General features: G+C 41.9%; 2 protein-coding genes across 4 annotated transcripts; one reads left to right on the top strand and one right to left on the bottom strand.

Annotated features, from left to right (window-relative positions):
- Window positions 1-12,251: 12,251 nt before the first annotated feature.
- LOC120046788 (zinc finger protein 226-like) lies at window positions 12,252-25,078 on the bottom strand. Of its 3 annotated transcripts, XM_038992297.1 has the most exons (7): window positions 24,603-25,078; window positions 19,710-19,813; window positions 19,038-19,140; window positions 18,553-18,656; window positions 13,761-13,857; window positions 13,535-13,658; window positions 12,252-13,366 (listed from the first exon to the last, which is right to left on the bottom strand). In XM_038992297.1, exons 1-7 carry the CDS (start codon window positions 24,886-24,888, stop codon window positions 13,357-13,359), a joined length of 828 nt encoding a protein of 275 aa, XP_038848225.1. In that variant the 5' UTR covers window positions 24,889-25,078; the 3' UTR covers window positions 12,252-13,356. The 3 variants fall into 3 exon arrangements, with proteins under 3 accessions (XP_038848225.1, XP_038848223.1, XP_038848224.1); XM_038992295.1 differs by lacking the exon at window positions 13,535-13,658; XM_038992296.1 differs by lacking the exons at window positions 12,252-13,366; window positions 13,535-13,658; window positions 13,761-13,857 and having other exon boundaries at window positions 16,967-18,656.
- A 19,164-nt stretch (window positions 25,079-44,242) lies between these two features.
- On the top strand, window positions 44,243-67,140 carry LOC120046787 (zinc finger protein 3-like). Its single transcript, XM_038992294.1, has 8 exons — window positions 44,243-44,377; window positions 44,938-45,134; window positions 45,253-45,354; window positions 46,666-46,761; window positions 46,889-46,999; window positions 47,667-47,790; window positions 47,916-49,084; window positions 66,574-67,140. The coding sequence occupies exons 1-8, from the start codon at window positions 44,350-44,352 to the stop codon at window positions 66,994-66,996; spliced, it is 2,250 nt and encodes a 749-aa protein (XP_038848222.1). The 5' UTR covers window positions 44,243-44,349; the 3' UTR covers window positions 66,997-67,140.
- Window positions 67,141-72,089: the final 4,949 nt, after the last annotated feature.

Below are 72,089 nucleotides of genomic sequence, written 5' to 3'. Positions count from 1 at the left end.
TACCTAATCATAAGCTGTTGACCGCACTATCTACCAAGAGAGTTCTCATCTGTATTATTCGTAGCAGTCTATTTACCACCACAAAGTGAAGCTGGCAATAAGACCGCTCTCAACCAACTCTATAAGGCCATAAGCAAAGAAGAAAATGCTCACCCAGAAGCGGCGATCCTGGTGGCCGGGGACTTTAATGCAGGCAAACTTAAATCAGTTTTACAAAATTTTTACCAGCATGTCACATGTGCAACCAGGGGGGAAAGAAAATCATAGACCACCTTTACTCCACACACAGAGATACATACAAAGCTCTCCCCCGCCCTCCATTTGGCAAATCTGACCATAATTCTATCCTCCTGATTCCTGCTTACAAGCAAAAACTAAAGCATGAAGTACCAGTGACTCGTTCAATTACGGAAGTGGTCAGATGACGCGGATACTACACTGCAGGACTGTTTCGCTAGCACAGACTGGAATATGTTCTGGGATTCATCGAATGGCATTGAGGAATACACCACCTCAGTCATCGGCTTCATCAATAAGTTAATCTATGACGTCGTCCCCACAGTGACTGTACGTACATATCCCAACCAGAAGCCATGGATTACAGACAACATCTGCATCGAGCTAAAGGCTAGAGTTGCCGCTTTCAAGGAGCGGGAGACTAATCAGGGCGCTTATAAGAAATCCTGCTATGCCCTCAAACAACCATTAAACAAGCAAAGCGTCAATACAGGATTAAGATTGAATCCTACTACACCGGCTCTGACGCTCGTTGGATGTGGCAGGGCTTGAAAACTATTATGGACTACAAAGGGAAACCCAGACGTGAGCTGCCCAATGACGCGAGCCTACCAGACGAGCTAAATGCCTTTTATGTATGCTTCGAGGCAAGCAACACTGAAGCATGCACGAGAGCACCAGCTGTTCTGGATGACTGTGTGATAACACTCTCCGTAGCCGATGTGAACAAAACCTTTAAACAGGTCAACATTCAAAGCCGCTGGGCCAGATGGATTACCAGGACTGGTACTCAAAGCATGCACGGACCAACTGTCAAGTGTCTTCACTGACATTTTCAACCTCTCCCTGACCGAGTCCGTAATACCTACATGTTTCAAGCAGACCACTATAGTCCCTGTGCCCAAGGAAACGAAGGTAACCTGCCTAAATGATTACCGCCCTGTGGCACTCACGTCGGTAGCCATGAAGTGCTTTGAAAGGCTGGTCATAGCTCACATCTAAAGTATCCTCCCGGACACCCTAGACCCACTCCAATTCGCATACCGCCCCAATAGATCCACAGATGATGCAATCTCTATTGCACTCCACACTGCCCTTTCTCACCTGGACAAAAGGAACACTTATGTGAGAATGCTGTTCATTGACTACAGCTCAGCGTTCAACACCATAGTGCCCACAAAGCTCATCTCTAAGCTAAGGACTCTGGGACTAAACACACCTCCCTCTGCAACTGGATCCTGGACTTCCTGACGGGCCGCCCGCAGGTGGTAAGAGTAGGCAACAACACGTCTGCCACGGTGATTCTTAACACTGGGGCCCCACAGGGGTGTGTACTTAGTCCCCTCCTGTATTCCCTGTTCACCCACGACTACGCGGCCAAACACGACTCCAACACCATTGAGTTTGCTGACGACACAACAGTGGTAGGCCTGATCACCGACAACGATGAGACGACCTATAGGGAGGAGGTCAGAGAACTGGCAGTGTGATGCCAGGACAACAACCTCTCCCTCAATGTGAGCAAGACAAAGGAGATGATCGTGGACTACAGGAAAAGGGGGGCCGGAACAGGCCCCTATTAACATCAACGGGGCTGTAGTGGAGCGGGTCGAGAGTTTCAAGTTCCTTGGTATTCACATCACCAACGTACTATCGTGGTCCAAACATACCAAGACAGTCGTGAAGAGGGCACGACAAAACCTTTCCCCCCTCAGGAGACTGAAAGGATTTGGCATGGGCCCCCAGATCCTCAAAAGGTTTTACAGCTGCACCATCGAGAGCATCCTGACCGGTTGCATCACTGCCTGGTATGGCAACTGCTCGGTATCTGACCGTAAGGCGCTACAGAGGGTAGTGCGAACGGCCCAGTACATCAATGGGGCCAAGCTTCCTGCCATCTAGGACCTATATAATAGGCGGTGTCAGAGGAAAGCCCATCAAATTGTCAGAGACTCCAGTCACCCAAGTTATAGTTTAACACTTTTTTGGTTACTACATGATTCCATATGTGCTATTTCATAGTTTTGATGTCCTCACCAATATTCTACAATGTAGAAAATAGCAACAATAAAGAAAAACCCTTGAATGAGTAGGTGTCCAAACACTTGACTGGTACTGTATATTATTTAGTATATGTAAAGACAAGATTAAATTAATAAAATTCTGATGGGTGACAATATTAGCCTTTCACTTGTGAATGATATATTATCACTTGTGAATAATGCCCAGCGTAAGGTAAGAAACAACGCCATTTTTTGCAACTTTTTCTAATAATAGTTGCACACCTCATGTAGCCTAGCCCATAGGCCTATATGTTTTGATAATGTTTGTATCACAACTAAAGTGGTCAAATAACTTAAAATTAAGCACATTAATCCACTTTAAAAAGGGGTGTAAAGCCTTACTTGCATACATAAGCAGTGCATGAGTTTCAAGTATGGGAAAGATCATTTTCACCATAAAAATGCACCTTTACAATAAAAGCATTACATGCATAATCGCATTTGCGGTCACTTTTGATAATGGTGTTGTCCCGCCAATGGAACATACACGCTTAGCCTCATTTTTTCAAATCATCATTGGAGTCGCATCATGCAGCCTCACAATGTATTACAAATCTAAACATACAGCCCAACGTTTGTAGAACTAAAGTTACATTACTAACTCGAAATTAAGCATATAAGAGTACCTATCTTTGTTAACCACTCACAGAATTGCTGCAGAAAAGCCTCAAAACGTTTGGAGAAAATATATTTTCTATTTTATTCAGCTTTGTTCATTTGTATTCTTCATACAATAAAACAATTCCACAGATTGAGCAAATCTTATCTGCTAAATTAACGAGTGTAGCCTACAGCCATATGGCATAGCCAGATCAGGACCTAACACATGCTATTCTGTTTTTCTGAAATAGACTGCATTTTCTTCATATCATGTTTATTTAGACCGGTCTATAATAAATAATGGATTTATTGTGAAGGTGTAGGCTATTTTACATGGATTTATTAGACTTTTTAAAATGTAGATGTTCCAAAAGCTGTGTGGAAGCCAGGAGATGCTAAATGTGTTTGTTAATTAACGGTCAATTACCATGAGACCAGCATTTATTTGCTTGACAGGCACCGCTGATTACTTTTTCTGACCGCCACAGCCCTACTAAACCCACTGTAAATGTTATCCACAAAACATGAAGTGTCCATTCTAATTATACACATACTGTATCATATTCATGCCCCTTGACTTATTCCACATTTTGTTGTGTTACAGCCTGAATTCAAAATGTATTAAAATGTATTTACACTACTCACAATACCCCATAATTATAAGGACACAGGGCAAGACCCAGATGCAGACACCGGAGGCAGATGGTTCGAGTCTCTGATATTTGTTATAATCCAAGGGGCAGGCGAGAGAATGGTCGTGGACAGGCAAAAGATCATAAACAAGGTCAGTCCAGGAGGTACAGAGTGGCAGGCAGGCTCAAGGTCAGGGCAGGCAATTTGGTCAGGCAGGTGGGTTCAGAGTCAAGGCAGGCAACGGTCAAAACCGGGCGGACTAGCAAAAGAGAGATAAGAAAAAGCAGAAGCACAGAAAAAACACACTGGTTGACTTGACAAGACGAACTGGCAACAGAAAAACAGGGAACACTGTAATAAATACCCAGGGACTAATGGGGAAAACGGGTGACACCTGGAGGTGGATGGAGACAATCACAAAGACAGGTGAAACAGATCAGGGCATGAGAATAATGACAAGTGAAATGACAAGTGACAAGTGAAGTGAAAGTGAAGTGAAAACATCTTTTTAGAAAATGAAATACAGAAATATCTAATTTACACAAGTATTCACACCCCTTTTCTATAACACTCCAAATTGAGCTGAGGTGCATCCAATTTCCTTTGATCATCCTTGAGATGTCACTATAACTTGTTTGGATTCCACCTGTTGCTAATTCAATTGTTTGGATATGATTTAGAAAGAAACACACCTGTCTATATACGGTCCCACAGTCGACAGTAAATGCCAGACCAGAAACTATACAATGAAGTCCAAGAAACTGTCCGTAGAGCTCCGAGATAAAATTGTGACGAGGCATACACGGTTGAGGTCGGAAGTTTACATACACCTTAGCCAAATACATTTAAACTCAGTTTTTCACAATTCCTGACATTTAATGAGTAAAAATTCCCTGTCTTAGGTCCATTAGGATCACCACTTTATTTTAAGAATGTGAAATGTCTGAATAATAGAGAGAATTATTTATTTCAGCTTTTATTTCTTTCATCACATTCCCAGTGGGTCAGAAGTTTACATACACTCAATTAGTATTTGGTAGCATTGCCTTTAAATTGTTTAACTTGGGTCAAACGTTTTGGGTAGCCTTCCACAAGCTTCCCACAATAAGTTGGGTGAATTATGGCCCATTCCTCCTGACAGAGCTGGTGTAACTGAGTCAGGTTTGTAGGCCTCCTTGCTCACACACGCTTTTTCAGATCTGCTCACACATTTTCTATAGGCTTGAGGTCAGGGTTTTGTGATAGCCACTCCAATGCCTTGACTTTGTTGTCCTTAAGCCATTTTGCCACGAATTTGGAAGCATGCTTGGGGTCATTGTCATTTGGAAGACCCATTTGCGACCAAGCTTTAACTTCCTGACTGATGTCTTGAGATGTTGCTTCAATATATCCACCTAATTTTACTTCCTCGAGATGATTTTGTGAAGTGCACCAGTGCCTCCTGCAGCAAAGCACCCCCACAACATGATGCTGCCACCCATGTGCTTCACGGTTGGGATTGTAACGGCAGCCTTCCCTCTCTTCACTAGAAGAGGGGGTGTAACAGGGATCAGACCAACACGCAGCGTAGCCAGTGCTCAACATGTTTAATTAAACGAATAAACAGTGAACACTTACAAATACAAAATAACAAAATGTGGCAAACCGATACAGCCCTATCTGGTGCAGAGAAAACACAGAGACAGGAAACAACCACCCACAAAATCCCAACACAAAACAAGCCACCTATATATGATTCTCAATCAGGGACAACGATTGACAGCTGCCTCTGATTGAGAACCATATTAGGCCGAACACAGAAACAGACAAACTAGACACACAACATAGAATGCCCACCCAGCTCACGTCCTGACCAACACTAAAACAAGCAAAACACATAAGCACTATGGTCAGGACGTGACAGGGATGGTGTTCTTCGGCTTGCAAGCCTCCCCCTTTTTCCTCCAAACATAACGATGGTCATTATGGCCAAACAGTTCTGTTTTTGTTTCATCAGACCAGAGGACATTTCTCCAAAAAGTACGATCTTTGTCACCATGTGCAGTTGCAAACCGTAGTCTGGCTTTTTTTATGGAGGTTTTGGAGCAGTGGCTTCTTCCTTGCTGAGCGGCCGTTCAGGTTATGTCGATATACGACTCATTTACTGTGGATATCGATACTTTTGTACCTGTTTCCTCCAGCATCTTCACAAGGTCCTTCGCTGTTGTTCTGGGATTGATTTGCACTTTTCGCACCAAAGTACGTTCATCTCTAGGAGACAGAACGCGTCTCCTTCCTTAGAGGTATGACGGCTGCGTGGTCGAATGGTGTTTATACTTGCGTACTATTGTTTGTACAGATGAACGTGGTACCTTCAGGCGTTTGGAAATTGCTCCCAAGGATGAACCAGACTTGTGGAGGTCTACAATTTATTTTCTGAGGTCTTGGCTGATTTCTTTGATTTTCCCATGATGTCAAGCAAAGAGGCACTGAGTTTGAAGGTAGGCCTTGAAATACATCCACAGTTACACCTCCAATTGACTCGAATGATGTCAATTAGCATATCAGAAGCTTCTAAAGCCATGACATCATTTTCTGGAATTTTCCAAGCTGTTTAAAGGCACAGTCAATTTAGTGTATATAAACTTCTGACCCACTGGAATTGTGATACAGTGAATTATAAGTGAAATAATCTGTCTGTAAACAATTGTTAGATAAATTACTTGTGTCATGCACAAAGTAGATGTCCTAACCGACTTGCCAAAACTATAGTTTGTAAACAAGAAATTTGTGGAGTGGTTGAAAAACGAGTTTTAATGACTCCAACCTAAGTGTATGTAAACTTCCGACTTCAACTGTATCTGGAAAAGGGTATAAAACAATTTTTAGAGTGTTGAAAGTTTCCAAGAGCACAGTGGTCGCCATCATTGGGAAATGGAAAAAAATATCAGGGAGGTGACCAAGAACCCAATGAACACTCTGGCAAAACTACAGAGTTCCTTAGCTGAGATGGGAGAACCTGCCAGAAGGACAACCGTCTCTACAGCACTTCACCAATCTGGGCTTTATGGGAGAGTGGCCAGACAGAAGCCACTCCTGAGAAAAAGGCACATGACAGTACACCTGGAGTTTGCAAAAAGGCATGTGAAAGACAGATTATAAGGCAAAAGATTCTGTGATCTGATGAGACAAAAATGTATACTCTTTGGCCTGAATGCAAGCGCTATGTCTGGAGAAAACCAAGCACAGCTCATCTTAGACTGGGGTGAAGATTTACGTTACAACAGAACAATGATCCCAAGCATACAGCCAAAGCAATGCTGGAATGGCTTCAGAACAAGAATGTGAAAGTCCTTTAGTGGCCCAGCCAAAGCCCAGGCTTGTATCCAATTGAAAGTCTGTGGAAAGACTTGAAGATTGCTGTTCACCTCCGCTCCCCAGCTAAATTAACAGAGCATGAGAAAATCTGCAGGGAAGAATGGGAGAAAATACCCAAATCCAGATGTTCAAAGCTGACGACTCATACCCAAAATGACCCAAAGCTGTAATGTGTATTTCATTTTTAATAGATTTGCTAAAATGTCTACAAACATGTTTTCACTTTGTCATTATGGGGTATTGTGTGTAAACAGGTGAGAAAAAACTATATTTAATCAATGTTAAATTCAGGCTGTAACATAAAGCCTGGACTTATGTGGAATAAGTCCAGGGGTATGAATACCTTTTGAAGGCACTGTATGCAAGCTAACAACCAGTATGCAAGCTAACAACTGACCCTTGCAAAAGTATTCATCCCCCTTGGCATTTTTCCTATTCTGTTGCATTACAACCTGTAATTTAAATTGACATTTATTTGGATTACATGTAATGGACATACACAAAATAGTACAAATTGGTGAAGTGAAATGAAAAAAATTACTTGTTTCAAAATATTCTTAAAAATAAAAAACGGAAAAGTGGTGCGTGCACGTGTATTCACCCCCTTTGCTATGAATCCCCTAAATAAGATCTGGTGCAACCAATTACCTTCAGAAGTCACATAGTTAGATTGCACACAGGTGGACTTTATTTAACTAAGTGTCACATGATCTCAGTATATATAAACCTATTCTGAAAGGCCCCAGAGTTGTGGAGAAGTACAGATCAGGGGTGGGTTATAAAAAAAAATATCATAAACTTTGAACATCCCACGGAGCACCATTAAATCCATTATTAAAAAATGGAAAGAATATGGCACCACATCAAACCTGCTAAGAGAGGGCCGCACACCAAAATTCACAGACCAGGCAAGGAGGGCATTAATCAGAGAGGCAACAAAGAGACCAAAGATAACCTTGAAGGAGCTGCAAAACTACACAGCAGAAATTGGAGTATATGTCCATAGGACCACTAAGCTGTACTCCACAGAGCTCGGCTTTACGGGAGTGGTCAGAAAAAAAGACGATACTTAAAGAAAAAAGTCAAAGCCCACACCTCAATCCAATTGAGAATCTGTGGTATGACTTAAAGATTGCTGTACACCAGCGGAACCCATCCAACTTCAAGGAGCAGAAACAGTTTTTCCTTGAAGAATGGGCAAAAATCCCAGTGGCTAGATGTGCCAAGCTTATAGAGACATACCCCAAGTGACTTGCAGCTGTAATTGCTGCAAAAGGTGGCTCTATGAAGTATTAGCTTTGGGGGGTGCATAGTTATACACGCTCAAGTTCTGTTTTTTTGTCTAATTTCTTGTTTGTTAATTAAACAAAAAATATTTTGCATCTTCAAAGTGGTAGGCATGTTGTGTAAATCAAATGATACAAACCCCCCAAAATCTATTTAAATTCCAGGTTGTAAGGCAACAAAATAGGAAAAATGTGAAGGGGGGTGAATACTTTCGCAAGCCACTGTAGATAACAAGCTAGTTTACTAGCTAACAACACTATGTAGCTAACTAGCTAGCTCACATGACTAGCCAAGTTAGCTGCATTGTTCATTGCATGCGACAGGCAGTGGTCTTGGGGGCTTATCGAAGCCTGGGAGACAGAGCTGACTGTCCGGCATTGTTCAGGGCTTAAATGCCCAGCATTTCGATCAAAGCAGTCACAGGACTCCTTGATGATGTGATCGTGCAATCGAACAAATTAATGGATTATGCTTGGAACTTTTTTATCTCGTATCTCGACAAAACAACTTTTGTTATGTAGTGCTCATGAAATAAATAAGTCATGATCTCGACATAACGTGGGATGTTTTTTTAATTGTTCAACTCTTTACCCACGGGACTCCAGATATATTAGCAACATGTAGCTTCATCTATCCACATTAAGAGTTCCGGTTTTCGGATTTGGCCTTCAAAATAAAAGTCCGCAGTAAAACGCTATGTGTATGATGCAAAATCAATATTTTTTGCAGCTTTGCATAGTACATAATGTTAAAATTGTTACAAAATGGTAACTAGATTGGGGGAAAATCTAAACTAAAAAGAGTTTTTACTTTATAGAAGAAAAAATATAAATTGCAGCTCATTGAGAAATGGTTGGAGCTTAAGTAAATTAATGTAAGGAACATAATAGTCTACTGGTTAAAAAAGCTTCAATAAAATAATGATAAGAAATCATTATTATATAAATCTTGTTAATTCACTGGTGCTATTGTTCAAGGATGCAATTTTGAAATGTAGTGTTTAAAACCTCTTGACGCTAGGGGTCAGATTATTATTTTATTTTTTTAAATAACATTCCCAAGGTAAACGGACTATTTCTCAGGTCCAGATCGTAGAATATGCATATAATTTACAGATTAGGATAGAAAACACTCCAAAGTTTCCAAAACTGTCAAAATATTGTCTGAGTATAACAAAACTGATTCTGCAGGCGAAAACCTGAGGAAATCTAACCCGGAAGTGATTTTTTTTTTTTTTTTTTTAATCTGTGTTTCCTTGCCCGTCTTTCTTTCATTTAAAGCGGTATCAACCAGACTCCTTTTCCAATGGCTTCCTCAGGCTGTGACCAGGCTTTAGACATAGTTTCAGGCTTTTATTTTGAAAAATGAGCGAGATTTTTCAAAAGTAGTCAGGTGTCCTTTGATTAGTTCCTGCGCGAGAGGGGTAGCTCTCCATTTTCTTTCTCTCTTTTATTGAATAGGTTACGGTCCGGTTGAAATATTAATGATTATGTTTGTTAAAAAGAACCTGAGGATTGATTATAAAAAAACATTTGACATGTTTCTACGAACATTACGGATACTTTTTGGAATTTTCGTCGAACGGAACGAGGCTTTGGTTTTCTGAACATAACGCGCAACCCAAATGGCGTTTTTTTGTTATAAAAGTAATATTTATCGAATAAAAATAATATTTATTGTGTAACTGGAAGTCTCGTGAGTGCAAACATCCAAAGATTATCAAAGGTAAGCGATTAATTTTATTGCTTTTCTGACTTTCGTGACCATGCTAATTTGGGGCTAGCTGTTCTAGCATTGATTGATACACTCTCAAAAGCTTGGATTGCTTTCGCTGCAAAGCATATTTTCAAAATCTGGCACGATAGGTGGATTAACAACAAGCTAAGCTGTGTTTCGGTATATTTCACTTGTGATTGCATGATTATAAATATTTTTAGTAATATTTTGCGCCCTGCAATTCAGCGGTTGTTTAGGAAAATGATCCCGCTAAAGGGATCCGTAGCGCAGAGGAGTTAAGCAAAGTCTTACTGTATTTTTGTTGTATTGCACAAACAAATTGCACTATACAGGGAAAAACTATTGATGGTGTGTTCATAAAACCATGGTCCAGTCTACTCACTAGAGTCCCTAGAATACAAAAGGTGAGTGAACAAAAATATAGGTAAAGGGAAGTGTTGTTGGACTTTTACTGTGGTCAAACTGCTTGAAATGGGATGCCTGGACACTATACGGTACAAATATTACACTGTACAGGGAAAACTATTGATTGTGTGTCCATGAAACCAGAGTCCAGTCTACTCACTAGAGTCCTAAGAATACAAAACAGATGAGTTTGAACAAAAAGCATAGCAAGTGTTGCTGGACTTTTACTGTGGTCAAACAGCTTAATGTGGGGTGCCTGGACATTATACAGTACAAATTCATCAATGTGCAGGGAAAACAATCGATTGTGTGTCCATAACATCAGGGTCCAGACTACCATATTTGGTTAGTAGAGACCCTACTGAGTATTTTCCACCCCAGTTTATTTGAGACGGGTTGTAAAGTGTATTCTCTACAGTCCAATATGTATTCCAAATACAGTGAATTGCATTGGTGGCTATAGAGGGGGAGGAGTAAAAATCCAGCAACACTTCATATGACCTAGCTTTTTGTTCAAACTCATCTATTTTGTATTCTAGGGACTATAGTGAGTATCCTGTACAGTGCAATATTTGTATGTGCTGTATACAGAAATGTTATTCTTTATTTGACCTTAGAAAACAATTTAAAATCCACATTTAATGCAGATGTCACAAATATAAACAAATATAAATCATTGTTTTTTTTATTTTTTTATTATTATTATTATTTTTTATTTTATTTTTTTTTATCCCCTTTTCTCCCCAATTTTCGTGGTATCCAATCGCTAGTAATTACTATCTTGTCTCATCGCTACAACTCCCGTACGGGCTCGGGAGAGACGAAGGTCGAAAGCCATGCGTCCTCCGAAGCACAACCCAACCAAGCCGCACTGCTTCTTTAACACAGCGCGCCTCCAACCCGGAAGCCAGCCGCACCAATGTGTCGGAGGAAACACCGTGCACCTGGCCCCCTTGGTTGGCACGCACTGCGCCCGGCCCGCCACAGGAGTCGCTGGAGCGCGATGAGACAAGGATATCCCTACCGGCCAAACCCACCCTAACCCGGACGACGCTAGCCCAATTGTGCGTCGCCCCACGGACCTCCCGGTCGCGGCCGGCTGCGACAGAGCCTGGGCGCGAACCCAGAGACTCTGGTGGCGCAGTTAGCACTGCGATGCAGTGTCCTAGACCACTGCGCCACCCGGGAGGCCCCTATAAATCATTGTTAATGTTTAGAAAATGTACTTTCATATCATGAATAAATACAGGTTATTGACACTTTTCCACTATTACGTGGGGTGCTTTTATATTGAAAATGTCAGAAATTCCAACAGCCTGGTATGATTAACTGTTGCTGACGAGACACTGGTTCTGCATCCTACTGGATGAGAGCCTGGAAAGTCAGGAATGTGGTGGCATTTCTTAAATTGTTCAAAAATGTGATATGTGAGCCTTTGTGGGATATCATTTTACTCGAGTGATTGGCTTGGACGAGTGTTTTTCCTAAAGAGGTAGTATTTTTTTTATATTACTAATAGTTGTAACAATCGCTGTTTGTATTGCACCTTTCATATATTGCTTACAGCACTTCTGAAATATGAATATTAAAAAGGTGCAATATGCAGAAATCACTCCGTCATTTCCTGGTTGCAAAAATTCGAATATTTCGACTAATTTCAGATTGTGACATAACAAGCAATGCATAGTGGAGAGAATTATTGTACCATCTAAACCGATGTGAAATATATTTTCAATAACCAAAAATATTATATTTTCAGCTGGTTGACGCTGATGTATAAAACCGAAAGTAAAAGACGTAAAAACGTAAGGACAGGAAGCATAGAAATGGCAGACATAGAACAGATCTACAACTTCTTAGACTTGCTTTCAATGAGAATGTCAAATCTATAACTTTGGTTTCTATGTGAATTTGGTTGTGTCGCCCAAAAAGTTACATATTGCTGCTTTAATGGAGGCACACACAAAAAACAAGACCAGTCATCAACTGTAAATGACAAATAGCCTAAAGACAAGTGTTCAGTCAAAATGTTAAAAAGTTGAATTATTCCTGACTAATTGTGTCCATGGTATACTCTGTGACAATACAATCTCCAGCATTTGAGCAACCTGAATGGTTTCGCTCTCTGTGAATTATAAGGTTGTGCTTCACAGCAAACCTCTCCCCAGACTGTATTCAGATGAAGGGTCTTTCTCCTGTATGAACACTCTTGTGTCTGATGAGATTACTTGCATCCGCAAACTGCTTTCCACACAATGGGCAAACAAATGGTTTCTCTCCCGTGTGGACGTTCTGATGTTTCTTCAGATAAACAGCTTGGCCGAACCTCTTCCCACACTGAGAGCAGCTGAAGGGTTTTTCTCCTGTGTGAACCCGCTGGTGAGACTGAAGATACTTTGGACAAGTGAAACTTTTTCTGCAGAAGCCACAAACAAACCGTTTTTCTCGCTTGCCAACCCCGTGTTGCATTTTATGTCCTGCCATGTAGCGTTGAACTATGCCCACCTTGGGCCTTGTTGTGTTCCCTCTAATATTTACTTGACTGTTAGAGAAACACCTCCCAGCAAGATTTCCAAAGTTTTCAGTAGTCTCATAAGAGATGCTGTTTTGTGGATGCAAATTATTACTGCTATCATTATTATAATAATCATTACTGCTAGATTTATATTTTTCTTCATAGGGTTCAGAATCAAGCATTGCAGACACTGGTTTCACATTGTGAGATTCAACAGCGAACAAATTGCTTTCCTCAGCTACGGAAGTCTGTTGTTGCTTTGTGTGAGCTTTGACATGAGTGGGGCTAATTTCCTCAGAATAAGAGCAAGCTGGATCCTCAGAATCTGTTTCAGTGCTGCTTTGTGTCCACAAGCCTGAGTATCCCTGCTTTCGTACGCGGTGTGCAACGTTCGTATGCTGAAACTTCTGGATCGTGCGCTCCCTCTCTTGGTCTGCGTTGATGTGCGGATCATAGTCCTCAAAGAGACTGTCGGTCTGAGTGTGTCCAATCACACCCCTTTTGTCTTCATCAGCACCTGATTCAACACTGCCTATAGAGAGGAAATAATTGATGAAATATACAAAATTGTGGATAATTGCCTTTCCTTGACTTTTGGAGAAATAATTCTAAGATGGAGTGGTATTTTTTAGTATAGATAAATCATCCATTCCATATGACTGGCATTTTACATTTTATTATAGGCCCGCATTGCACTTACTCTCCCTGAGCCGACAAAGTGAAAAATCTGTCGATCTGCCCTTGAGCAAGGCACTTAATCCTAATTGCTCCACGGTCGACGTTGAATGGCAGACCATGGCCTTGACCCCACTCGCCGAGGGTGTCTCAGGGAGAGTGGGATATGCAAAAAAACACATTTTCAATTCACACATGCGTAGTAATACACACTTGTGCATGTGTGAAATAGGACAAATATAAGAACCCACCTTTTATCCTTGAGTCATTCTGTAGGCTTATGGTGTCCTCCTGTCTTTCCTCTTTGAATTGGATGCACTCAGGCTTACTCATCTCCTTCACCATATACTGTAAGGGAACCAGATTCATCCTTTCTTAAAAGCTTTCAATAATATGACGTCTCATAGATAATTATGTTAGTACAGTCTGTATTGTTATAGAGGACGGCCTGCGGGATACCTGACGAGACTACGTCGGCGAGTGGATGAACCGCCTCTACCCTCCGTTCTATTGTCGAACGTTCAAGCACTGGAGAATAAACTGGACGAGCTCAGTTTGAGACTATCTTATCAATGTGATCTGAAGAACTGTAATATTCTATGTTTCTCCGAGCCATGGCTGACCAAGGACAAAATATATACAGTGCATTCAGAAAATATTCAGACCCCTTTACTTTTTCCACATTGTTACATTATAGCCTTATTCTAAAACTGATTAAATTGCTTATTTCCCCCCATCAATCTACACACAATACCCCATAATGACAAAGCAAAAATTGTTTAGACATTTTTGCAAATGTATTAAAAGTAAACAACTGAAATATCACGTTTACATAAGTATTCAGACCCTTTACTCAGTACTTTGTTGAAGGACCTTTGGCAGTGATTATAGCCTCGAGTCGTCTTTGGTGTGACGCCACAAGCTTGGCACACCTGTATTTGGGGAGTCTCTCCCAATCTAATCTGCAGATCCTCTCAAGCTCTGTCAGGTTGGATGGGGAGCGTCACTGCACAGCTATTTTTAGGTCTCTCCAGAGATGTTCGATCGAGTTCAAGTCCGGGCTCTGGCTGGGCCACTCAAGGACATTCAGAGGCTTGTCCCGAAGCCAGTCCTGCATTGTATTGGCTTTGTGCTTAGGGTCATTGTCCTGTTGGAAGGTGAACCTTCACCCCAGTCTGCTGTCCTGAACTCCCTGGCACAGGTTTTCATCAAGGATCGCTCTGTACTTTGCTCCATTCATCTTTCCCTTGATCCTGACTAGTCTCCTAGTCCCTGCCGCTGAAAAACATCCCCACAGCATAATGCTGCCCCCACCATGATTCACCATAGGGATGGTGCCAGGTTTCCTCCAGACGTGACTCTTGGCATTCAGGCCAAAGAGTTCAATCTTGGTTTCATCAGACCAGAGAATCTTGTTTCTCATGGTCAGAGTCTTTAGGTGCCTTTTGGCAAACTCCAAGCGGGCTGTCATGTGCCTTTTACTGAGGAGTGGTTCCGTCTGGCCATTCTACTATAAAGGCCTGGTTGGTGGAGTGCAGCAGAAACGGTTGTACTTCTGGAAGATTCTCCCATCTCCACAGAGGAATAGTGGACTGTGGAGCTCTGTCAGAGTGACTATCAGGTTCTTGGTCACCTCCCTGACCAAGGCCCTTCTCCGCCGATTGCTCAGTTTGGCCGGTCGGCCAGCTCTAGGAAGAGTCTTGGTGCTTCCAAACTTTGTCCATTTAAGAATGATGGAGGCCACTGTGTTCTTGGGGACCTTCGATGCTTCAGACATTTTTTGGCACCCTTCCACAAATCTGTGCCTCGACAGAATCCTGTCTCGGAGCTCTACGGACAATTCCTTCGACCCTCATGGCTTGGTTTATGCTCCGACATGCACTGTCAACTGTGGGACCTTATATAGACAGGTGTGTACCTTTCCAAATAATGTCCAATCAATTGAATTTACCACAGGTGGACTCCAATCAAGACATCAAGGATGATCAATGGAAACAGGATGCACCTGAGCTCAATTTCGAGTCTGACAGCAAAGGCTCTTGGTATTTTTATTTTATTAGGATCCCCATTAGCTGTTGCAAAAGCAGCAGCTACTCTTCCTGGAGTCCACACAAAACACAACATAATACATCAAATTAATAGACAAGAACTACATCAATTAAAAAATGTATTAAAAAGGCACGTTGCCTACATATCAATACATACACACAAACTATCTAGGTTAAATATGGGAGAGACTCTGAATACTTATGTAAATAAGATAGTTATGTTTCTTATTTTTAATAAATTAGCAAAAATGTCTAAACCTGTTTTTGCTTTGTCATTATGGGGTATTGTGTGTAGGTTGAGGGGAAAAATATTTAATCCATTTTAGAATAAGGCTGTAACGTACTGCATTTGAACTAGGGTGAAACCGTAGTAAACATTTCCCAGGTAAGAGATATTATACATTTTGTCACATTATTAGTCATCTACCTTCATAACAGCACAAGACTGTTTTACAGAATCTTCATCTTCTTTGCTTGAATGCTCCCCATCCCTGCAAAAGTTGTTCAACTCTTTGCCCACAGGACTTCCATTATATCAGCTACATGTAGCTGCATCTATCCACTGGCGGCAATGGAGGTGGTGGAGTGAAAGCCAGCAACAATCTGTACGACAAAGTCCCCCTCCAAAACTGATTAGGGTCTCTACTAACCAAACATACTGAGTATTTTCCACCCCAGTTTATCTGAGACAGGCAGTAAAATTATTCTCTACAGTAAAATATGTATTTTATATATATATATAGTACAACCCTTATTTTACCAGGTAAGTTGACTGAGAACACATTCTTATTTAAAGCAACGACCTGGGAAATAGTTACACGGGAGAGGAGATGAAGGAGGAAAGTAGGAAAGAATGCCTCCTACTGGCCCTCCAACACCACCTCCAGCAGCAGCTGGTCACATCCAGGGACCAACCCTGCTTAGCTTCTGTGGCAAGCCAGCAGTTGGATGCAGGGTGGTATGCTGCTGGCTGGCCATATACAGTGTGTTGCATTGTGGGCTATGGAAGGGGCAGAGTAAAAAGCCAGCAACACTTCCTATGACCCAGCTTTTTGTTCAAATTCATCTGTTTTGTATACTAGGGGCTATAGTAGTTTTATGGACATACAATCAATATTTTTTCCTGTACAGTGCAATATTTGTATGTGCTGTATATAGAAATGTGTTATTCTTTATTTGACCCTGGAACATGTTTTAAAAGCCCAACTTTAATGCAAATTTCACTTAAATATGAGTCATTAATGTTTAGACCATTTTCATATATCATGAATAAATACAGGTTATTGACACTTCTACTATTACGTGGGAGACTTTTGAAGATTTCAGAAATTACATGATCCGGAAGTGCTTCTTTAGGGTTGCTGACGAGAAGCTGGTTCTGCATCCTACTGGATGAGAGTCAAGAAAGTCAGGAATGTGGCCTTTTTCTTAAAATTGTTTATTTCACAAAAACATCAATTTTCAGGGGCAATTCTGAAAAAAATCATATGTGCAACAGAATAATTATCACAAAAATGTCATAAATGAGCCTTTGCGAGATAGCATTTGACTAGAGTGATTGGCTTGGAGGAGTGTTTTTCCTAAAGAGAGGTAGCATTTTTTACATTAACAATAGTTGTAACTGTTTGTACGGCACCTTTCATATATTGCTTGCAGTACTTGAAATATTAATATTAATGGACGCACACAAATTATTTGTTGATTCCATTGTTTTTGTTTCGTTATAAGACTACTCCTAAACTGTAAATGACAAATAGCCTACAGACAAAAATGTGTTCAGTCAAAAAGTTAAAAAGTAGAATTATTCATGATCGTGTTCCTGGTATACTCAGTGACAATACATCTCCAGCACTTGAGCAACCAGAATGGTTTCTCTATAGGTGAAGTGTAAGGTTGTGTTTCGCAGTAAGCTCCTCACCCAGACTGTATGCAGATGGAGGGTCTTTCTCCTGTGTGAACAGTTGTGTCTGACGAGACACCTTGAGTCCGCAAACCAATTTTCACACAGTGGGCTGAGGATGAGTGATAAACAACTTCAATGATATAAGTTACAAAAACACTCATTCAAAAGTGTATGGAATACTTTTTGGATGATCATCTCCTTCAGTCGAGCCCCCAATTATTTTTTTTTGTTCAAGCTGGGCTGGAGCACGTTTGGGTATGCTTTCACTCACTGAAAAGTGGTTGGTAAAATACTTTCTTCTCCATCGTGGACACTGATGTGTCTCTTGAGATGATTGGCCGATATGAAAGTCTTTCCACACTGTGGGCATCTGAACTGCTTGCATCCTGTGTGTACGCTCAGGTGGACTTTGAGGTGCCCCGACTGGGCGAAGCGCTTGCCGCAGTGGCTGCAGCCGTAGCGTCTCTCCCCTGTGTGAACGCTCTGGTGTCGCTTGAGGTTGCTGGAGTCGGAGAAGCGCTTCCCGCACTGCATGCAGCTGAACGGCTTCTCCCCGGTGTGAACCCTAAGGTGTGTCTTGAGGTTCTTCAGACAAGCCAAAGTCTTACCACAGAAACTACAAATGAACCGGTTACCTGCTGTGCCGTCTTGGTTGTAATTCACAGCGTCGTTATTATGACTGTCATGGGAGACCCAACCATCCGTCATTACCAAGGCATTGGATCCAGTCTCCATGCCTTTTCGCACAGTCATGTGAGGCTCATCTGAGGGCAACGGCACCCTCTGTCTATTATCTCTGTAAGCTACAGGTTGTTTGTGCTCAGTTATGGAGTGACTCACCTTGTTCATCGAAAAGGGAAAACTATTCTCTGAATCAGAATTAAGAGGTACAACATCCACATGAGAGTAAGAGCACTCGGGAAGATCAGCCCCAGGACCCTGGGTGCTAAGAGTCCCAAGTTGTCTGGGGGGCTCAAACATCATACAATCAAAGCCTGCATGGTCAAGTATTCCATCACCATCTTCCAATGCTGGGGTTTGAGATCTTTTGTTCACACTCAGGTTTTCATTGTTGTCGGTTTCGCCACTCACCCATTTACAAGAGCTGGCATTCTCCTGTTTGCTGATTGGTTGAGTAGCCTCTGTGACGATGTTGGAATGCCTTTCTCCTCCATCAATGCTATGATTTAAAGCTCCTACAAAATCAACAACAGTATGTGAATCACTATGAACTGGATGCTCATGAAGGTTATCAAATATCACAAATCTGTCAAAGGATGAGCCATTTATAGTCTATAAGAAAGCCAAAACTATTGGCATGAAATCGGTTGTACTTATAATTAAATCAATTTATGAATTGTATGCAGTCTAACATTATTGCAATCATTTTACATGACAGTATTAATTTATTGTGTTTTTTTCCCCCAATATAACATTTAGATGTATTCATATTTATGGGAAAAGGATAAATGGTACAGCCCAGAACCTAAGTGGAGTGAGATGTGTGTAATACAAAAACAATTCCCCCAAAAGGCACAATGAAAACACTTGATTAAGCCCGTTTCCCATTTAATTACCGGTACTCAATCTCTCTCGTTGGTCATGATTGTCCCAGGCTTCTTCCCGCCTCTCCTCTTTGATGGTAAGTGATTTGGGCTTTACCTCATCCAACGCAGCAGGCTGTTGGACACAAGGTTGGGTAAAATCAATTGGGATGCAAGATATAATTAAGCAATAAGGCCCGAGGAGGTGTGGTATATGACCAATATACCACGGCTAAGTGCTGTTCTTACACACAACTCAACGTGGAGTGCCTGGACACAACCCTTAGCTGTGGTATATTAGCCCTATATCACAAACCCCCGAGGTGCCTTATTTCTATTATGAACTGGTTACCAACGTAAAACAAAAATAAATGTTTTGTCATACCCTTGGTATATAGTCTGATATACCATGGCTGTCAGCCAATCAGCATTCAGGGCTGGAACCACACAGTTTATAACTGGGAATAATCTACTAACTGTGAGAAAATGTACTCTGAACACGTCACAGTCATAAAGACAGCTGAAAAAAATGTAGCACAAGAACACTAACAGAACAGTAAACAGATAAAACAGGATCACTTGATTGCAAAAATACCACTAGCATGGGTAGGCTATATGTCATATTTACATTCAGACCTAGGTTGTGTTGATAACCACTGAAATATTAGGCTGCCCTTTCTGAAACAAGTGTGGACAAATGCTTACCTTTCTCTGTGTGGTAGTCTGTCCAGTATCACCTGAGGACTTTCCGTCCCTAAAAAGGCTGGTGACCAACTGGGAATCAACTGCTCTCTGACATTGTACCTCACCTAAAATGAGCAGACAAGGGACATTGTTTACATACACACACAACACACTTTATCAATGGTGTCTTGATAAGTTCATTTCTAAATTGATGTAACCAATAAATGTAGCTACTATATGTTCTATAGTGCTCGCCAGCTTGTAGTCCTAAAAAAACAGAAATTAGTCACCTCTGGTTCTTCAGCCATTCCCATTGGGGAATGGGATTTTGGGATAAACAACTAAAATAAAGGTCTGAGGTTAACACAGGCTTAGGAGATCGTATACGTTTTGTTCTATGGGATAATAGACAGTTAACATGAACTTTAGGAATTGTGAAGCCTTTATGTCAGGGGTGTCAAACTCATTCCATGGAGGGCCTAGTGTCTGCAGGTTTTTGGTTTTTCCTTTCAATGAAGCCCTAGACAACAAGTTGTGGGGAGTTCCTTAATAATTAGTGACCATAATTCATCAATCAAGTACAAGGGAGGAGCGAAAACCTGCAGACACTCGGCCCTCCGTGGAATGAGTTTGACACCTGTGCTTTATGTGTTGGTTTTGATTACAAAAGTGACGTTAGCTGATGAAGATTCTCAGAACAAAACGTATCAGATCTCCTAAGCATGTGTTTATCCCCAAAAATACATATACACTAATTGCAACAAAATAAATCAAATTCGTTTCCCCATAGGGTTTGGCCAATGAGCAGGGTCTTGCAAAATTGGGCTACTTTGTAAACGATGTTGTGGGTGAAAATGTATTGGTCGCGGGTTGCAGGTTTTTGGGCTACTTCTAAATTGCATTTCTCTTTAATTATTATATATTTTTTATTTCACTGTTACCTGCTGCTGCTGACAATCAGGCAGTGAGGCAGGCTGTTGTTGAGTGCGTGAGTAATTGAGTGGTGGGCCGGAGTTGAGAGAGCGCTGCAGCAGGTAGTCATGACAAGTGATGTGAGAAACTAACTAATTAACTAGCTAGCTACATACTTCTCCCTCATAATTCTTCTTTGCCTCGCTTGTTGTATCCTGACCGCCGCTAGACCTACCAATCATTACTAGAGCCAACACAGGAAAGGTGAGAAACAATCATCCAACAGTTTCAGAGAGAGGTTCGAACGATGTACTTTCTCTCTGGGTATGTAGCCAGGGCTCGAAATTGAGGTTGTCCCGTCGACGATAAAAAAATATGTAGTTCTGAGACGATAGATCCAAAACGCATACAACTACTGTACAATTTTAAAAGCAATGCGGCAAATGCGCAACAAATCAGAAGGTTTAGCTTAAAATGTTGATAAACTATTATTTTGTTCACATTATAAGCACAGAAATGCACACACAGAAGTAGCCTAGGCTACGCGTGAATGTTCCAAAATGCAATTAGCAGGAAAACACAGTTCTACAAAAATAAAGATATAAAAATAAATGCACTGCACATGTGAGCAGGTTTGGTGTGACAAATATGAAAATATCAGTTAGAAAATTAGAAAGAGGGGAAATCTAAAGATGCAACAACTAGCTTGGGTTACTAATATGACTAGGATTTTGTCTTTGCCTTGTGGAAAATAGAGAAAGTTGATTTGAAAACCAATAGAACATAGAAATGCTGGTTTCTATGGCATAAGGACGTTTTTATAAACAATTCCCTCAACATTTCTATGATCTGATTTTGGCTATAGGGTACTTTGAAACAAGCTTAGATATGCCTAAAAAAGGACAACTTACAGGTTTTAAACAATTACCTTTATGGTTAAATAGTTTCAAAATGCTGACTGCCTCCATTCAGATTTCAAGGTGTGTGACGTGTGCAGTGCGCAACAGGCAATGTCCTTCACTCCGCTCTTGTGACCATTTGATCTAAACTAACTGTGCCTCGAGAAAGCAATGTCAACAGAATCAAACCTTTAGACGTTAATGTGTTAATTACAATACTTGATAATTGTCAAACATGACTGGCGTTCAGCCTATATTTAAGTGTCATTAAGTTTGCCTACATTTTCTAGTGTCCCTCATGTCAGCGTCAGTGTGGACATGAGAGGCTGTAGGCAATATGCATATAACCTAGGTGACATTTTTACGAGGGCTAATAATGTATCTACATTTATGTAAAATAGATGGAAATACTATTCCAATGACCTTTTTAGATGCAATTTTTGTTATGTGCATTTCTGGCTCAGTTGACAGCCCCATTGGTCTATTTCGGGAGTAGTCTACTCTTATTAGCCTTTTAAATCACTGTGAATGACATAGGTCCTAGAGTAGGCCCATGTTGGCATATCAATGTTTTTTTGTTTTTTTTAGTATTTTATTATGGGACATTCATCTTCAGTTTGGGACAGTTTAAATTGCACTTCCGGATGATTCTGGGACAGTGATGAAAAAAGTTAGTCGAGCCTAGCCGACTCAATTCCACAATTAACGATGGAGTTGAGCAGCAACTAGTGTGGGCGGACTGGAGCTCCGATGTCACATAAAATGAAGTTTTATGAAAAATGACTGATTTCAGCATCCAAAGAATAGCCCGCCCGCAATTAACAGAGCTCCAGTCCCCTCATACTAGTCGCCACTCAACTAATATAACGCATGCTCCACTCTCAAGTTGAACTTGTTGACTGATGCCAAGGCGGAGGCTGCTAAGGATGCAGTTGCAGACCAGAAGACTGCAGCCAAGGAAGCACCGATCCACACCTGCCCTGTCTGTTGGGTGAGTAGTGTTTGTTGGTACTGTATGTGCTTTTAGGTTCCTCTCCATGTGTAGGCTATTGGACTGGACTGTGTGGCACAGTCTGTTATATGTGTAGTAGTTTGTTGAATCATATTGCTTAGTTTATCATTTGTGTAAACTTTCAAGTCAATCGAAGCCACAGATTAACTTCCTCCATGTTGTACTTGACCTTTATAGATGCAGACCCGAAGACATTCAAGCAGAACTTTGAGAGCAAGCATTCCAAGTCTCCAATGGTCCCAGTACTGGTTGACGTGCAGGCCTAAGTGACCACACACTCAAATGAACCTACAGCTGGGGTAAGATTCTTCCATTATTCACACACTAGACAGTGTGAACCACCATGTCAACAAAATTCTGTCCTCAATGCTTAAGTTGTATTGTGTATGGCTCTTTTTGTGGAAATGCTGTGATCAGTCAACGTCTTTAATGTGATTCACAGACACACAATGACCACGATTTGAAGGCTGCAATGGAGTTGGAATGTTGTCGAGGGACACGTGCTGAGACCCCGAGTATAACTGGACATGGGCCGGATATGTGACAACAACCTAAAAGGGGTGCAGAATCAAACCATTTTATATTTATTCCATGGCCAACAATCCCTCTAGCTAGCCCTTATTCCACATGGCCTTTTATGCCCCATGGTCCCTCAACTTCGGACCTCTCCATCTTCTCTATAAACCCACCCTACATTCACCCATTTTCCCTATGCTGCTTCTTTCACTTGTTGTTCTCCTGATTTGATAACATCTAGACTCAGTAACACGTTTAAAAGTGTTGCTGTGTACTACTGTTTTTGCTACTTTTTTCCCCACCTGTGTAATGCTGTCCTGCTGCTTATTCTGGGGTTTTGACAATGCAGTGTCAAATGTGCTGCTCACAATTGACAGCAGCAAAATGGACCTGTTAAATTGACAAGAAGGGTGTTGATATAGCTGCTTTTAGGCATGGCTACCTTGTTGAGTCTGTTAAGTGCGTTTCTCATTCTACTTGAGTTGACACAGTATTTTATATTTAACCTACCGTAGCCATTTTTTTTGTAACTCCATTTTTAACTCACCCACCATAAATCACAATATGCTGTTTTACATTGTGTTATTTGTGATGGTCTTAATTCCCAAAATGGACAAGCAGAAGAATCTGTGCACGCTCGGATAGTAATAATAGTTAATATGGGGCTCTTCAATGTCCCAGGTTTGTGGCATTGAATCTTTACTTCAAATTAGATGTTTATGTTATGTATGCATTGTTCACCATTTCGATTTCTTTAAAACAATGTAATTGTTGGAGTTCAGGTGTTTGAGTGACTAGGTGCATTCTTGTCAAATAAATATGCGTATTCATTCATGATTATAGATGCATTCTGCAATGAGTTAATCTTGCTTTGAATCTGCAACAGAACATGTCAACAAGTTAGTTTTGAATTGCTTTATGCAGCAATTCAATGGATCAAGGTTGCTAGTAGTTACTAGCCGACAGCAAATGTGTCAGCTAGAGAATGTGCCGGAGCGTGCAGAAATTTGTAGTCTTGCATGTCTACTTTGATGCTAATTAGCATTTTCGAATCTGAGAGTAAATAGGGCGGAACATATTTATAAAAGTCACCTTGTCCGAGAGATTTAGTTTTCAAAACGTCACGCCAGGCACGCAAGTGGATCTGAAATCCCCTATGAGAATTAATAGTGAAAAAACAAACTATTTCCGTGTTGACCACTAGATTGTATGGGTATTATGACGTGTCCACTGTGGGGCACTATTCCGATGGGGGAAATGATTGGGTTTTGGGATAAACGTTGGTAAGGTCTGGGTTTAACACAGGTTTAGGCGATATTATACGTGTTGGTCTATAAGAAAATATCAGTCCGTTAACATTACCTTTATGAATTATGAAGCCTTTGTGCTTTTTTATATTACATAAATGTTTTAAAAAGTGACTGATGAAGATTATCTCATAGAACAAAACGTATAAAATGTACGCCTGTAGACATTTTCGGCGTTAATCCAAAAACGGTATTAATTTCCCATAGGCGGTTAGTGCCTACAAAAAGACGCCATTACTATTGCTCTCTATTGGAACGCTAATCTTACCGCTTGATGTCCTTTTCGATTCCATGCCAACGTGAGTTCGAAAGCGACTGTGCGCGAGGATTGAGTTTCCCATTCCCGCTCTCATGGCACTCGCACGAGACACTTTCAGCTCCATCATCCGTAGTTTTCTCCTCAACGCTTCATTCTCCTTCTGTCCTTGAGATATCTCCAAATGCAGGACCGCATAGCCATTGTCAACAAGCTCGCAGATTTCAGCCACGGCCGCGTTAGCCAAAACCTCCATGATGGAGGCTAGCTGAGTGTGAAAGGCAACGGAATTTGCCATTATTGGATTGAAAATGCCCTCAGAATAAGTAATTGTTATTGGGTGAAGTGTAGAAGAAATAGGCTGTTGAAACGTATAGATGCCGACGACTCGAAGTCAAATGTAGTGCAGCAAGACTAAAATGTCAAAAAAGTCCCGGCAGTATTTCGTCATGATCTGGCCGTCACTAATACAGACGGGAAGCGATTCAGCGTCTCGTCCACTTTGACCACAGATACAACAATTAGCCAGATATTTCACCGGATGTATAAATGTGAAGCATCCGGTTCGCGTGTCCACTCACTACCAGAAGAAGCCCAGTGTGAGATAATGGCGCGAGATGGATTTTGGCCAACGTTCTGCAAATTTTCTCATCGATTAAACATTTGATCACCATACAGTATTCAGTTTCTAAAACTAGAATTTGTAACAGAGTGCTGTGTGATTTGTATGCATGACCCTTTGCGTTGTTTTTGTGTGCAAGAATTGAGATATTACACACGCCACTTCAGAGTAGGCGTTCCCTAACGCAAATGTGCAAATAAATGCTAGAACGCGCCAATAGAATCTCACTAGCTCGTGCTTGGCTCTGCCCACCTCATTGCTTGCTCTTCTCACGATTTTTCATTTTTATCAATTGGAAACGACAGGCTCTGGTCTATCTTGACGGTTTCGTCAGCAACATTATACATGTAACGTTACTTCCGGAATTAAGGACATTTTCAAAATAAACGTCCACCACGTAATAGTATAAAATTATAATTAACCTGTATTTATTCATGAAATGAAAACGTGTCTATACATTAACAATGATACATATTTGTTCATTTTTAAGTGATATTTGCAACACATTTGGGTAAAAAATATTTTCCACGGTCAAATAAATTCCCCAAATGCTGTTTATGAAATACATTGGTTTAAACTAAACTATTCTGCTGAAGTAAATATGGGTTGGTATTACTCATTATGGTCTGTAAAATCTATATAGGATGTTCTTTCATAGGAGTTGAGGTTTATATGCCCAGCAACACTTTCTACTCCACCATCTCCATTGGTCCCAATGCAATACACTGTAGACTGATAAATTACATAGTGGCTTATAGAGGGAAAAAACGATTTTATGTGCAGAGGTAAAAGTGTTTTCGGGAGTACTTAGTGCAGTCAGTAGAAATCACCTTCAAACGACCCAGTGCTGTCCATGGTCCTGACGTCAACACATAAGCAAACTTTTTAGTCAAAACGAAAATCTTGTTTATTTACAATTCATTCGCAATAAATATCAAGCAGGCTATAGGTACACCATCACTAGTCACCAATTTTATAAAATGTGTCAGTTAAAATTAATGGTCAAACTACCTCTAGGATACATTCATTCATTACACTCCATTTCATAAAATGTTTTGGCAAAAAAATCATGATCTAACACACTTTGATGCATTCGTTCGTTTCAATCATCCATTTCAATAAATGTGTCAGTTAAAAATGTATGGTCTGACACAGTCTATGATACATTCAGTCATTAGAATCACTCATTGAATAAATCCATTAAAGTAGTGATGGGCACCAGTATGGAAATACGATAACAATATCAGTTGAGATTCATGGTACATACATTGCAACTGAAGTTTTCTGTGAAGTCCAGACAACTGCTTGCAGATTGCCCATGGGCCAGATGTGTTCTGCTGGCATAAATCTACTTAACCAGTTTAAATACGATGGGAAGCCCATCTACAGTTGATGTCCCATCAGCAAAAAATGAAGTATGCTAAGCAGCCCGTTTTTGTTATAGTGTTCATTTTTTTTGTTAAGCAGTCTGTGTCATGTGTGCTTTTTTACAGTTAACAGGAAGAATAAACCAATATCACGATATGCCTTGCTCATATCGATATCAGGTATTGATATCATATCGAATTATCCATATTGGTGCCCACCACTACATTAAATAAAAAACATTTATATTGAAATATTATTTAATTATTAAGGATATAGCTTAATTTCATCAGTGTGCTGTATAATTCAAACTTAAAACCTTAACTTCCTTCAACTAAGTAATTTCCTCTCTGATAACTCATGTAACACATAGTCTCGCATGCCATTGTGAAAAAGTGTATCCACATTGCCCTCTTATAAGACTGCTTTAGAGAACAAGCACACAAACACCACAACTGCTGTTTTTTTAAAAGGCAGAGGCTGCGGATCCGACTTTTCTGGACCCCGCTTCTCGGCGGTGCAAATAGGCCTACCCATGAGAACTTTTTAAAATACCTACCACTTCTTTCTGAAAGGACCCTCTCCCATTCGTCAGAAGCAGGTTCTTTACCCTCAAAAGTTTGTACATTTTGCATATTAAGTTGACAGTCTGAGGGTTTTCTCTGAGCAGTTGACATTCCCCATTTAAACTCTCAACAGGCAATAGGTTTTGTACCTGAGCCTTATTTACATTATCTCTTTGTAAAAAAAATATATTTTTACCTTGTCACAAACAATAGAATGTATAACTGTGTCACAGTCCCCTTTAAGACTAAATCCATTTTGCAATGGCTCTACTTAACTTGTCATGATTCTGAGTTGCATAGAAAAGTAGAAGATTCAACATCCTTTTTGACTATCTGGAGAGTCAACAAAATCTTTGCTGTTTGCTGTTATTTTGTGATTTACAGAAACAAAACAGTTTGGGGTTTCTTGTGCTGTGTGACACATTCCTCACCATATTTACATTTCACTGCATTTCTCCTCCTCACTGTGTTTGATTGGTGTATAAGTATCAATTATACTGAACAAAAATATATATGCAACATGCACCATTTTCAAATATTTTACTGAGTTACAGTTCATAAGGAAATCTGTCAATTGAAATAAATTCATTAGGCCCCAATCTAAGAATTGCACTGGCAATTGCACGCTCCCTCAAAACTTGAGACATCTGTGGCATTGCGCTGTGTGACAAAACTGCACATTTTAGAGTGGCCTTTTATTGTCCCCAGAACAAGGTGCACCTGTGTAATGATCATGCTCTTTAATCAGCATCTTGATATGCCACACCTATCAGGTGGATGGATTATGCTCATGACAGGTTGCCACAACGCCTTCTTTCCACTATAAGATTTGTCATACTGGAAGCAGAAGAGTTTATCTTCGGCTTTGCTATGAACACACAGCATGTGCAATCTCAGCTTTGTTTTGTCAGTGGTTTAGTGGTTAGAGCATTGGGCCAGTAACCGAAAGGTTGCTGGATCAAATCCCCAAGCTGACAAGGTAAACATCTGTCATTTTGCTCTTGAACAAGGCAGTTAACCCACTGTTCCCCGGTTTGCCGTCATTGTAAATAAGAATTTGTTCTTAACTGACTTGCCGAGATAAATAAGAAAAGAAAATACCAGCTGATCCATTTCTATTTTTGGGGGGTCTGCGAACATCCTTCTGCACAGAGCACAGAAGAGTGGGTTGGGGGTGAGTTCTTGTGCACTTAGTGTTATTAGGAACATTCATTTCTTCTCACAATGAGGACATGTTGTGAGGGTGCAGATCTGAGTGGGATCTCATGTGAACTTTCATGCTGCTAGATTTTGGCAAACGCTTTTTGCAAATGCGGCATACTTTTACTGTTTGTGTGTTTTGGTCTGGCTAGGTTGCTAAATGGGTTGTAAGATGGGTCCTGTGGTGTACTGGTGGCCTCGAGGAGTTCCACAGGACAGCTCGGTGTCCTCTCCTTCAGGTTTCTGGACTGTTTCGCTGGACATCTGAGTCCATGTCATCACTAGCTGGCAATCTGCTATGCAATTGTTTGAAGACACATTTAAGACTGTGTTTCTCCAAGCTTTGTGGGTCCTTGTATCTCTTATCACACATTAGACAATGACGGGGGCGCTCTTCTGAGGTTATGTGGTTTGGGGGAATCTTGTCGTGGCTGACAGCTCCTGCTCAACAGGTGTTGATGGAGGACGAACTCTGAGGTTTGCTGATAATGGGAGATTGTGAGATTTCTGCTTTGCCCTGGATGACTCGTCTTTTCCCCCTGCATATGGTTGTTGCAGTGTACTACCAGATAGCTCTGGGTCTTTCTGTCCCATAGCTGAAGGACTAATGCTCTCTCCAGAGGGAATCTACCCTGGTTGCCCTTTCTCAATCAGTCAAGCCTCTTTGTGAACCATCATGGTGTTTAAGTACTTTCTGTAAGTTATTGTACAATTACTAGAATGGTAGGGGTGATCCTGGGAATGGGTCTTCAAGTGCCTTGACATGTCTGAAGCACTTGTTCGAAATTTCAGGTCCTTCATCTTTGCCTTCAAGCTGCTTGGGTATTTCACCTTTAGGTTTTGACACAACTACTTAACACACATTTTGATGATGTCTCGTCTGATCAAAATGGCACTGGGAGCGCTTCCTACACCGAAATGGACGCTCCCTTGTGTAGGTTTTCTGGTGCCATCTCATGTCTGCAACTCGACTAAAAGTCTTCCCACAGATTGGGAATTTCATGAATGTATAATCTTCAGGAAATTGAGTTTTGGTTTGTTTCTGTTCTTGTGCAAGAAATGTCTCCATCTTCAGCCCTCTGTTTCTTCTTAATGGTCTTAGGCAATAATATCAGGTTAGTAGTATCAACCCTTTATAGATCCACTGAGGGCTGGTAAAACACAGAGGATATGATCACATTAGACATGATGTTGAATATGCTAAGCATTTGTTCTCCATGACTTCCACTGGCTTTGTGTCTTTATTTTAGGCTTTCTGAAAGATCTCTTCCTTTTGACACTTAAATCTTCATAAGTCTGCGCCACCCCATCTGCCCCAATAACCATCACTGTTTCGTACCTGGAGTCCACCTCTTCAACAATATCTTCCGTCTCATCTTTTACTGGTCCAATCCCCACAACCTTCTCTTCTTCATTACCGGCATGAACCTCCATGTCCTCATGGTCCACAGGGTCAGCAAACTCTATAGATAGTTTGTTGTTTCTCTCACATTCCACCCTCTCCTCTCTTTCTACTACATCCATACTTGTCCCCGGTTCCATCTCTGTGTACTCTGTCAGTGTTGCAGAGTCCACCTCCAACTCTTTGGTGAATGTATCCATGAAGACATTCAAGGATGATACAGGTGTTTCTGATTCTGTCTGTTCTGTTGCAATCACCCTTTCTACAGGAGGGAGACAGAGAGCAGAGAGAATACAGTCCCCAACAGTGGAAGACAGAGTATCTAGAAAAGGAAGATGATTAATGAAAGACAATGGTTAAATAGAGAATAAATGTCAATGTCCCTTACATCTACACTGAACAAAAATATAAAGGCAACATGCAACAATTTCAAAGATATTACTGAGTTACAGTTCATACAAGGAAAGTCAGTGAATTGAAATGCGTTGGGCCCTAATCTATGGATATGACATGACTGGGAATACAGATATGCATCTGTTGTTCACATACACCTTAAAAAAAAGTAGGGGCGTGGATCAGAAAACCAGTCCGCTTCTGGTGTGACCACCATTTGCCTCATGCAGCATGACACGTCTCCTTCGCATAGAGTTGGTCAGGCTGTTAATTGTGGCCTGTGAAATGTTGTTCCACTCCTCTTCAGTGACTGTGTGAAGTTGGTGTATATTGGCGGGAACTGGAACACACTGTCCCATATATCCAAAGCATCCCAAACATGCTTAAATGGGTGACATGTCTGGTGAGTATGTAGGCCATGGAAGAACTGGGACATTTTCAGCTTCCAGGAATGTGTACAGATCCTTGCGACATGAAGCTGTACATTTTCATGCTGAAACATGAGGTGATGACGGTGGATGAATGGCACAACAATGGGCCTCAGGATCTCGTCACGGTATCTCTGTAAATTCATATTGCCATCGATAACATGCAATTGTGTTCGTTGTCCGTTGCTTCTGCCTGCCCATACCATAACCCCACCGCCACCATGGGGCACTCTGTTCACAACATTGACATCAGCAAACCGCTCGCCCACACGATGCCATAAACAATGTCTGCCATCTGCCCGGTAAAGTTGAAATAGGGATTAATCCATGAAGAGCACACTTCTCCAGTGAGCCAGTGGCCATCGGAGGTGAACATTTGCCCACTGCAGTCGGTTACAATGCCAAACTGCAGACAGTGAGACTGTTTCTGACAGTTTGTGCAGAAAATCTTCGGTTGTGCAAGCCCACAGTTTCATCAGCTGTTCGGGTGTCTGGTCTCAGACGATCCCACAGGTGAAGTAGCCTGGGCTGGCGTGATTATTCGCGGTCTGCGGTTGTAAGGCCGGTTGGATGTACTGCCAAATTCTCTAAAACGACATTGGAGGTGGCTTATGGTAGAGAAATAAACATTCAATTCTCTGTTAACAGTTCTGGTGGACATTCCTGCAGTCAGCATGCCAATTGCACGCTCCCTCAACTTGAGACATCTGTGGCGTTATTGTGGAAAAACTGCACATTTAAGAGTGGCCTTTTATTGTCCCCAGCACAAGGTAATGTGTAATGAGCATGCTGTTTAATCAGCTTCTTGATATGCCACACTTGTCAGATGGATGGATTATCTAGGCAAAGGTGAATGCTCACTAACAGGGAAGTAAACATATTTGTGCACAAAATTAGAGAGAAATTTGTTTTTTGTGCACTTTACATGTTACGTTTATATTTTTGTTCAGTGTAGTATAACAGAGGTCAAATTAGATGCTTTTGTTGATGTTGAAAAGAGCCATCTGGCATTTCATGAAGGCTTGCACAAAGTTTATTGTCTTTGACTGTGTTGCAATGTCATCCTCATCTCCTATCTCATTCCATACAGTGCATTCGGAAAGTAATCAGACCCCTTGACTTATTTCACATCTTGTTACGTTACAACCTTATTCTAAAATGGATTAAATTTAAAAAATCCTCAATCTACAAACAATACCCCATAATGACAAAGAAAAACTTTTTTTTGTTGTTGAAATGTTAGCAAATGTGTAACAAATAAAAACATAAATACCTCTTTTACATAAGTATTCAGACCCTTTGCTATGAGACTCGAAGTTGAGCTCAGGTGCATCATGTTTCCATTGATCATCCTTGAGATGTTTCTACAACTTGATTGGAGTCTACCTGTGGTAAATTCAATTGATTGGACATGATTTGGAAAGACACACACCTGTCTATATAAGGTCGCACATTTGACAGTGCATGTCAGAGCAAAAACCAAGCCATGCTGTTTGAATGAATGCTTACGAGCCTGCTGCTGCCTACCACCGCTCAGTCAGACTGCTCTATCAAATCATAGACTTAATTATAACATGATAACACACAGAAATACGAGCCTTAGGTCATTAATATGGTCAAATCCGGAAACTATAATTTCGAAAATAAAACGTTTATTCTTTCAGTGAAATACGGAACCGTTCCGTATTTTATCTAACGGGTGGCATCCATAAGTCTAAATATTCCTGTTACATTGCACAACCTTCAATGTTATGTCATAATTACGTAAAATTCTGGCAAATTAGTTCGCAACGAGCCAGGCGGCCCAAACTGTTGCATATACCCTGACTCTGCGTGCAATGAACCTAAGAGAAGTGACAGAATTTCCCTAGTTTAATATTGTATGCTAACATGAATCATAAAACACGGGACGAGATGTTAAAACTGTCCATTGTGCCAATAGATGGTATGCACTCACATGAGATTTGCCGTGATGTTGACAGAGTGGCATGGGAGGTTTATTTCTTAGACTGGGTTAAGATGTCAATTTAGGGACACATCCTCAATAGTGTGCCTTCGAATCACTGGGTGTTTTGGCCTTTAATCACTAAACACCCTCATCAAAGGTGGCCAGCTAAAGGGTGATCAAGCCTTAGCTTGTGTCCCATGCCCAATTAAGATTTCCCACGGGACTATGCAAGGCAGGGGCGTCCTCTTCCCTGAGCCAGCCCTACAGCTGACCGCATACCTCAGATCTGAATTGGGTTCTCAGGTGGGAGTGGGGGGTCATGAAGTTATAGCTCAGCAAGGGTCCTTCCGTTTGATCCAGATCCACTGGCTGCCTCTTTCAGCTGCTTGAGAAACTGCTCTGACGGTCTGCCGCAGAGCCTGTCCATGGATTCCAAGTTCTTTCAGCAACCTGATGGTGGAAGAAGCCACGAATCCACTGCATCCCACTTCAACTGGCCGGACTTTTGCATTCCAGCCACGCTGAGTTGCGTCTGCTGCCAACTCTGTGTAACGCAGTTTCTTACGCTCGTAGGTCTCTTCAACAGAGTTTTCCCACGGGACTGTGAGCTCTATGATGATGAACTTCTTTTAACTAAATATGCAGGTTTAAATATATATACTTATGTGTATTGATTTTAAGAAAGGCATTGATGTTTAGGTACATTGTGCAACGATTATGCTTTTTTCGCAAATGCACTTTTGTTAAATCATCCCCCGTTTGGCGAAGTTGGCTGTCTTTGTTAGGAAGAAATAGTCTTCACAGTTCGCAACGAGCCAGGCGGCCCAAACTGCTGCATATACCCTGACTCTGTTGCACATAACGCAAGAGAAGTGACACAATTTCCCTAGTTTAAAGAAATTCATGTTAGCAGGCAATTTTAACTAAATATTCAGCTTTAAAAATATATACTTGTGTATTGATTTTAAGAAAGGCGTTGATGTTTATGGTTAGGTACACATTGGTGCCACGACAGTGCTTTTTTCGCGAATGCGCTTGTTAAATCACCCGTTTGGCGAAGTAGGCTGTGATTCAATAATAAATTAACAGGCACCGCATCGATTATATGCAACGCAGGACAAGCTAGAAAAACTAGTAATATCATCAACCATGTGTAGTTAACTAGTGATTATGTTAAGATTGATAGTTTTTTACAAGATATGTTTAATGCTAGCTAGCACCTTACCTTGGCTCCTTGCTACACTCGGATAACAGGTAGCCAGCCTGCCATGCAGTCTCCTCGTGGAGTGCAATGTAATCGGCCATGATCGGTGTCCAAAAATGCCGATTACAGATTGTTATGAAAACTTGAAATCGGCCCTAATTAATCGCCCATTTCGATTAATCGGTCGACCTCTAGTACAGTCAACTCCTACTTTAGCACGAGATCATTAGCTGTTCTCCTAGCAGCAGGATATTATGCTGGCAGCACGAGCCCAGATTTTTTTCTGCAATATAAGAGTCCTCACATCTGCAGACCATGTGTGAGGCATCGCGTGGGCGAGCGGTTTGCTGATGTCAACATTGTGAGCAGAGTGCCCCGTGGTGGGGTTATGGTATGGGCAGGCATAAACTTCGGATAACGAAACACAATTACATTTTATCGATTGTCAGTTTGAATGCTCAAAAATACCGCGACGAGATCCTGAGGCACATTGTGATGCCCTTTTTTTAAAGGTATCTGTAACCAACAGAATAATATATGTATGTATTCCCAGTCATGTGAATAGGGCCTAATTAATTAATTTCAATTGATTGATTTCCTCATATGAAGTAAAATCTTTGAAATTGTTGCAGGTTGTGTTTATATTTTTGTTCATGTAATTAATTACAATATGAGTGAAATAATTACCTTTTGGAAGGAAAATTAAATATATTAAAATGCAGCTTTTGTGTGTTGGAATGGTGTGGGCGTACCCAAACAACAGAATGGTGTGCGTGTATACCGGTCATTAAAAATATTAATGCGAGTAGACCGCTGAGGGCTCACTCTCGCCGAAATATGTCCAGAATAAGCCCAATACGTTTCTATGGGCACAATATGCAAACCTAAGCTTGTCTCCTGCCTTCCCGCCTTTGGGATAAAGACTCCCAGGGCGGAGACATGACAATCTCGTCATTATAAATAGATCTCTGGTTTCAGCCCCTTGCGAATAGTAAAGGAAAGTGGATTCGCCTAAAGTAAATTGATGTTTCGCCAAAATTATAGGCTATAATTAATGCTGTCTAAATAAAATAATTCTAAATACTTCGCCAGGGAGCATGACTTCGCCATAGAGGGCCATTAGCTTCTTTTAAAAGTAGCTGTGGATTGTTTGAAATCACAAGTGTGTTTTGGAAGCCAGCAAATTGAGTAGTGCGCGTGGCAATAGGTGAGTTGCGCTGTCAGTGATAAGGATCTAAAATATGTGTGAAGATAATGTGTCTTGAGTATAATTTAAAATGTTGCAACAAGGAGAGGGGTGTGTGGCAATGATATGGCACATCTCTCTCCAGAATGCGCACAGCTGTCTCCCCGTAATTCTTGCGCATTCATTGTTTCATGGTGTGAGTTGCCCTTTGTTTATGATTTCATCAATTCCCACATTATATAGGTCACCAGTAGGCCTAGTTAATGTACCGTTAATCCCCCGTCATTTGGTTACATTCATTTATGCTAAATGCATGTATTAAAACTTCTTAGGGATAGCCCCCTTTTTTTCAATTTTCTCTTAAAATCACATACCCAAATCTAACTGCTTGTAGCTCAGGCCCTGAAGCAAGGATATGTTCATTCTTGGTACCATTTGAAAGGAAACACTTTGAAGTGTGTGTAAATGTGAATTGAATGTAGGAGAATATAACACAATAGATCTGGTAGAAGAAAATACAAAGGGGGAAAAAAACTTTTTTTTCTACCACCATCTTTGAAATTTAACAGAAAGGTCCCAAATCTAGCCATCACTCTGGTTGTAGTTCCGATGATGTCCACCAGAGGGCAGCATTGTATATGCAAAGTTTCAGACTGATAACTTGAAGTATGAGCAAGCTACATAACATTTAGTGTGTCACCCAGGTACATTTGGGCAAATCGCGAAGGAGACATTTACATTTACATTACATTTTTCTGCAAGAATATCGTCAAATCTGTTTACTTGGACTTTGATTTAGCTTTTCCAGTATTAGTAGCCATATTGTAAGTTCAACATTTGCAAAACACCCAGTTTTCATAACTTCATAACTCTCCATATTCTTGTAATTTTTGTCCAAAAGGAAAAGGCTTGCTGTCGCACAAGGTTAGCAGCAAAATTTTGCGACAGATACGGGGTTTACTCCCTGAAAGCCCAGCTCATTGGCTATCTAGCTAGCTTTGTTTGACCCAGATTGGTGCTTATTTGACAAAGTAACAGTCAATCAAGTGAAGTCCGCTCGCATCGTCGGCGCACCATAAAGGTGTCGCTCTCTGACCAAATTTGGTGTCCTATAGGATATACTACACTCCTAATGATATAGTGAAGTCTGGTTACGTTCTAGGATCTCTGAGGAATAAATACGAATGTGATTTGACTGGTTGAAACAACATTTAGGGTTAGATTTTCACAGATTCCTTTCTTTGTAAATTGAACGAATGGAAATACAAAATCGATCGTGCATGCTATATGGACCTTTTTAGGATATGAAAAATTATTTTATCTAACAAAACGACACTTCATGTTATCTCTGGGACCCTTTGGATGATAAATCAGAGCAAGATTTCAGAATTGAAGTACACATTTCACCTTCAGAAGTGAATTTATCAAACCTATCGCAGTGAAAACGTGTTTTGTTGTTAGGAGCTCTCCTTAAACAATAGCATGGCATTTTTTTGCAGTAATAGCTACTGTAAATTGGACAGTGCAGTTATATTAACAAGAATTTAACTTTCGGCCGATATAAGACACATGTACCAACATTTTTTGTTTCTCTAAAATCTGCGATCGTGACACACGGCGCTGCATGATTTACAACTGTCCCGTTGATGGGATGCCTATCCCTAAATAAATACAGTCATTTGTTCTCATTCTCAGACTGGAAACTTTGTTTGCGTCGTTTACAACCTGCTACACATGTAAGAAACAAGTTTTGGTTTATTTTATAACCATTATGAGTTTTGTAAATGTTTTCATTGTCCTTTGTTTGCATTGCTCCAGATGAGGAATGAACATGTGTCTGGTTTCTCTTTCCTGATAACCTCGAGCACCCACAGAAGTAGGCTCAGTCAGCTCAGTTTATTAGTATTTTTTTTCACATCCATGGCGAATGACAGTTCTGCAGTATTTGAAAAATATTTATGCTATATTTAAGCTCTAAAAAGTAATCCACACAAAACAGTGAAGATGCATTGATAATAACCAATGATAGGTGGAGACATCAACCATTTATGAACATTCCAAAAAAACTGAAGAAGGTTGTCTCCCGCAATGCTTTGGTTCCGACTTTAAGTTGCAGTTGATGGGAGCAACTGCAGAAATTTCCAGTCGACTGCAATCGAAAAGGCATGACCTTTTGATCATGGTTGTTGTAAAGGTCATGCAGTAGATGTAATCGTAAAAATGTGTATACCCATAATGCAACACACTTCGAAAGGCGGTGACTAACCTTGGTCAACTTCTTGACAAAAGTGATCTGCTGGAACACTCACAATGTGTTTGTTGTATCTATCCATATTTGTGACGAACTTCTGATTGTTTTTACTGACTTTGAACGACTCGACAAACTACCTGACAGTTTTACACAAGAAAAATGAAAACTGGAGTCCAATTATCCTTTTAAATTTTGACTGTAAACTTATTACTAAGGTTTTAACACTCAGAATGTCTTCTGTTTTAGGGGAGGTGATCCACCCGGACCAAACCTGTGCCATTCCCGGTAGGAAGATCACGGACAGCCTGATACTGATCAGAGATGCCATCTGTTATGCGAGAGACAGAAACATGCGGCTTGTAGTACTAAATTTAGATTTTGAAAAAGCTTTTGATCGTGTCTCACACCAGTACCTCTTCAAGGTACTGCAAAAAATGGGGTTCCCTGAAAGGTTTCTAGCTTGGGTGGGATTGCTGTACGACTACCACATTACCACTAAAATCCTTGTAAATGGGCATTTGTCAAAAGCAGTGGGAGTACACTGCGGCGTCTATCAGGGGTGCCCGTTATCTCCTCTTCTGTTTGTGGCCTGCATCGAACCACTGGCACTGGTCTTGCGAAAGGACCAACAGATCAGTGGGGTGGGTATCCCGGGGAGTGGGGGGATGACCGCCAAGTTCGTATTTTACATGGACGATGTCAAGATTTCATGCACCAACCTTTTATCTGTCGACAGGACCCTGGACAAGACTGACTGGTACGGACGAGCCTCTGGGGCGAGACTGAACAGAGACAAGACAGAGGCCCAATTTTTCAGACCGTGGGCAGACCCAGACTTGACCAGACTACCACTGACAGTTAAAATGACTGACAAAAGGGTATTGGGGGTAAAGTTTGACCGGGAGGGACGAGGAAACGACAACTGGAGTGGGATCCTGGGGACAGTAAGACAGAGACTGAGTTTTTGGGGACTTCGACAGCTGACTTTTGAGGGCAAGGTTTTAATCATTAAAGCTGTGATTTTACCTGTGCTTTAATTAATCAGTTCTGTTTTTATCCCCCCACGAACAACTCTTTTAGCTCTGGAACGGATGGTCTTTCACTTCCTGTGGGGGAAGCAAGTGGGAGAGGCTGAAGAGGGAGGTGGTCAAGAGGCCCAGGTCCAAGGGGGGAAAGGCTTGCCTGACCTCTACTTGTTCCTGGGCAGCCGCTACACAGCGTTACACCTCACTCTTGCCACCTCCCCGGTCAACAACAAGACCCAGGCCCTCGCACAGTTCTGGCTGGGATCTTACCTCAGGACCCTGAGGCTGATCCCAGTCGACCTGCGAGCCCCAGTCTCCTTCCTGCTCCCCACATACTACGTCCAGCTCCAAAAGTTTTTAAGACATTTTAAACTGGAAAAAGAGGCAGTCACGGTTTTAACTAAACACCGCTCTCTTCTCTCTCTTGTGCAGGAGCGGGAACCAGTGTGTCCAGTGCGCAGGCTTGCTACAGGCGAGCCCACAACGGTTTGGCGCAACGTGGCCTATCCTGCTCTGCTGAACCCGGCACCGGGACCTGTCCTGGATGGTCGCCCATGTGATCCTCCCGGTCAGGGCCGTTATGCACACCCGGGGCATGGCGAGGACACCCGCGTGCCCCCGACCAGGCAGCGGCCAAGATGAGTCTGTGAGGCACTTGCTCTGGGAGTGCAGAGCTGCTAGAGACCTATAGAAGGAAGCAGGCCCCCTGATCTCCCCGTGTCTGCCAGCAGGGGAGGACCTAATGCCCCAGCTTGTGCTGTATGGTGTGGGCCGAAGGCTCTGGCCCACCCTCACGTGTCTGAAGGATGCACTGTGGTCCTCCCGCAACCTGCTGGTAGCGAAACGAGTAGAGACCACCCTCCCTGGCAGTGGCCATGGTAGCCACGGAAGCCCTGGGGTGGTACAGAAGAAAGGGGGCCTCGACTCCAGGCGAAGGGTTCCCCACAACACCCAAGGTCCCGGGTGGCCACGGCCTGACAGCGCTGCGGCTCCTAGGGCGATGCACCTAGGGGAGGGATCTCCTCTGGGCCCCGAAGGACAGGACGGTAAATGATCCTGTACAAAGGACGAAGACAGCTTTTTGAACAAAGTGACTTTTTAACATGTTTTCATGTCTTAAAAATGTTTTACCTTTGTTAAATAATTTGCACACATTTTAAATGGTCTTTACAGATTGGATGATTTACAAGAAAAATGACTTTTATTCATGGTTGTTTCTATTTGTTTTTAACAACATGTACTTTTTAACAAATTTAAATGTAATATTCAAATGCAGTTTTTTATGCTTTTATGCCGTTTTTATGTGTATAAAATTATGTACAAAAATATGATCTGTTTTTAAAGAAAATGCAACAATAAAACTTTTCCAAAAGAAAATAAAAAATCTATCCATATTTATATATTTTTTAATTAGACAACATAAAATCACACCAAATCATGTTTATTTTTTAATTGTACCTTATGAGACCCTCTGGCCTGTGCTCATACATAAGTTTGATGTTACAAGTTTAAATAAAAAGCCTTGAATGAGCGTGATTGAAACGTCTTTCTAATAATCATGCTTAAAGTAGCTTATTTGCATATTTATTGTTTGTAATGTGACCACTGCCTCTGTTAGGCTTATTACAAGGATGTATACAGTGCCTTCGGGAAGTATTCACACCTGTATTTGAGGAGTTAATCCCATTATTCTCTGCAGATTCTTTCAAGCTCTGTCAGGTTGGATGGGGAGCGTTGCTGCACAGCTATTTTTAGGTCTCTCCAGAGATGTTCAATCGGGTTCAAATCCGGGCTCTGGCTGGGCCACTCAAGGACATTCAGAGGCTTGTCCCGAAGCCAGTCCTGCATTGTCTTGGCTGTGTGCTTAGTGTCGTTGTCCTGTTAGAAGGTGAACCTTCACCCCAGTCTGAGGTCCTGAGCACTCTGGAGCAGGTTTTCATCAAGGATGTCTCTGTACTTTGCTCCATTCATCTTTGCCTCAATCCTGACTAGTCTCCTAGTCCCTGCCGCTGAAAAACATCCCCACAGCGTGATGTTGCCACCATCATGCTTCACCGTAGGGATGGTGCCAGGTTTCCTCCAGACGTGGCGCTTGGCATTCAGGCCAAAGAGTCCAATCTTGGTTTCATCAGACCAGAGAATCTTGTTTCTCATGGTCTGAGAGGCTTTAGGTGCCTTTTGGCAAGCTCCAAACAGGCTGTCATGTGCCTTTTACTGAGGAGTGGCTTCTGCCAGACAGAGCTGCTGCCAGACAGAAACCACTAATCAGTAAAAGGTATATGACAGCCCACTACCATAAAGGCCTGAATGGTGGAATGCTGCAGAGATGGTTGTCCTTCTGGAAGGTTCTCCCATCTCCACAGAGGAACTCTAGAGCTCTGTCAGAGTGACCATCTGGTCTTGGTCACCTCCCTGACCAAGGCCATTCTCTCCCCCGATTGCTCAGTTTGGCCAGGCGGCCAGCTCTAGGAAGAGTCTTGGTGGTTCCAAACTTCTTCCATTTAAGAATGATGGAGGCCACTGTGTTCTTGGGACCTTCAATGCTGCAGACATTTTTTGGTACCCTTCCCCAGATCTGTGCCTCAACACAATCCTGTCTCGGAGCTCTACGGACAATTCCTTTGACCTCATGGCTTGGTTTTTGCTCTGACATGCACTGTCAACTGTGAGACCTTATATAGACAGGTGTGTGCCTTTCTAAATCATGTCCAATCAATTGAATTTACCACAGGTAGACTCCAATCAAGTTGTAGAAACATCTCAAGGATGATCAATGGAAACAGGATGCACCTGCGCTCAATTTTGAGTCTCATAGCAAACAGTTTGAATACTTATGTAAATAAGGTATTTCTGTTTTGGAATTTTAATACATTTGCAAGCACTTCTAAAAATCTGTTTTCACTTTGTCATTATGGGGTATTGTGTGTAGATTCCTGAGGGAAAAAAATGTTTAATCCATTTTAGAATAAGGCTGTAACGTAAAAAAATTTGTAAAAAGGGAAGGGGTCTGAATACTTTCTGAAGTCACTGTAAATTGGCTGGAATAGACTCAATAAAATAATCTGCAATGGTTTCCCTAAAAATAAACGAACACACCGCGCAGCTCCTGACTCTGTGCTGGCTCTTGCTTAGTGGTTACGCTGATGAACTACATCAATTCGATTTTAGCTTAATGGGAACGACACAGAAAACAAGAGCATCAAGACGAAGCAGCTGCTTTATAAGTGGGATGCACTGTTGAGCGTTACATCCCGAGGGGGTTGTGCTGATTGTACGGTTAAATGGCTTCCCTTGAGAAGGCATGAACAAGATGTATGTCAGGAGAAGTGCAGTATTATCATAAGGAGACGTATACTTGGAATACGGAGGAGGAATGGAGGGAAAAAGAGAGGCAGAGGAGGTCTAAGAGAGAGAAGGAGCAAGAGGGTGAGCTTGAGTTGGTTAAAAATTGCAGAAAAAAGGGAGATGGTTTGTTAAAGAAGAATGGTAGAAAGTGTGAGCAGAGCGAGCTGAAGACAGGAGGAGAAATGGAAGTGAATGAGGGTGAATTATCTGAGGTGCTAGGTGTGGTGAAGTTCTCTTAGTCCGAAGCTTACACCAAGGGTCAGGATAAAGATGAGTCTGTGACAGTAGGAGTGACTTTTTTGGAAAAAGTGGAGCCTTGCCTTTAGGCTGATCAATTTGTGGTTTCGGGTGGGTGAAAACGGAGTTGGGTGCTGTGGAATTGGTGAGGATAAACAGAAGCGGTCTTGTGATAATTGTTTGTGTTACTGCTGGTCAGATGGAGAAGGTGCTCCTCATTAAGCGAATGGGTGCAAGAAACATGAATTGTTTTGTTCTCAAGAAAAGGGCACCAATGAAAGGAGTGATAACAGGGTATCAGTAAATATAGAAGTTGACCAACTTAAGGGAAAGATTCCGGGTGTTTGTGATGCTCGTCCTTTGGTGCGACGCAGACAGGGTGGCGTGAGTGGTGAAACAGAAGAGTCCTTGTCTGTTCTTTTGACTTTTGATGTTGATTCTTTGCCCAACAAAGTAATAATAGGACATATACAGTTGAAGTCAGAAGTTTACATACACCTTAGCCAAATACATTTAAACTCAGTTTTTCACAATTCCTGACATTTAATCCTAGTAAAACATTCCCTGTTTTAGGTCAGTTATGGTCACCACTTTATTTTAAGAATGTGAAATGTCAGAATAATAGTAGAGAGAATGATTTATTTCAGCTTTTATTTCTTTCATCACATTTCCAGTGGTTCAGAAGTTTACATACACTCAATTAGTATTTGGTAGCATTGCCTTTAAATTGTTTAACTTGGGTCAAATGTGTCAGGTAGCCTTCCACAAGCATCCCACAATAAGTTGGGGGAATTTTGGCCCATTCCTCCTGACAGAGCTGGTGTAACGGAGTCAGGTTTGTAGGCCTCCTTGCTCGCTCATGCTTTTTCAGTTCTGCCCACAAATTCTCTATGGGATTGAGGTCAGGGTTTTGTGAATGCCACTCTAATACCTTGACTCGGTTGTCCTTAAGCCATTTTGCCACGACTTTGGAAGTATGCTTGGGGTCATTGTCCATTTGGAAGACCCATTTGCGACCAAGCTTTAACTTCCTGACTGATGTCTTGAGATGTTGCTTCAATATATCCACATACTTTTCCTGCCTCATGATGCCATCTATTTTGTGAAGTGCACCAGTCCCTCCTGCAGCAAAGCACCCCCACAACATGATGCTGCCACCCCCGTGCTTCACGGTTGGGATGGTGTTCTTCGGCTTGCAAGCCTCCACCTTTTCCCTCCAAACATAACAATGGTCATTATGGCCAAACAATTCTATTTTTGTTTCATCAGACCAGACGACATTTCTCCAAAAAGTATGATCTTTGTCCCCATGTGCAGTTGCAAACTGTAGTCTGGGTTTTTTTATGGTGGTTTTGGAGCAGTGGCTTATTCCTTGCTGAGCGGCCGTTCAGGTTATGTTGATATAGGACTCGTTTTACTGTGGATATAGATACTTTTGTACCTGTTTACTCCAGCATCTTCACAAGGTCCTTTGCTGTTGTTCTGGGATTGATTTGCACTTTTCGCACCAAAGTACGTTCATCTCTAGGAGACAGAACGTGTCTCTTTCCTGAGCGGTATGACAGCTGCATGGTCCCATGGTGTTTATACTTAAGTACTATTGTTTATACAGATGAGCATGGTACCTTCAGGCGTTTGGAAATTGCTCCCAAGGATGAACCAGACTTGTGGAGGTGTAACGGATGTGAAATGGCTAGCTAGTTAGCGGTGGTGCGCGCTAATAGCCTTTCAATCGGTTACGTCACTTGCTCTGAGACCTTGAAGTAGTGGTTCCCCTTGCTCTGCAAGGGCCGTGGCTTTTGTGGAGCGATGGGTAACGATGCTTCGTGGGTGACTGTTGTTGATGTGATCAGAGGGTCCCTGGTTCGCGTTCTGAGGTCTTGGCTGATTTCTTTGATTTTCCCATGATGTCAAGCAAAGAGGCACTGAGTTTGAAGGTAGGCCTTGAAATACATCCACAGGTACACCTCCAATTGACTAAATTGATGTCAGTTAGCCTATCAGAAGCTTCTAAAGGCATGACATCATTTTCTGGAATTTTCCAAGCTGTTTAAAGACACAGCCAACTTAGTGTATGTAAACTTCTGACCCACTGGAATTGTGATACAGTGAATTACAAGTGACTTTCCAAAACTATAGTTTGTTAACAAGAAATTTGTGGAGTCATTTTAATAACTCTACCTACATGTACATATTACCCCTGTAACCCCCTGTATATAGTCTCGCTATTGTTATTTTACTGCTGCTCTTTAATTATTTGTTACTTTTATTTCTTATTCTTATCCGTATTTTTTAAACAGCATTGTTGGTTAGGGGCTCGAAAGTAAGCATTTCACTGTTGTATTCGGCGCATGTGACTGATACAATTCGATTTGATTTGATTTGGCGGTAATGCAACATTTATTGGATGCCAACCGCCGTTTTAAACCTCATCGAAGAAGAAGGGAACTCATGTGTTACATCTTAATAGTCCCCCGCAGTCTTGTTCGAGAACGCACGCACAGTGGCACACATTGTCAAAAGTAGTTGTTATTTTCGATCACCTTATTGCATTTCCAGGTGTCTGGTGTGACTGCAGTGGAGAGATATGCAAAAACAAATGTCTGGGAGGAATGGTAACATGTTTATAGTTACGATACTAGAGCTATATCGGACATACTTGCTAACGTTAGATATATATGTATGGCTAACTTCTTACTGTTTCGTACGGGAACTGGACTCGTTTCAGAACGTCTAAAATATGTTTTGCATGTCCGTTTTTTTTGTTGTTATTGCAGACGTGCAACATTTCATGCCCTTTTATTCAATACAGTAAGCAGTTGAATAAATAAACTTCCTTGAAGTGTTGGCTTGCTAGCTAGCAAACATTCCTTTGCTACTTCGTTTCACCGCATTTCTAGGCCCGTCCAGAAACAACCCTTACTACCTGTCCTCTTTATTGTAGATCCACGCTTTGATCAACTCCCTTAAGTTCATCAAAAGGAAGACTCAATTATTCTAATAAGGGAAAGACCTAGGGGTTGTTTCTGGATGAATGATGTTTCTCACAATATTATTGACAATGAATCACATAGAATTGGAAAAATAGTTACACAAGCTAGAGTGTTTTGTGATGTGCAATAATAGGTGCGTATACATTGATTTGTGAAAAACTAAGTCAACTTCTCTTTTTCAGGTCTTCCTCTCCACTCTCTGCGCCTCATGGTCCCACCACTGCGGCTGGTCTCAGCTGCCATCTGGCAGACGGTCCAGCAGAGACACGTGATGGATTATGGGATGCTGGATGAGTTTGTTACCATGGTCACAGAGATGGTTCCAGAGCTTCTGAACCTCAGACAGAGGGCCCAACTTATTCTGGGTCTTCGAGCGCGGGTGAGAAGAAGAGACAGAACTAGTGTTAATCATTATGTGGGGAACGATAGCATATGATCATATTTAGTCATGTTTATTGTCCCAAATAAGTATCCTAACTGGTTTGCGCTGGTTTCAGCTGGTCCTAGAGTTGTGTCGCTCCAAGCCGATCACAGACCTCCAGACCATTCAGCCACACCTGGACAGGATACAGACCCTCACACCTCTCTGGGGGACACAGGTGAGCTCCTTAGGGCAGAGACTCAGCTAATATCTAAATCAGTCAGTAATACACGATATGTACAAAAGTATGTGGACACCCCTTCAAATGAGTGGATTCGGCTATTTCAGCCACACCCGTTCCTGACAGATGTATAAAATTGAGCACACAACCATGCAATCTCCATTGACAAACATTGGCAGTAGAATGGCCTTACTGAAGAGCTAAGTGACTTTCAAGGTGGCACCGTCATAGGATGCCACCTTTCCAACAAGTCAGTTTGTCAAATTTCTGCCCTGCTAGAGCTGCCCCGGTCCACTGTAAGTGCTGTTATTGTGAAGTGGAAACAGGAGCAAAACAGCTCAGCTGCGAAGTGGTAGGCCACACAAGCTCACAACGGCACCATCGAGTGCTCAAACTGCCTCTGGAAGCAACGTCAGCACAATAATTGTTCATCGGGAGCTTCATGAAATAGGTTTCCATGGCCGAGCAGCCACACCCAAGCCTAAGATCACCATGCGCAATGCCAAGTGTCGGCTGGAGTAGTGTAAAGCTCGCTGCCATTGGACTCTGGAGCAGTGGAAATGCGTTCTTTGGAGTGATGAATCACACTTCACCATCTGGCAGTCTGACAGACTAATCTGGGTTTGGCGGATACCAGAAGAAAGCTACCTGCTGAATGCATAGTGCCAACTGTAAAGTTTGGTGGAGGAGGAATAATGGCCTGGGGCTGTTTTTCATGGTTCGGACTTGGCCCCTTAGTTCCAATGAAGGTGAAATTTAAACGCTACAGCAAACAATGACATTCTAGACAATTCTGCGCTTCCAACTTTGTGGCAACAGTTTTGGGAAGGCCCTTTCCTGTGAAAGCACGATAATGCCCCAGTGCACAAAGCAAGGTCCACACAGAAATGGTTTGTCGATTGGTGTGAAAGAACTTAACTGGCCTGCACAGAGCCCTGACCTCAACTCCATTGAACACCTTTGGGATGAAATGAAATGCTGACTGTTAGCCAGGCCTAATAGCCCGACATCACTAATGCTCTTGTGGCTGAATGGAAGCAAGTCCCTGCAGCAATGTTCCAACCTCTAGTGGAAAGCCTTCCCAGAAGAGTGGAGGCTGTTATAGCAGCTAAGGGGGGGCCAACTCCATATTAATGCCCATGATTTTGGAATGAGATGTTCGACAAGCAGGTGTCCACATACCTTTGGTCATGTAGTGTATTTCTGATAAGACAATGATACATTATGGAAAAAATATATGCAGCCTAAATGACAAGCTATCATCTAGATGTCCTGATGAAGGCAACATGTTTATATTCTGTGTTTCAGGCGACTGATGCAGAGGTTGGATTATCTGAATCCAATTTCCTGGGGCTGGTTCAAACCCTTCTTAAAGACCCTGATGAGAGAGAACATTTCTTCCAGGTCAGTCAGTATGAGGGTATGGAATAGCCATGGATCATTTCCATATCACTGCTGTGTATTTCAACAATTTAAATAATAATCTCTTCTGAGAGGTTTTCATAGCTCATATTTCTTTACTCTGTTTTAGGATGTTTTTCCTGTAGAATTTGGTCCCAGTTATGATGCAGCCATTCAGAAACTCATGTGGCAATTTCTTTCGAGACTTGAGAAGCTACTTCCTGTATCAAACTTCCAACAGGTACTAGTAGAAATAAACTAAACCCGTATAGAGGGGTCTTCAACAGGTCGATCGCAGCCCACCTATGAGTAGCTTGCCTAACAATTCTGAAAGTACATGAAATGAGCAGCAGCAGTACAGAACCTTCGCACATTCCTCACTTACCAGATGCGCAATTAAAGGGGAATTACACTTGAAGAACCAAATTTGTTAGTTTTCTTCCAGACCTAAAAATAAATGGTCTTCTGATGTGATTGAGCCATTGATATGGACTCAGAACATCACATTTCATTGTTTTTCTATGAACAATTGTAATTTTGAGAGTGAAAAACTAGAATCTAAAACCAGGTTTTTTATTTTAACTGAAAACATAATTTGGGGATCAAAATTGCAGGTGGAAGTTGTTTATTAACCATTATTTTACCAGGTATATTGACAGAAAACATAGTGTACTACTTTCTCTTGTACACTAAGGACCTGGTGAAGAGTTGCGCGGGAGAAGAGAACAATGTTTTTATTCGAAAGCTAGAAGAAAACAAGTAACTTTTGACATGTTTCATTTTTTAAAGGTAGCTCTCGTGCTAGAAAAGGTTAGACCACTGATATAGAGGAACCATGGACTTGACACTTAGGCATTGTGTGAATTCTACCTATGTTCCTTCTAACTCTGTATTCCTCGTTGTGTCAGGCTGCCTTGTTGCTCAGCGATGTTCCCTCTGTTCTGGAGGAATGTGTTGAGTCTGTGTCTCACCCTCAGCAGATGAATATCCTGCTTCAGTACCACAGAGACCTTGGCCCGCTGGACAACCATGGTAGGCATCTCACAGTACCCATTTTCATGCTTTATATGATGGATTTGTTTTGTCACACCCAATGGCAAATTACGTCTATTGAGCATTACTGGGTTGTTTTGGTTCCCTTTTTCCTTCTTTCACAGACCCTCCATCTTCCACCGATGGGGACTGCATTCTCTCAGCTCTCTGTCTTCCTCCTGTGGAACGGGTGGTGATTGCAACAGAGGTGGAGAAAGAAGAAACAAGTATGGATGTAAAAGAAAGAGAGGGGGTGGATAGCAGGTCAGGGGAATGTGAGAAAAACAAAACATCCTCTGTTAGTGATGAGGATGATGCAGAGTTTGTGGACCCCGAGACAGGCAAGGTGGAACCAAAGTACGAAACGGTGATGGTTATCGGGGAAGACGGGATGGTGCAACCTTTTGAAGATTTAAGTGTCGGGAAAAAGAGATCTTTCAAAAAGCCTAAAATAAAGACACACAAAGCCAGGGGAAGTCATGGAGAACAAATGCTTAGCATAATCAACAGCAAGTCTAATGTGATCATATCCTCTGTGCTTTACCAGCCCTCAGTGGATCTACAAAGGGTTGACACTACCAACCTGATATTATTGCCTTTTATACCAGTAAGAAGAAACAGAGGGCTGAAGATGAAGACATTTCTGACACAAGAACAGAAACAAACCGACACAGAATTTTCTGAAAAATATACATTCAAGCAGTGCCAGATTTGTGAGAAGACTTTCAGTCGAAGTGCAGACATGAAGCGGCACCAGAAAATCCACACAGGGGAGCCTATCCAGAACCCAAAACAGAAAGAGTCAAAAGTGTGCTGCATTTGCGGAAGGATGTTCGCAGACATAGAAAAGCTAGACAGGCATAAGCTGGTGCACAACCCCTTGAAATGCACCATGTGTGAAAACAGCTTCAATGGTGTCAAGCCCATCAAGAAACACTATCTGGATGTCCATAAATTCAGCGGGCCATTCCTCTGCACCTACTGTGAGAAAAGCTACACTGAGTTATCAGATCTTGTCAGACACGAGAGGACTCACACTCTCCCTTACCAGTGTTCCCACTGTCCAAAGAAATGTAAATCATCAACGACTCTTGCCGAACATGAAAGAATACACACAGGTGAGAAATGCCTTTGCTGGGAGTGTGGAAAAGCCTTTATCAACATAACAACGCTGAGAAACCACATGCTAAATGTTCACAGCAAACCTGAAGATAAACACTCCTGCTCCCAGTGTGACAAATCTTACGGGGAGAAGAGGGCGTTGGTAAGTCATGTGAAAATCTGTCATGCTGGGGTGCGTTATCCATGCACATACTGCGGTAAGCTGTTTCTTAGCATGTCCTCATTGACAAGGCATGACCTGATTCACACTCAGGAGAGGCCTTTTAAATGCACAGAGTCTGAGTGCGGGAAGGGTTTCAGATCTCCAAAGGAACTGAGGGTACACATGAGATATCATACTGGAGAGCGGCCATATAAGTGTAAAATCTGTGGGAAGGGTTTTACGCAAAATTGTTATATCACTCGACACATGCGAACTCATACGGGGGAGAAGCCGTATCCGTGTTCTGTCTGTGGGAGAAACTTTTCTGACTTAAGGGTACGGAAAAGACACATGATGACTCACACCGGAGAGAAGCCCTACAAATGTTTAAAATGCGAGAAAGCTTTCAGTCGGACAGAACTTTTGAAAGCACATGACAAGAAAGAACACTGAGCAAATTCAAATCAAGGGATTATTTTTTTTTTGTATAGATGTTCTAGTCTCTGAAGACAGATGGGTTGCCTCCCACAATGTTCCATTGTCATGTGCTCCCAAGGTCTCGGATTTTCGAGACTATATAGATGTTAGTAATGAAAAATGTTGTCCCTGTGTTCTGAACTTATAACATAGTGGGGAACACTTATCCCTGCAATGCTTTTAGGGGCGAGAGTTGGAAATAATGCAAGCTATAAACACTGATGTAACACATCGAATGGTAGTTTAGTCATTGTGTTTGTTGAATGAATATATATATATATATATATATATATATATATATATAAAAATAACTTTTAAAATCACACCCAATAATGTTTATTTTTAAGTTTTACGAGACCCCTGGGCCATGTTCTCATGCATGAGTTTGATGGTTCAAGTGTAAATAAAAAGCCTTGAATTAGTGTGATTTAAATATTTTTTAATAATCATGCTTATAGTAGCTAGCTCATTTGTATTGTATGTATAATGTGACTAGTGTCTCTGATAGACTTATTCAGACGATTTAGACGTTGGCTGGAATAGACTCGATAAAATAATTGTGTGCTCTGGTTTCCCTACAATAAAGTAACACAATGCGCAGTTCCTGACCAAACTTCTCTGTACTGGCTCTTGCTTAGTGGCTATGCTGAGGAACTGGCTACATATGTTATTTTATAGCGCAATGGGATCTACACTCTTACAGGGCACAGAGGACAGGTACCTTTCGTCACAGACAGAACAATGTGACATATTTCACCGGATTTATAAATGAGAAGCATCCGGTTGGCTTGTCCACTCACTACCAAATATGAGACACATATTTCCCTCAGATTACACAGACCCACAGAAAACAAATCCAGTTTTGATATACTCCCATATCTATTGGGTGAAAAACTACAGTGTGCAATCACAGCAGCATGATTTGTGACCTGTTGACAACAAGAAAAGGGCAACCAGTGAGGAACAAACACCATTGTAAATACAATCCATATTTATGTTTATTTATTGTCCCTTTTTTAACTTGAACTATCATTACAATACTGCACATCGTTACGATACTGTACAGTGGCAAGAAAAAGTATGTGAACCGTTTGGAATTACCTGGATTTCTGCATAAATTGGCCATAAAATTTGATCTGATCTTCATCTAAGTCACAACAATAGACAAACACAGTGTGCTTAAACTAATAACACACAAATTATTGTATTTTTCTTGTCTATGTTGAATACATAATTTAAACATTCACAGTGTAGGTTGGAAAACGTATGTGAACCCATAGGCTAATGACTTATTCAAAAGCTAATTGGAGTCAGGTGTCCGCTAACCTGGAGTCCAATCAATGAGACCAGATTGAATATGTTGGTTAGAGCTGCCCTGTCCCATAAAAACACTCACAAAATTTGAGTTTGCTATTCAAATGCCTCAAACAAAAGAGATCTCAGAAGACCTAAGATTAAGAACTGTTGACTTGCATTAAGCTGGAAAGGGTTACAAAAGTATCTCTAAAAGCCTTGATGTTTATCAGTCCACGGTAAGACAAATTGTCTATACATTTTTATTTTTTTATTTCACCTTTATTTAACCAGGTAGGCTAGTTGAGAACAAGTTCAACTAAATGGGGAAAGTTCAACACTGTTGCTACTCCCTAGGAGTGGCTGTCCTGCAAAGATGACTGTAAGAGCACAGTGCAGAATACTCAATGAGGTTAAGAATCCTAGTGTCAGCTAAAGACTTACAGAAATCTCTGGAACATGCTAACATCTCTATTGACGCGTATATACGATACGTAAAGACTAAACAAGAATGGAGTGTATGGGAGGACACCACGGAAGAAGCCACTGCTGTCCAAAAAAAACATTGCTGCACATCTGACGTTCGCAAAAGAGTACCTGGATGTTCCACAACGCTACTGGCAAAATATTCTGTGGACAGATGAAACTACAGTTGAGTTGGTTGGAAGGAACACACAACACTGTGTGGAGAAAAAATGGCCCAGCACACCAACATCAACCTCATCCCAACTGTAAAGTATGGTGAAGGGAACATCATGGTTGGAGCTGCTCTGCTGCCTCAGGGCCTGGACAGCTTGCTATCATTGACGGACGTCTGATCCGCAACTACAGAAAACGTTTGGTTGAGGTTATTGCTGCCGAAGGAGGGTCAACCAGTTATTAAATCCAAAGGTTCACATACTTGTTCCCACCCTGCACTGTGAATGTTTACACGTTGTGTTCAATAAAGACATGAAAACGCATAATTGTTTGTGCGTTATTAGTTTAAACAGACTGTTTGTCAATTGTTGTGACTTCGGTGAAGATCAGATCAAATTGTATGACAAACTTATGCAGAAATCCAGGTAATTACAAAAGCTTCACATACTTTTTCTTGCCACATATTATAGACATAATATGACTTTTGGAACTTTTGTGAGTAATGTTTACTATTCATTTTTTGTTTGTCTATTTAACTTGCTTTGGCAATGTAAACAAATTGAATTGAAGCCCAGCGGCCAGCAGTGATAAATGGATTTTGGCCGAGATTCTGCTAATTTACTAATCGATGAAATATTTGACCTCCATACAGTTTTCTGTTCCCAAAACTATACGTCACGAACAGAGTGGACTACGTTTTGTGGACTTTAAACTTTGTTTAGAAGGAGTGCAAAGGCGAATTGAGTTATTGTACACACGCTTTTCACAGTACAGGCGTTCCCCTACGGAAATATGCAAATATATGCTATAAAGCGCCAATAGGATCTCGCTAGTTCGTGCTTGGCTCTGACCACCTCCTTACTTGTTCAATCAATCAAGTTTATTTTATATAGCCCTTCGTACATCAGCTAATATCTCGAAGTGCTGTACAGAAACCCAGCCTAAAACCCCAAACAGCAAGCAATGCAGGTGTAGAAGCACGGTGGCTAGGAAAAACTCCCTAGAAAGGCCAAAACCTAGGAAGAAACCTAGAGAGGAACCAGGCTATGAGGGGTGGCCAGTCCTCTTCTGGCTGTGCCGGGTGGAGATTATAACAGAACATGTCCAAGATGTTCATAAATGACAAGCATGGTCAAATAATAATCAGGAATAAATGTCAGTTGGCTTTTCATAGCCGATAATTAAGAGTTGAAAACAGCAGGTCTGGGACAGGTAGGGGTTCCATAACCGCAGGCAGAACAGTTGAAACTGGGACAGCAGCAAGGCCAGGTGGACTGGGGACAGCAAGGAGTCATCATGCCCGGTAGTCCTGACGTATGGTCCTAGGGCTCAGTTCCTCCGAGAGAGAGAAAGAAAGAGAGGAGAGAATTAGAGAGAGCCAAGATGTTAAAAATGTTCATAAATGACAAGCATGGTCAAATAATAATCAGGAATAAATGTCAGTTGGCTTTTCATAGCCGATAATTAAGAGTTGAAAACAGCAGGTCTGGGACAGGTAGGGGTTCCATAACTGCAGGCAGAACAGTTGAAACTGGGACAGCAGCAAGGCCAGGTGGACTGGGGACACTTGTTCTGCCCACTATGGCAATTGTGTTCCCATTTGAAACGACAGGCTGTGGTGTATCTTGGTTTAGTTATAAAGGTCTTAGCTCTCGGTCTGATATTTAATGTCTTGTTTCTTATTTTTTTGGGGGGGTGGATTATTTGTGTTATAGTATTGTATACTTACTGCACTGCTGGAGCTAGAAATAAGCATTTCACTCCACCTGCTTGAACATCTGCTCATATGTGTACGCGACAAACTTTGATTTGTGGTGTAACTTAAAAATGGGTCCCCCACAGTCTTGTTCGACAACGTACACACACAGTGGCACACATCGGCAGAAATAGTTGCCATTTTCGATCCCCCTATCAAAGTTCCTGGTGAATGCAGTGGAGAGACATGCAAAAACACATGTCTGGGGGGAAAGGTAACATATTTATAGCTATGCATACGATACTAGAGCTAGATAGCCATACCTAGCTATGTCCTAACGTATTGTTTTGTGCGGCAACAGAACTCGTTCCAGAACATCTAACATATATGTTTTGCGGGTCTGTTTTTGTTAGTTATTACAGATGTGCAGCAGCATTTCTGTTCCCTTCTGATTTCATTCCCGCTATTTTATTGAATATGGCAGTTGAAGAAACACTTCCTAGAAGTGTTCGGTTGCTATCTAACAAGCAAATTGCATTGCCTTTGCAGTCGTTTCACTGCTTCTCTAAACCCGTCCAGAAACAACTCTTCAAATCAAATTATATTGGTCATACACGTGATTAGCAGATGTTATTGCGGGTGTAGCGAAATGCTTGTGCTTCTAGCTCCGATAGTGCAGTAATATCTAACAAATTACACAACATATACACACAAATCTAAGTAGGAATGAATTAAGACGATATACATATGGACGAGCGATGTCAGAGCGGAACAGACTAAGATACAGTAGAATACAGTACATGCACTACCAGTCAAACGTTTTAGAACGCATACTCATTCAAGGGTTTTTCTTTATTTTTTACTATTTTCTACATTGTAGAATAATAGTGAAGACAAACTATAAAATAACACATATGGAATCAGTGTAACCAAACATTTTTTTCAACATATCAAAATATATTTTTTATTTTAGATTATTCAAATAGCCACCCTTTGCCTTTGACAGCTTTGCACACTCTTGGCATTCTCTCAACCAGCTTCATGAGGTAGTCACCTGGAATGCATTTAAATTAACAGGTGTGCCGTAAGTTAATTTGTGGAATTTCTTACCGTCTCAATGCGTTTGAGCCAATCAGTTGTGCTGTGACAAGGTAGGGGTGGTATACAGAAGATATCCCTATTTGGTAAAAGACCAAGTCCATGTTATGCAAAGAACAGCTCAAATAAGCAAAGAGAAACAACAGTCCATCATTACTTTAAGACATGAATGTCAGTCAATGTGGAAAATTTCAAGTACTTTGAAAGCTTCTTGAAGTGCAGTCGCAAAAACCATCAAGTGCTATGATGAAACTGGCTCTCATGAGGACCGCCACAGGAATGGAAGACCCAGAGTTACCTCTGCTGCAGAGGATAAGTTCATTAAGAGTTACCAGCTTCAGAAATTGCAGCCCAAATAAATGCTTCACAGAGTTCAAGTAACAGACACATCTAAATATTGTGGGGTTTTGCTAAGCTTAGCGTGCTAAAATAACTATAAACTAGAAGGATTTTGCATTAATTAAAGTTTAAGCTACTGACTCATGTAGGCCTGACATTTGTCTTTGTTCTCAGGAGAAACAGTTCTCAGGGCCTAACCATGACGCCACAGCCTGAAATATGTGTGTGTATGCAACAAATGTATCTGAGCATAAGATATGAACAGCAGTGTGAAATGTGTGTGTGTTAAAAAAGAACGCTGTACTGTGTGACCGAGACTGTGCTAATCTTAGAGAGTCACAGTAGGGGTGTAGATGGAGGGGGGTGAATCAGGAGACTGCTGACTGTGGTGTACAATAGACAATAACAGATAAACTATACACACGAAGAACATCTGTGAGGTTCTGAGTTATGCACTATAACCCAATACTATAACAAACGTGATTGGATATTGACAAACTGTTGGCCTGGGAGCCTGGGTGTCTGTGTGTGTGTGCTGGAAGTAACAGTTAGCGCCAGATAAGAGTGCTGGGAAGCTGTAGTTAGCCTTGAGCGAGAACAGTGGACATTGTATACAGGTGCAAATATCTCAGACAATGTTACAGAACTGTCTGACCTCAGTCTCTGGGGTGAGGGAGCGTAATCTACACAGCAACAGCGACAGGACACCAGAGAGCGCAAAGGGGCTGGGACCAGCTTATGCGCCAACACCAACGATAGGCTGGGTGAGTCTAAACCACGCCCAGTCTCTACTCTGACAGGCCGGCTCGGAAGTGGGAACTAATCTCTGTCACGAGTATAATATACTATCTTTGTCAGGAACAAATCAGTTCTCTGTCTTGTCCTGCGTGATGAAACATTGAACCCGTATATACGGAAATTGTATTTGCCATTTATTAACTTTTGAATTAAACAATTATTTTAACCAAGTTCAGGTGTCATATTGTTCCTATCTCAGTTGAACTTTCGCAGCCTTAACAATATCACCTGTTCAGAGACAGTGGGAATCAGGCCTTCATGGTTGAATTGTTGCAAAGAAACCACTACTAAAGGATACCAATAAGAAGAAGATACTTGCTTGGTCCAAGAAACACGAGCAATTGACATTAGTCCGGTGGAAATTTGTCCTTTGGTCTGGAGTCCAAATTGGAGATTTTTTTGTACCAACCGCCTTGTCTTTGTGAGACGCGGTGTTGGTGAACGGATGTCCACATGTATTTCCCACCATAAACCATGGAGGTGTTATGGTGTGTGGGTGCTTTGCTGGTGACACTAATTTATTTAGAATTCAAGGCACACTTAACCAGCATGGACCCACAGAATTCTGCAGCGATATGCCATCCCATCTGGTTTGGGCTTAGTCCCACTATAATTTGTTTTTCAACAGGACAATGACCCAACACACCTCCAGGCTTTGTGTGGGCTATTTTACCAAGGAGAGTGAGGGAGTGCTGCATCAGATGACCTGGCCTCCACCATCCCCCGACCTCAACCAAATTGAGATGGTTTGGGATGTGTCAGACTGCAGAGTGAAGGAAAAGCAGCCAACAAGTGCTCAGCATATGTGGGAACTCCTTCAAGACTGTTGGAATAGCATTCCAGGTGAAGCTGATTGAGAGAATGCCAAGAGTGTGCAAAGCTGTCATCAAGGCAAAGGGTGACTTTTTGAAGAATCTCAAATACAAAATGTATTTAGATTTGTTTAACACTTTTTTGGTTGCTACATGATTCCACATGTGTTATTTCATCGTTTTGATGTATTCACTATTATTCTACAATGTAGAAAATAGTAAATATAAAGGGAAAACCCTTGACTGAGTAAGTGTTCTAAAACTTTTGATCGGTAGTGTATGAGATGAGTAATGCTAGATATGTAAACATTATTAAGTGAATGAGATACTGTAGCATAGTATAGAAAACAGTATATACATATGAGATGAGTAATGCCAGATATGTAAACATTAAGTGACTAAGATACCATAGTATAGAATTGTTACGCACGCCTCTAAAAAGAGGGAACGCAACTCCCTGCTGCAACTCAACTCTCCGTGAAGCGAAAGAGGTATGGACCGTAGGTGCGAGAAAGGACGACAAAGGCAGAATTTACCGTTACTAGGATTTATTTCCTACACGGTATTATGGTGAAAAGGGGCAGGACGGAACCAAAGGAAAGAAAGTAAATATCAAAGCTCCCCCTCTCCTATCTAACCTGCCTACCCACTTAACTTACCTAACTTAGCACCACCTGGTGCCCTAACCAAAATACAGGGGTGGTCCACCCAGGTCTTACCTAGTGTGCCTAGACAGTGAATATACTACGGGTATATGTATGCCCGCGGGCCTCTTGCCTAAGCACTCCCAAAGTGCCTTCTCCTTCCCCCCTGGGAACAAATGAAACAGAATAATGATTAACAATTTCACAAACACTTTACAACAAAACTGAGTAAACTAACTCAGGCCACTAAAGAACTTTTGACAAAGCAACAAACACAGAACATATCAAAGCTGCTACCAACAACAACTAACACATTACATTGTTAAACAACCAACACTATATCATAATCTAATTCTCCAGCAAGGATCTCAGCCTGCCTATCCTCTCTCTCTCTCTCTCTCTCTCTCTCTCTCTCTCTCTCTCTCTCTCTCTCTCTCTCTCTCTCTCTCATGATCTCTCTCTCTCTCATGATCTCTCTCTCATGATCTCTCTCTCATGATCTCTCTCTCATGATCTCTCTCTCTCTCTCTCTCTCTCTCTCTCTCTCTCTCTCTCTCTCTCTCTCTCTCTCTCTCTCTCTCTCTCTCTCTCTCTCTCTCTCTCTCTCTCTCTCTCTCTCTCTCTCTCTCTCTCTCTCTCTCTCTCTCTCTCTCTCTCTCTCTCTCTCTCTCTCTCTCTCTCTCTCTCTCTCATGATCTCTCTCATGATCTCTCTCATGATCTCTCTCATGATCTTCCTTCTTCTGAACAGAACACTGGCTTTTATATCTTCTGGTGGCAATGGTGATTAGAGTCAGCTGCTTCTTGACGAGGGGGCGGGGTCAGCTCCAATCATCAATTAGCCTGGGGTCGACCAATCAGCTGCTTGGGGAGTTACAGGAATTTCTCCTGAAACACACACACTCAAATACAAACCAGAACACAGAAACTGGGGAACGTAACAGAATACAGTTGAAGTCGGAAGTTTACATACACTTAGGTTGGAGTCATTAACTTGTTTTTCAACCACTCCACAAATTTCTTTAACAAACTAGTCTTGGGAAGTTGTGCATGACACAAGTAATTCTTCCAACAATTGTTACAGACAGATTATTTCACTTATAATTCACAGTATGTACATGGGCCAGAAGTTTACATACACTAAGTTGACTGTGCCTTTAAACAGCTTGGAAAATTCCAGAAAATGATGTCATGGCTTTAGAAGCTTCTGTTAGGCTAATTGACATCATTTGAGTCATTTGGAGGTGTACCTGTGGATGTATTTCAAGGCCTACCTTCAAACTCAGTGCCTCTTTGCTTGCCATCATGGGAAAATCTAAAGAAATCAGCCAAGACCTCAGAAATAAATTAATAAATAAGTCTTGTTCATCCTTGGGAGCAATTTCCAAACGCCTGAAGGTACCATGTTCATCTGTATAAACAATAGTACTCAAGTATAAACACCATGGGACCACGCAGCTGTCATACTGCTCAGGAAGGAGACGTGTTCTGTCTCCTAGAGATGAACGTACTTTGGTGCGAAAAGTACAAATCAATCCCAGAACAACAGCAAAGGACCTTGTGAAGATGCTGGAGGAAACAGGTACAAACGTATCTATATCCACAGTAAAACGAGTTCTATATCGACATAACCTGAAAGGCCGCTCAGCAAGGAAGAAGCCACTGCTCAAAAAACGCTATATAAAAAGCCAGACTATGGTTTACAACTGCACATGGGGACAAAGATCATACCTTTTGGGGAGATGTCCTCTGGTCTGATGAAACAGAAGTAGAACTATTTTGCCATAATGACCATCATGTTTGGAGGTGAACGGGGGAGGCTTGCAAACCGAAGAACACCATCCCAACCGTGAAGCACGGGGGTGGCAGCATCATGTTGTGGGGGTGCTTTGCTGCAGGAGGGACTGGTGCACTTCACAAAATAGATGTCATCATGAGGAAGGAAAGTTATGTGGATATATTGAAGCAACATCTCAAGACATCAGTTAGGAAGTTAAAGCTTGGTCGCAAATGGGTTTTCCAAATGGACAATGACCCCAAGCATACTTCCAAAGTTGTGGCAAAATGGCTTAAGGACAACAACGTCAAGGTATTGGAGTGGCCATCACAAAGCCATGACCTCAATCCCATAGAAAATTTGTTGGCAGAACTGAAAAAGCGGGAGCGAGCAAGGAGGCCTACAAACCTGACTCCGTTACACCAGCTCTGTCAGAAGGAATGGGCCAAAATTCACCCAACTTATTGTGGGAAGCTTGTGGAAGGCTACCTGACACGTTTGACCCAAGTTTAACAATTTAAAGACAATGCTACCAAATACTAATTGAGTGTATGTAAACTTCTGACCCACTGGGAATGTGATGAAAGAAATTAAAGCTGAAAGAAATTATTATTTAAATAAATTATTATATACTATTATTCTGACATTTCACATTCTTAAAAAATTTGGTGATCCTAACTGACCTAAAGGGAATTTTTACTAGGATTAAATGTCAGGAATTGTGAAAAACTTCTGACTTCAACTGTACATATGAGATGAGAAATGCAAGATATGTAAAAAAAAATTAAAGTGCCTAGTGTTCCATTCCTTAAAGTGGGCAGACTGCACCACCCTCTGTAGAGCCTTGCGGTTGTGGGCGGTGCAGTTGGCGTACCAGGCGGTGATACAGCCCGACAGGATGCTTTCAATTGTGCATCTGTAAAAGTTTTAGGTGACAAGCCAAAATTCTTTAGCCTCCTGGGGTTGAAGAAGCTCTGTTTGGCTTTCTTCACCACACTGTCTGTGTGGGTGGTCCATTTCAGTTTGTCAGTGACGTGTACGCCAAGGAACTACCTCTCCTCTTTATTGTAGATCCATGATTTGATCAACTCCTAAGTTAATATAAAGGAAGGCTCAATGATTCCAAGCAGGGAAAGGGCTAGGTGTTGTTTCTGGATGGATGAGGCGTTTCTCTCTCTCATTCACACCCCATTCTTGAAAATGAAACCCATAGTAACACAGCATTAATAGTAAACTAGTTAAAAACTTGTTCAACACGCTAGAGTGTGATATGCATTAAGAGGTGCTTATAAATAAGTCAATATCTCTGTTTCAGGTCCCTCTCTTCCTCTCCCCTCTCTGCGCCTCATGGTTCCACCACTGCGACTGGTCTCAGCAGCCATTTGGCGAACGGTCCAGCAGAGACACGTGATGGATTATGGGATGCTGGAAGAGTTTGTTACCATGGTCACAGAGATGGTTCCAGAGCTTCTGAATCACAGTCAGAGGGCCCAACTTATTCTGGGTCTTCGAGCACGGGTGAGGGATGGAACTAGTGTCCATCATTATGTGGGGAACGATGGCATATGATCATATTTAGTCATGTTTATTGTGTCAAATAATGTCCCAAATAAGTATCCTAACTGGTTTGCGCTGGTTTCAGCTGGTCCTGGAGTTGTGTTGCGCCAAGCCCATCACAGACCTCCAGACCATTCAGCCACACCTGGACAGGATACAGACCTTCACACCTCTCTGGGGGACACAGGTGAGGTTCAAAGGGCATATAGGCTCAACTAACGTTTACGTCAGTCAGTCAGTCCTAGACATAACTCTTTTATGATAATGATCATCATAACAAAAGTGTTTTCTTTTTTGCAGACTGATGATGGAGATTTATCAGACTCCAACTTTCTGGGTCTGATTCAAACCTTGCTAAAAGACCCAGATGAGATGGAACACTTCTTTCAGGTCAGTGTGGCTGTGCGTATACTAGTACAGAAGTGCAGTCTCACAGTCCAGCTTATTCAGTGGTCACCAAATTTTTCTGCGTTAAGATCACTTTCTGAGTCAAAATGCAAGCTGAGATCTACCGCTCGGATTTTTATATATTTTTAATGACTTTAAAAAAGTAAGCCTATGCAACAACCTCTTTGGGCTAGGGGGCAGTATTTTAACGTCCGGATGAAAAGTGTGCCCAAAGTAAACTGCCTGCTACTCAGGCCCAGAAGCTAGGGTATGCATATTATTAGTAGATTTGGATAGAAAACACTCTGAAGTTTCTTAAACTGTTTGAATAATGTCTGTGAGTATAACAGAACTGATTTGGCAGGCGAAATCCCGAGCACAATCCATCCAGGGTAAAAAATTTGAGGTCAATGTGTTTTCCATTAGGTTTCTATGGGAAACCCTTTTTAATAGGAATCTGGTTGGAGTTCCTATGGCTTCCACTAGATGTCAACAGTCTTTAGAATTTGGTTGATGTTTTTCCTTTGAGAAATGAAGAAGTAGTCCTGTTCTTTCCATGTGTCACTCAGATGGACTCCAGTCTTTTGTTGCGCGTGACCTGGAACGAGCTTCATGTTGTTTTTATCCAGAATGATGTCTGTGAGTAAAACAGAACTCATATGGCAGGCAAAAACCTGAGAAAAAATCCAAACAGGAAGTGGGAAATCTGAGGTTTGTAGTTTTTCAACTCTTTGCCTATCCAAGATAGTGTAAATTTGGTCTGATTGCACTTCCCAAGGCTTCCACTAGATGTCAACAGTCTTTAGAACCTTGTTTGATGGTTCTACTGTGAAGGAGGGGGGAATGGGAGCTGAATGAGTCAGAGGTCTGCCAGAGTGGCATGAGCTGATCACGTGGGCTCACGTGAGAGTTAGCTGCATTCCATCGCATTTCTACAGACAAAGGAATTCTCTGGTTGAAACATTATTGAAAATTCATGTTAAAAACATACTAAAGATTGATTCTATACTTCGTTTGACATGTTTCTACGAACTGTAATATGACTTTTCGTCTAAACTTTCGCATGGACTTGTCCGCGCCTCATGAGTTTGGATTGTGTACTAAACGCGCAAACAAAAAGGAGGTATTTGGACATAAATGATGGACTTTATCGAACAAATCAAACATTTATTGTGGAACTGGGATTCCTGGGAGTGCATTCTGATGAAGATCATCAAAGGTAAGTGAATATTTATCTATTTCTGACTTCTGTTGACACCACAAAATGGCGGATATCTGTATGGCTTGTTTTGTTCTCTGAGCGCTGTACTCAGATTTATTGGATGGTGTGCTTTTTCGGTAAAGCTTTTTTGAAATCTGACAGCGGTTGCATTAAGAAGAAGTGGATCTAAAATTCCATGCATAACACTTGTATCTTTTAGCAATGTTTATTATGAGTATTTCTGTAAATTGATGTGGCTCTCTGCAAAATCACCGGATGTTTTGGAACTACTGAACATAACGCGCTAATGTAAACTGAGATTTTTGGATATAAATATGAACTTTATCGAACAAAACATACATGTATTGTGTAACATGAAGTCCTATGAGTGTCATCTGATGAATATCATCAAAGGTTAGTGATTAATTTTATCTCTATTTCTGCTTTTTGTGACTCCTCTCTTTGGCTGGAAAAATTGATGTGTTTTTCTGTGACTAGGTACTGCCCTAACATAATCGTTTGGTGTGCTTTCGTCGTAAAGCCTTTTTGAAATCGGACACTGTGGCTGGATTTACAACAAGTTTATCTTTAAAATGGTGTAAAATACTTGTATGTTTGAGGAATTTTAATTGTGGGATTTCTGTTTTGAATTTGGCGCCCTGCAATTTCACTGGCTGTTGTTGAGGTGGGACGCTAGCGTCCCGAATATCCCAGAGAGGTTAACTAACCTCCAGATGAGCTTCAATGCCATACAACACTCCTTCCGTGGCCTCCAACTGCTCTTAAATGCAAGTAAAACTAAATGCATGCTCTACAACTGGTCGCTGCCCGCACCTGCCCGCCCGTCCAGCATCAGTACTCTGGACGGTTCTGACTTAGAATATGTGGACAACTACAAATACCTAGGTGTCTGGTTAGACTGTAAACTCTCCTTCCAGACTCACATTAAGCATCTCCAATCCAAAATTAAATCTAGAATCGGCTTCCTATTTTGCAACTAAGCATCCTTCACTCATGCTGCCAAACATACCCCCGTAAAACTGACCACCCTACCGATCCTCGACTTCGGCGATGTCATTTAGAAAATAGCCTCCAACACTCTACTCAACAAATTGGATGCAGTCTATCACAGTGCCATCCGTTTTGTCACCAAAGCCCCATGTACTACCCACCCCTTTGACCTGTACGCTCTCGTTGGCTGGCCCTCGCTTCATAGTCATCGCCAAACCCACTGGCTCCAGGTCATCTACAAGTCTCTGCTAGGTAAAGCTCCGCCTTATCTCAGCTCACTGGTCACCATAGCAGCACTCACCCATAGCACGCGCTCCAGATGATATATCTCACTAGTCACCCCCAAAGCCAATTTCTTCTTTGGCCGCCTTTCCTTCCAGTTCTCTGCTGCCAATGACTGGAACGAACTGCAAAAATCACTCAAGCTGGAGACTCATATCTCCCTCACTAGCTTTAAGCACCAGTTGTCAGAGCAGCTCACAGATCACTGCACCTGTACATAGCCCATCTGCAAATAGCCCATCTAACTACCTCATCCCCATACTGTATTTATTTATTTCTTGCTCCTTTGCACGCCAGTATCTCTACTTGCACATTCATCTTCTGCACATTAATCACTCCAGTGTCTAATTGGTATATTGTAATTACTTCGCCACCATGGCCTATTTATTGCCTTACCTCCCTTATCTTACCTCATTTGCACACACTGTATATAGATTTTCTTCAACTGTATTATTGACTGTATGTTTTGTTTATTCCATGTGTAACTCTGTGTTGTTGTATGTGTCGAACTGCTTTGCTTTATTCTTGGCCAGGTCGCAGTTTAAATGAGAACTGGTTCTCAACTAGCCTACCTGGTTAAATAAAGGTGAAAAAAATATATAATTAAAACTTTGCTGTGCTTTCGAGGATTTTTTTCAATGTATGGTGCGAGGAAACTGTGCAGACACGTTGATCTGAGCTTTCTGATTGGCCAGCGGTAGGCCTATAGGTGCACTTGATTTGCTGTCTGGGCCTGTCAGGTATGCAGAGTTCTACCTTCAGACACATGAAATGGTTCAAAAAGGGAACACTTTACCTTCCCAGCACTAGGGCTGCTGAATCAAGTGCACCTGCCATCAACAACTCAAGGCTTTATCGTTGTTTTTGTTTTTTACAGAAATGTTTGGTGATCGACTAAGAATGCCTTTGAGATTGACCAGTCGCTATCGACCGGTTGGTGAACATTGATCTTATTTATAAACAATGCTGACCAATGTTGACCTTTTTCCAAGGTCTGCTTTTATTCTGCTTCCAAGGTCTCCTTTTATTCTGTTTACGGCTGTATGCTTCCATGTGAGTTGCAGATTACACTTTTTCTTATACCAAATGTGTTTTCTTTTATACTCATTTCTTATTCTCTATTAGGATGTTTTTCCTGTGGAATTTGGTCCTAAGTATGATGCCGCAATAGAGAAACTCATGTGTCAGTTTCTTTCAAGACTTGAGAAGCTACTTCCAGTATCAAATTTTCAACAGGTACTAAAATTATAATAATACCTTAATCAATTCAGTGAAAGATCACTATTCACAAAGTTTCGTATAGTATCTTTTGAATCATCCCTAAATCCTATCTATTTTCCTTCTGTGTCAGGCTGCATTCCTGCTCAGTGATGTCCCCTCTGTTCTGGAGGAATGTGTTGAGTCCATGTCTCACCCTCAGCAGCTGAAAACCCTGCTTCAGTACCACAGAGATCTCAGCCAGCTGGACAACCATGGTAGGCATCTCTCACAGAACCCATGTAGATGCTAGCTTTTCTTCAGTAGAGGACATTAAAATGTATTCTTTATTTAACCATTGTCTTTAATTTATCCTCTTCCTTTTCTAGATACTCTGTCTTCCACTGTTGGGGACTGCATTCTTTCTGCTCTCTGTCTCCCTCCTGTAGAAAGGGTGATTGCAACAGAACAGACAGAATCAGAAACACCAGTGTCATCCTTGAATGTCTTCATGGATACATTCACCAAAGAGTTGGAGGTGGACTCTGCAACACTGACAGAGTACACAGAGATGGAACCGGGGACAAGTATGGATGTAGTAGAAAGAGAGGAGAGGGTGGAATGTGAGAGAAACAACAAACTATCTATAGAGTTTGCTGACCCTGTGGACCATGAGGACATGGAGGTTCATGCCGGTAATGAAGAAGAGAAGGTTGTGGGGATTGGACCAGTAAAAGATGAGACGGAAGATATTGTTGAAGAGGTGGACTCCAGGTACGAAACAGTGATGGTTATTGGGGCAGATGGGGTGGCGCAGACTTATGAAGATTTAAGTGTCAAAAGGAAGAGATCTTTCAAAAAGCCTAAAATAAAGACACATAAAGCCAGGGGAAGTCATGGAGAACAAGTTACAAGCATAGACGTGTCTGATGCGATCATATCCTCCATGCTTCACAAGCCTTTAGTGAAGCTACAAAGGATTGACTCTACTAACCTGATGTTGCCCTGTAGACCAGTTAGACAAAACAGGGGGCGTAAGCTGAAAACATTGCTAGCACGAGAATGTAAACAAACCGAAACAGAATTGACTGAAGAAAAAACATTAAAGAGCGGTGCAGACATGAAGCAGCACCAGAAAATCCACACACGCCCATTTCAGTGTCTCCAGTGTAGGAAGCGCTTCCAGTGCCATTTTGATCTGACGAGACATCAGCAAAATATGTGTAAAGTAGTTGTGTCAAAACCTAAAGGTAAAACACCAAAGCAGCTCAAAGGAAATGACGAAAGACCTGAAATGTTGAATAAGTGTCATAAGAGTTACAAGGACCCGCAGAGCTTGGAGAAACCAAGACTAAAATGTGAAAAAAAACTCTAAGAAAAGGCGTAGCAGATCTCCAGCTAGTAATGAGAAGGACTCTGAGATGTCCAGTGAAACAGTCCAGAACCCTGAGGGAGGGGACACAGAGCTGGCCAGTGGAACTCCTCTTGAGGCAACACCTGACTCGTGACTCCACCAGGACAGTGACTCGTCCTCCACCAGTACACCCCAAGACCCATCTTACGAACCTAGCCAGACTGAAAAACGCAACCAGTCAAAAGTGTGCTGCATTTGAAAAAAACTTTTGCCAAAATCTTACAGCATGCAAGTTCACATGAGATCCCACTCAGATCTGCACCCTCACAAATGTCCTCATTGTGGGCAGATGTTCAAAAACATCAATGATATGAGAAAGCACATTGTAAAGATAGTGTGCAAGGTGCTGCGAGCTGAGTCTGAAGAGGCCCAAGTACATGCACTCACCCACAGCCCTCTCCACTGCACTGAGTGCAGTAGGATGTTTGCAGACCCAGAAAAGCTAGACAGGCATAAATTGGTGCACAAGCCCTTGAAATGCACCATGTGTGAAAACAGCTTCAATGGTGTCAAGCCACTCAAGAAACACTATCTGGATGTCCGTAAATTCAGCGGGCCATTCCTCTGCACCTACTGTGAGAAAAGCTACACTGATTTAGCAGCTCTCCTCAGACACGAGAGGACTCACACCGGAGACCTCCCTTACCAGTGCTCCTACTGTCCAAGGAAGTTCAACTTATCAGCGGTTGTTGTCGAACACGAGAGAATACACACAGGAGAGAAACCATGCCTTTGCTGGGAGTGTGGAAAGGGCTTTATCAACAATGCAAAACTGAAAATGCACATGCTATGTGCTCACAGAAAAACTGAAGATAAACACTTCTCCTGCTCCCAGTGTGACAAATCTTACGCGTTACAAAAGACGTTACAAGGCCATGTGGCGAGACATCATGCTGGGGTGCGTTATCCATGCACATACTGCGGTAAGCTGTTTCTTAGCATGTCCTCATTGACAAGGCATGACCTGATTCACACGCAGGAGAGGCCTTTTAAATGCACAGAGTCTGAGTGCGGGAAGGGTTTCAAATCGAAATCTGAAGTGAAGGTACACATGAGATACCATACTGGAGAGCGGCCTTTTCAGTGTAAAGTCTGTGAGAAGGGTTTTACTCAAAACTGTTATATCACTCGACACATGCTAACTCATACGGGGGAGAAGCCGTATCCGTGTTCTGTCTGTGGGAGAAACTTTTCTGACTCTAGGAAACGGAAAAGACACATGATGACTCACACCGGAGAGAAGCCCTACAAATGTTTAAAATGCGAGAAAGCTTTCAGTCGGACAGAACTTTTGAAAGCACATGACAAGAAAGAACACTGAGCAAATTCAAGTCAAGATTAATATTTTAGCGTTTAAGTTTTTGCCTATAGATGTTAGTTAAACATTTTGTCCCACACACGTCTCCAACTCAATCATTGAGTTTGCAGACTAGCCCTGGAGATGAGAGCCCTGATGGAGTGGTGCCAGGAAAATAACCTCTCCCTCAAGTCAACAAAACGAAGGAGCTGATTGTGAACTTCAAGAGACAGCAGAGAGACCACGCCCCCATCCACATCGACGGGGCCGCAGTGGAAAGGGTGAAAAGCTTCAAGTTCCTCTGCTTGCACATCACTGAACCTGAAATGGTCCATCCACACAGACAGTGTAGGGAACAAGGCACAACAGCGCCTCTTCAACCTCAGGAGGCTGAAAAAGTTTAGCCTGGCCCCTTAGACCCTCACAAACTTTCTACAGATGCACCATTGAGAGCATCTTGATGGGCTGTAGATTGGTTCTCCAGATTGTGGTTCGGTCAGCCCAACACATCACTGGGGGCACACTGCCTGCTCTCCAGGATATCTACAGCACCCGGTGTCAGAGGAAGATCATCAAGGACCTCAGCCACCCGAGCCACGGCCTGTTCACCCCCCTACCATCTACAACAGGATTTCCCAAACTCAGTCCTCGGGACCTCAAGGGTTGCACGTTTTGGTTTTTGCCCTAGCACTACACAGCTGATTTCAAATAATCAACTAATAATCAAGCTTTAATAATTTGAATCAGCTGTGTAGTGTTAAGGCAAAAACCAAAACGTGCACCCCTTGGGGTCCCGAGGACCGAGTATGGGAAATGCTGAGACAATACAGGTGCATCAAAGCTGGGACCGAGAGTCTGAAAAACAGCTTCTATCTTCAGGCCATCAGACTGTTAAACAGTCACCATCAGCCCGCCTCCGCCCAGTACCCTGCCCTAAATCTTAGTCACTGTTACTAGCAGGCTACCACCCGATACTCTACCCTGCACCTCAGAAACTGCTGCCCTATGTACAGTTCATAGTCATTGAACACTGGTCACTTTAATGTCTAAGTACTGTTGTACCCACTTCATATATACTGTAGTCTAGTCTTATTTTATTTAACCTTTATTTAACTAGTCTAGGATCATCCTATATAGCTGTTGCTGTATACACATTTACTATTCATATACTGTCTATACACACCATCATATACATATACACTGAACTAAAGTAGAAACACAACATGTAAAGTGTTGGTCCCATGTTTCATGAGCTGAAATAAAAGATCCCAGAAATGTTCCATACACACACAAATCGTATTTCACTCAAATGTTGTGCACAAATTTGTTTACATCCCTGTTTGTGAGCATTTCTCCTTTGCCAATATAATCCATCCACCTGACCGGTGTGGCATATCAAGAACATGATTAAACAGCATGATCATAACGCAGGTGCACCTTGTGCTGGGGACAGTAAAAGGCCACTCTAAAATGTGCAGTTTTGTCACAACACAATGCCACAGATGTCTCAAGTTTTGAGGGAGCGTGTAATTGACATGCTGATTGCAGGAATGTCCACCAGAGCTGTGTCCACCAAACCGTCATCTGAGAGAATTTGGCAGAACGTCCAATCGGCCTCACAACCACAGACCACATGTATAGCGTCATGTGGGCGAGCGGTTTGCTGATGTCACGTTTTGAACAGAGTGCCCCATGGTGGCGGTGGGGTTATGGTATGGGCAGGCATAAGCTACGGGCAATGAACACAATTGCATTTTATTGATAGAATCTCTGCGCATTCAAATTGCTGTGATGAGATCCTGAGGCCCATTGTCGTGCCATTCATCTGCCGCCATGACCTCGTTTCAGCAAGATAATGCACGGCACAATGTCGCCAGAATTTGAACACAATTTCTGGAAGCTGAAAATGTCCCAGTTCTTCCATGGCTTGCATACTCACCAGACATGTCACCCATTGAGCATGTTTGGGATGCTCTGGATCGAAGGGTACGACAGCGTGTTCCAGTTCCCGCCAATGTCCAGCAACTTCACACAGTTATTGGAGAGGAGTGGGACATTTCACAGACCACAATCAACTGCCGGATCAACTCTATGAGAAGGAGATGTGTTGCGCTGCATAGGGGGGGTAGTCACACCAGATAGACTGGTTTTCTGATCCACGCCCATACCTTTTTTTTTAAGGGAGCTGTGACCAACAGATGCATATCAGTATTCCCAGTCATGTGATATCCATAGATTAGGGCCCAATATATTCATTTCAATTGACTGATGTCCTTATATGAACTGTAACTCAGTAAAATCTTTGAAATTGTTGCATGCTACATTTGTATATTTCTAGAGTATATATTTATTTTCCGGGCTCTGACATGGCTCGTTCTAATGTTATTGAATTCCTTTCTTTGTATTGTTAGGTATTACTGCAGTGTTGGAACTAGAAACATAAGCATTTCGCTACACCTGCAATAACAAATAGAAAATGTGTATGCGACCAATTAAATGTTATTTGATTTAACTTTTGCTGGATCTTAACTGTTAACTGATCTTAAATATTGTTGTTCGCTGTCTAAAAGCGCCCACACATTGCACCGAATGTGAATCTAGCGTTCGTCTGCCGATCGTTCAGCGCGCTGTGTATTTAGGGACCACCAGCTGTAGATGTCCCATTGCCAACATCGGTGCGCAAATTACGTTTAGAGGTGCTAAGTACTATCGGCCAGCAAACGCTGTTGGTTTGTTTGAGCCCTAACAATAAATGATCTAAGAAACAATATAACATTTCTGGGAATAGGTATCCCTGCGATGCGTTTAGGGACAAGAGTTGAAAATAATACAAACTATAAACACTCATATGCAACGAATCGGATGGTGATTTAGTCAACGTATTTGTTTTTATCTATTCTCATTCAAAAAACAATGTGTATTTTGCTGCAGATCCCTATTCACCGCTGGAGGGAGTCGGTAATCTGTCTCATTCATCCATTCACCCACACTTCACTGAATGTAAGTGGATGGGAACATGATTTTGGAACATACTGTACCTTGTTTTTGTCAGTCAGAATAAATTGTGCATTCTGAAACGTATGGTAAACGATATTTTCTTTTATTTATTTTTTGGGTTTTGTATGTTAGATAATTGGAGAGAAAATGAGGGCAGCGTCTGTTATTGAACAGTGATTGTCAGCAGCATCACATCACAAATGTGGCGTTCAAAGTTCAATATGTTCAGGGGTTTCTAAGATAAGGCTCTAGCACTGTATTGTATATAGGCTACTGTCAGATAGATACTAGACTAGTATAGGTATGCTGTAGTGTAGTATATTCTACAATGGAATGGGTTTTTCCGCCAGTCACACCCAAGACATTTTGTGCTTTAATTGGTCCCTATGAGAGCCTGTTCTCATGCATATGGTCCACTTGTTTCAAATGTAAATAAAAACGATTGAATGAGAGTGAATTAAACGTCTTTAACAATAATAATGCTTACAGTAGTTAATTTGTCTATTTAGTTTATGTATAAGGTCTGTGATAACTGTCTTTAATAGGTAGGCTATATTCAGAGGATAGGCCATAAAGGTTGGCTGGAGTAGACATCAATTAAATAATCATAATAATCATGTGCACTTGTTTTCACAGACCCTACAACATGTACATAGTCCAGTAGTCTGCAAGGATGACACAACTATTCATACTCGATAATCGACTTATAAATCATCCAATAGCGAAAAGGTATTTATATTGGCTACCTATGCCACATCAAATGATTAGCCAGTGTAAAAGGGAGTGTGCAGTGTGAGTACACTGACGGTGCAGGTGTGGTAGCACAGTGCCACCGACGCGGCCAGCTACCAAGGACTGTTGGCTCTCCTTCTCCGTGGCCGACGTGAGTAAGACATTTAAGCGTGTTAACCCTCGCAAGGCTGCCAGCCCAGACAGCATCCATAGCCACGTCCTTAGAGCATGCGCAGACCAGACCAGTGTTCACGGACATATTCAATCTCTCCCTATCCATTCTGCTGACACCACATGCTTCAAGATATCCACCATTGTTCCTGTACCCAAGAAAGGAAAGGTAACTTAACTAAATGACTATCGCCCCGTAGCACTCACTTCTGTCATCATCAAGTGCTCTGAGAGATTAGTCAAGGATCATATCACATCTACCTTACCTGACACCCTAGACCCACTTCTATTTGCTTACCGCCCCAATAGATCCACAGATGATGCAATCGCCATCGCACTGCACACCGCCCTATCCCATCTGGACAAGAGGAATACCTATGTAAGAATGCTGTTCATTGACTATAGCTCAGCATTCAACACCATAGTACCCTCCAAACTCATCATTAAGCTCAGGGGCCCTGGGTCTGAACCCCGCCCTGTGCAACTGGGTCCTGGACTTCCTGACGGGCCGCCCCCAGGTGGTGAAGGTAGGAAACAACACCTCCACTTCGCTGACCCTCCAACTCAATCATCAAGTTTGCAGATGACACAACAGTAGTAGGCCTGATTACCAACAATGATGAGACAGCCTAGAGGGAGGAGGTGAGGGCCCTGGGAGTGTGGTCCCAGGAAAATAACCTCTCACTCAACATCAACAAAACAAAGGAGCTGATCGTGGACTTCAGGAACCAGCAGAGGGAGCACCCCCCTATCCACATCGAAGGGACCGCAGTGGAGAATATGGAAAGCTTCAAGTTCCTCGGCGTACACATCACTGACAAACTGAAATGGTCCACCCACACAGACAGTGTGGTGAAGAAGGAGCAACAGCGCTTCTTCAACCTCAGGAGGCTGAAGAAATTTGTCTTGACATCTAAAACCCTCACAAATTTTTACAGCTGCACAATAGAGAGCATCCTGTTGGGCTGTATCACCGCTTGGTACGGCAACTGCACCGCCCACAACCGCAGGGCTATCCAGAGGGTGGTGCAGTCTGCCCAACGCATCACTGGGAGAAAACTACCAGCCCTCCAGGACACCTGCAGCACCCGATGCACAGGAAGGTCAAAAAGATCATCAAGGACAACAATCACCCGAGTCACTGCCTTTTCACCCACGCTATCATCTAGAAGGCGAGGCCAGTACAGGTGCATCAAAGCTGGGACCGAGAGACTGAA

The sequence above is a fragment of the Salvelinus namaycush genome, chromosome 4 (assembly GCF_016432855.1).
Source record: "Salvelinus namaycush isolate Seneca chromosome 4, SaNama_1.0, whole genome shotgun sequence".
Taxonomy (NCBI): Eukaryota; Metazoa; Chordata; class Actinopteri; order Salmoniformes; family Salmonidae; genus Salvelinus; species Salvelinus namaycush.
Note: the sequence above shows the minus strand (reverse complement) of the source record. Positions and strands in the feature narration are given on the sequence as shown.

What these genes read in the sequence shown, in the direction of transcription:
- LOC120046788 (XM_038992295.1), bottom strand. Translation starts at nt 24,888, where the DNA reads ATGGCAAATTCCGTTGCCTTTCACACTCAGCTAGCCTCCATCATGGAG. An exon ending in ATCGAAAAGGACATCAAGCG is followed by an intron (nt 19,814 to 24,602) that starts GTAAGATTAGCG and finishes TGCTCATTTTAG; the next exon opens with GTGAGGTACAATGTCAGAGA. An exon ending in AGACTACCACACAGAGAAAG is followed by an intron (nt 19,141 to 19,709) that starts GTAAGCATTTGT and finishes TGTGTCCAACAG; the next exon opens with CCTGCTGCGTTGGATGAGGT.
- LOC120046787 (XM_038992294.1), top strand. Translation starts at nt 44,350, where the DNA reads ATGCAAAAACAAATGTCTGGGAGGAATG. An exon ending in ACAAATGTCTGGGAGGAATG is followed by an intron (nt 44,378 to 44,937) that starts GTAACATGTTTA and finishes TCTCTTTTTCAG; the next exon opens with GTCTTCCTCTCCACTCTCTG. An exon ending in CTGTATCAAACTTCCAACAG is followed by an intron (nt 47,000 to 47,666) that starts GTACTAGTAGAA and finishes TCGTTGTGTCAG; the next exon opens with GCTGCCTTGTTGCTCAGCGA.